The following is a 64,520-nucleotide window of genomic DNA, read 5'->3' as shown; positions in this document are numbered from 1 at the left end:
GTCCTTGGGTCCAGTTTCTTTTCTTGTGATTATAAATTCTTACTTCAGACGGACATCCCCAAACGCGCATATGTCGCAAACTCGATTTCCAACCTTTCCATAATTCAAATGGCGTTTTAGAAACAGCCTTGGTTGGAACTCGATTTAATATATACACTGTCGTCTTAAGTGCTTCAGCCCACAAGGAATTAGAAAGATTAGAGTTGCTTAGCATACTCCGCACCATGTCCAATAATGTTCGGTTTCTTCTTTCTGCTACACCATTCTGATCTGGTGAACCAAGCATGGTGTATTGGGCAACAATCCCATGCTCTTGAAGAAACTTTGCAAATGACCCAGGTGCTTGTCCATTCTCTGTGTATCTACCATAATATTCTCCACCTCTATCTGATCTCACGATCTTAATTTGTTTGCCGCATTGTTTCTCTACTTCAGCCTTAAAGATTTTAAAGGCATCTAATGCTTCGTTCTTGTTATGAAGCATGTAGAGATACATATATCGTGAATAATCATCTATGAAAGAGATGAAGTATTTCTGACCATGTGAATCCATGTCTGGACTACATATATCAGTATGTATGATTTCTAATATGGTCGAACTCCTATTAGCACCTTTCTTTGACTTGTTGGTCTGCTTTCCCTTTATGCAGTTCACACAAGTCTCAAAATCAGTAAAATCTAGAGTACTAAGTACCCCATCATTTACTAATCTTTTAATCCTCTCTATGGAGATATGACCTAATCTCCGGTGCCATAATGTAGAGGAATTCTCATTAATAACACATCTTTTATTACCAGTTTGAACATGCATAGCATTATAAGTGGTATTGTTTTGTAAATTAATGCAGTAAAGACCATCAGACAAAATACCATTCCCAACACAATCAAATTTATAAAATAAATTAAATGATATTTCTGAAAAGTGAAAGGAATATCCAAAAGGTACAAGTCTTGAAATTGAAATCAAGTTTCTAGAAAAACTTGGAACATAAAAAGTCTTTTCTAATTCTAAAACAAAACCACTACTTAAAGTTAAACAGCATGTCCCTACAGCCTCCACATGTGAGCCCATCTTGTTTCCGGATAAGATGCTTTGCTCACTTCCCACTGGCTTCCTTAGGTTTTGTAAACCCTGCAAGGAATTCGAAATGTGGATTGTTGATCCAGAATTAATCCACCATGTGTTAATATTTACATTAACTATATTAGATTCATAACAAACAAATGAGATTGAATTACCTTTATCCTCAAGCCATTTCTTAAATTTGACGCATTCCTTCTTCATGTGTCCCGTCTTTTTACAGAAGAAACACTTGGAATTTTTCTTGATATCAGCTTGGGGAGGTATTTTACCTTTTTCTTTCTGATTAGTCTGAAATTTGCCCTTTCCTCGCGTAGCCAGCATTGCACTCTCACCCAGTTCCATCATTAGCCTTCCTTCCTCTTGAACACACATGGTCATGAGTTCATTAATTGACAATTTGCCTTTATGTGTGTTGTAAGAGATTTTGAAGGGCCCGTATTGATGCGGAAGGGTATTCAAAATGTAGTGCACCAGAAAGGACTTCGACATTTCAACATCGAGATTCTTTAATTGAACCGCAATATCCCTCATATGCATGATGTGCTCACGCACACCTTTGACATTAGTGAGCCTTAGGGATGAGAACTTCATGATTAGGGTACTTGCGAGTGTCTTCTCTGAAGTGACGAATTGATCATCAATGGCTTTCAGCAAGTCCCGGACATTATCATGCTGATCTACAGAACCACGAATACCAGTAGAGATTTTTATTTTAATGAACATTACGCTGAGGCGATTAGATCGCTCCCTTTTTTATAAAGCGTAATGTCCATTGTAGAGCTAGTATCGAAAATTGCAGGTGGTTCGTCTTTCCTAATAGCATAATCAATGTCCATCCGTCCTAAGTGAAGGAGAATTCTCTCTTTCCATACTTTATAGTTATCACCCTTTAATTCGATAATATCACATTGGATATCAGAAAAATTCGCAGTTTGTGAAGCTGCATAAATTAAAAATTACATGTTTATGTTAAAATTAAGACTTAAATAATTTCATGTTTTACCAATGCAAATCATGCTTAAAAATTGAGTCTAATGATTAAAAATTACCTGTGGGCTAAAATTTTAATTCAAAAGATTCAATCATTCTTAATGATAGAATAAATCAAATTATTCATTTAATTCGTAATTATACAAGGTATATAATTTGATATATATTCTATCTTAGATTAAACTTTATGATAAAACTACCAAATTATTAATTCATAATTCCTGTGGGTAAGTTATGAATAATTTGATATTTTATCCTAATTAATTATATAAATATAATAAAATTTCCTGTGGGATAAAATTTATCATATTAAGTATAATTAATTACAATTAATGTCTAAATAAACTTTATGTGATCCTAATTAATTATAGTTTTGTTTAATTAAAGATGTGGCTATTCTCTAATTAACTAAAATTATATGGATCACTTAGACATTATTCATTTATGCTTAAAAATTATTTTGCATAAAAAATTAACTGAAACTAACATGTCATTATTATGCATAATCAATCCTATAATTTTAAGCATAAATTTTCACCCAAAATTTTGCATAATTAATTTAAGCAGAATAATTAATTCATGCAAACACATATAAATCTGAATAAATTGCATACAATTAAACAAACTAAAGATCATATATAAAAATAAATAAAAGATAGGCATATTAATTAATAAATGCCTAAACAATTATAGAAATTATTTTATTTATTTATTTTATTTATAGAAATTTATCTTCTTCAATTTTCAGTCTATCCGAAATCTATCCGATTTGTATCCGATTTAGATCCGATTTCTATCCGATTTCGATCCGATTTCTATCCGATTTGAATCCGATACAATTCATCAGATAAAAACTCCAAAAGATTGTTTTAAAAATTACATAGAAATTAGAAATCTAATTTCTCAACTGATTTCTATCTGATTTGTATCCGATTTTTATCCGATACAACTCAGTAGCCAAAATCGATTTCCAAATCAACATTTTAACACCAAAATATAGTTTAAAAATACAGAAATTTTAAAAATCTATTATCCTTATGATTTCTAACATTAATAAGCATTAAAATAAAATTTTCATCCAAAATTCGAGAATCGCGAATTTCCGAATTCAATAAAATAAAAAATAAATATCAAGGCAGAGATTATGGAGGCTCTGATACCAAAATATAAGATTAAATCTAAATCTTAAATATTGATTCTCAAAATAAATGCGGAAATAAAATCAAGAGAATCAAATCAAAAAAAAAAAAAAACGAATCAAATGTCCAAAATCCATATAAATAAATACCTCCAGCCATTGATTTTTTATCCTCTTACGCTGCAGATCTGTCGATCACGATTTGGTACCTCCAAAACTCTGATTTACTCCTTAGATGGTGTAAAAATGAAGGAGATTGAGAGAGTGAATTGTTTTGGGGACCAAACGGTTCCTTTTATAACCAAACTTGATCGAGGCTTCCATCAAGCACTCGACCACGTTTTGGTTTGTTGCCACAAACCAGATCTGAAGTGGGTCACGTTTCTTAACTATAAGAAACGTGTTGAGACGAAGTGGACCACTATAGGGGATCCGAAAGAAAAGGGTTGTAAATGTGTGCGGAAAAAAAGGGGTAGTAGAGAATCGGGACTAACAGTTAGTCCTTTTGCAAAAATTGTGTTATAAATATGATAGCGTTAGAAATTTCATAATGGGCTATTTTTTGTGAAGATGATCTCTTTGGCGAGGAGATCATCCTCACTAAAAACCAGCCCATTCCAAAACTTCTAACCCATATAGGATAAAAAGCGTGGGTTTTTTTTATGGGCTGAAGATCCTTGCCCTATGTATATGAAAAGTTCTAGCATTATTACATTGGTTGCGAAGAATTTGTTGACGTGGAAAGTTGGAAACTATGCTCATAAGTCATACCCAATAAACATCTGAAGCTCATGTTCTTCTACAGCTCAAATCCTTAATAAACCTAGTTCTGAAAGTACATATATATCCTTTTACAAATGTAAATCGTTCCAACTAAATTGAACCAGTCCAGGCCCAACCATGGTGCAACCAATTTGACGAATTCTTGGTTCAATTGTCAGGTCAGTTTCTAAAACATCTAATATGTTGAAAATTTGGCAGAAATAAGAAATTCATTAACAAGTTAATGCTTTTATATTTTAAAAAAATAAAAAAATTTAATTATTCACTAGTTGATCGTCTACTATATACATATAATTCGTGAGTATGTCAGATCCAAAAATACACAAATTTTATCAAGTAGTATTTAGAAATGTTTTGGTAATTATAATGTGAATTCAAAAAATTACGACTTGCCAACTATGCTCATAAGTCAAAATACTCCATTGATGGTAGATCTCCAAGTCCTTGCATGTTAGTTGCAAATCACATTGCTTTGCCTCTACTCCTACCTATATGTATATATTCCCAAGGTCAACTACTTCTACATCTCAAATCCTTAATAATAAACATATTTACCCTTACATATACCCCCTCCTTTCCTTCCTCAAGTACCTCAATAACACAGGTAAGATGATGGCTCAAACCCAAACTTTTCTTCTACAATTAGTTTTCTTTACATTATCCCTTATTTTACTATGTGTTTCAGCTCAATCATACAATGCCCTGGTTGCACCCATCACCAAAGATACCAAAACCTCCCTCTTCAGTATTACACTAAATTTCGATGAAAAATATGTCATAGATCTTGGAGGGCCTTTCTTTTGGTACCGCTGCCCAAGACGGTACCCTACAGTCCCTTGTCATTCCCCACAATGCTCGGCCGCACAATCTTATCGTTCTCCTCTATGTCCTTCATTCAATGATACTGGTCGAAATCAGTGCACCTGCATCGTCACACCTGTGAACCCAATCACCAAAATGTGCGCCTTAGCGGAGTTTACCTACAAAACTCTCATCATCTCTTGGACTGACGACCGAGTTATGAGCTTTGATCACTTAGACGTGTCTTGTGCTCCTCAGTCCCTTTTGAGATCTCTCCCTAGAGGATCTTTTGGCATGGCTAGTCTTTCTCGATCATCGCTTGCACTTTCGAAACAGTTCACTGATCTTCTTGGTATAAAGAAGCAATTTGCTATTTGCCTGCCTAGTTCTAGTGAAGTCGTGGGTGTGGCTGTTTTTGGAAAAGGGCCATTTTATCTACGAAGTACCCATAAAGAGCTCGACATAATGAGCATTCTCTCTTATACTAGATTAATAAAGCATTCCAAGAGCCCCGAATATTACATTGGTCTCACGGGTATATCTATCAATGGGAAAGCATGTAAGTTCCTTGCACGCATGCTTGAGTTCGACGCTATAGGCCATGGTGGGGTGAAGCTTAGCACATTAGTCCCTTATACCACACTTAGGAGTCACATTTATAGAAACTTTGCCAAGCAATTTGCAAGGGCTGCAAAGGGGATACCTCGAGCGAAGAAGGTGAAGCCATTCAATTTGTGCTTGAACGTTAGCACACTTGGGTGGACTCGGGTAGGGTTGGCGGTCCCTAAGATAGATCTTGAGCTAGCCTATGGGAAGAATTGGACAATATTTGGAGCCAATTCCATGAAGCAAGTTAGTAATGATGTAGCATGCTTGGCATTCGTTGATGGCGGGGAGCGATTTGAACAAGCCATGGTGATTGGATCATACCAGATGGAGAATAACTTTTTGTTGTTTGATCTTGAAGAGTCAAAGCTTGGATTTAGTTCTTCCTTGTTATCTGTTAGGACCACATGTGCAAACTTCAATTTTACATTGGGGGGTTGACTTAATTACTGGTTTCAATATTTCTAATCTCTTTCTCTTGCTTGAAAATACAATAAAATATCTACCTTGGCTTTGGTCTAAAAATAGTGATAATGGAGGACCTATGTGTCATTATTTTCATTGGAACTTTATGCTATACTGAGGGCCGCTGATGGCTTTGATTTGTAGCCTTGTGGACCTTTGAGACGATTAGCTCAAGAAATTGCCCGATAATTGTGTAATTCCTGATCGAACACTTGTTGGCCCACATGGAAAATTGGGTCCCTCAAAGAAAAAGATTTCCATAATTAAAGAAGCACGTCGATTAAACACAATCAATCAAGCTATAAAACTTGCACATGGCACTCATCCTGATCAATGATTTCTAACCATTAGATTCAAGTACTTTCCATCAGGGGAAGAACGAAAAAAAGCTAGGTTCCATGCCCATGATTAACAAACTCGAATCAACGGCTAGAAATCACCATCCAAGATTATTTTTGATGAACCACTGCTTGAATCACCTTGTGCTCCTAATCAAGCCATGCACGCAGTCCAGTGTGAATGTTCTCCAATCCAAACATGCCACGTAGACACCTTTCCTATGTATAGGAAAGGGACACGTATTGGACCTCAACTCGACTTTTGGTACAAAAGGGATAATATGATTGGGTACAAGAAAGAAGAGGTATGTTCCCTTCCAAAATGTAACAAAAGTCCAAATCGTTGGTAGAATGGTTGTGACCCCATAAAATGCACTCTTAACAGGTTATCCTTGGCACAATCCATCTTACTCCACATAAAATTTCAAAGTTTCATTTATATCTATTTGGATTCTCCTAACGTACACGTAAGGGATTGGGCCCTCATTGATCAACTATCAATACTCTTTTCCTTTGGTTTTTAAATTATTAGTTTAAGAGGAAAATAGTATCCATGATGGGTAATGATCAAGTACTACTTGATCACAAGTCACATGTTTCTAGTAAGGCCCATCGTGTTTGATGCCTGATGTCACATGTCGAAACATCCTCCAAATTGGAAAAAAAGAAAAAGAAAAAAAGGAAGAAGATATGTGGTGTTCCTCGCCCGTGGAGCCTGCATAAAAGAAAAGAATAAGAACACTTTACAGGATTTGAAATGATGATTTAATCCTTATCATGGTGTGATCGATAGTCTTATCTAAGAGGAAGATCGATTCATTAATCCGTAAGTGTTTAATCCACCCTTTAAGCATTCAAGTTGAAGATTTTAAAAGAGACAAGAGTACTAAGAAGCACTATGTGAAAATTAGAAAATTCGAAGGGCCAAGGTCAACGAACTTTAGAAATCGAATTTCAACAGTCTAAGGCTGTCAAAATTATTGATGTTCCCCTGCTTCGACTGGCTTAGGACCATCAAATTTCTCTCATCCTCCATAAATTTAATGTTTTCGGCTTGTCAAAAAAAAAAATAATAATTCTACAATTAAAATTTTCACACCATAATCCATCAAATTTTATGAAACTCGAAAGCCTTGAACCGTCAAATACGGCTTTTTTCATGTTGTGAAGATCCAAAAGAGAGTGAGTTTATTTTCAATGTATAACACTGATTGTGGAGTGACATTGGAATTACTATGAGACTCACATTTCTGACATGGGAGGTGCACACATAAATATAGACACTTTTAATCGTATCATGAAGGAACGTCTATGGTTATGTGTGCACCCCATTTCAGAAATGTGACAATCGCAGTAAATCCTAATGTCACCCCAGCACGACTCTTTCGATAAGAGAAGACGTGACTCTAAACAAAGTGGAATGGAAAAATATGACATATTTAACTGATCCCAAATCTTTAAGATAAGACTTTAATAATTATTTTATTATATAGTGTTTGGTCCATATTATCTATTATCCTTGTATCTCTACAAGTGATAAAATAAAGGAAAGTTGATTTTAAGATAAATTCTTAGAAGGAGAGTTTAATGATGATGATGTTTGGAATCCAATGAGAATTTAAAACTGGTCCATAATGAAAATTGGTCACCAATGAAATTGAATTTTAGTGACATCTTGGGCCTTGTGAATTATTCAATGATTAATGACCATTATTGCCTTAATCATAAAGAAAATAAAAATTCCTGGTCAATAAGGCAAGCTCCAAACCGTGGGCCAATTCCATGGGCGTCACTGTCTGGGTCGTGGGTTCCATCCCCACTTCTCCCAGAGCTTATCCTCTGAAAGATTACAAGTCATCTTTTGGTTTATGGTTCTTCTTCTTCTTCCCACTTGAGGATCAAAATAGTCTCCCACTGGACCATCTAGACCCACATCTCATTTTTTAATTTTTGGACTTTTCTAACCTTAAACGTTGAGATAAAAGAAGGAAAAATTTTGTTTTAATTAGGAATCAGTGATAATCTGACTCCCCCACGTGGCATACTCAAAATACTCTCGTGTGTGGCATGTGTTAGAATCGTAGATTTCTTGCCTCGAGATACACATGTCCATAAATATGTGAAATTATGTATCCCGATGCAAAAAAAAAATACCTATGATTCTAGCACATGCCTCATTAGGAGAGTATTTTGAGTATGCCATGCGGGGGAGCCAGAAATCATTACTCTTTAATTAGTTAAATCACATAGGGAGCAACACAGGTCATCACAGGATTAAAGATTTATTTATTTATTAATGCTAGAGTGACCTCGGTGGGGAACACGCAGGGGACATCTTGATGTGGTAGTGCGCATACCTATAAATGCGTTTCTCCGAGATACAAGTAAAATGCATTTACGGATATGCACACGCCACCACATCAAGGTGTTCCCCGATGCTCATGGTTTTGATAGTCACACCTGTGATTTAGAGGAGATCTCTCGCAAAAATATTTAAAGAGGTCACTCTAGCATGACTCTTTATTTTTTCGTGAAAACCCATTGATTCAATTTATTTTATCTGTCATTATTTCAGGGATTTGATAAGATCATTTCCCCTTATAAAATCAAGATCTTAAAATAGGAGACCAATTTTCATCATCCTCATTTCAAAATACAAAGTGAAAGGTTAAATAATAAATTTTTATTTTATTTTTAAATCATCATCTCTTTGAAGGGTTAATTAGTTAAAATAAAAATATTATGGGAAAGCAACACTAAACATTTTTTAAATATAGGAATATATTATATTAATGAGGTGGTAAATATATAAATATCCATTATTCTTTATTATATATGTCATTGTAAATATCACCACCTTTACTATCTTTACAGTTGAAATGTCTTTTTCTAAGTTTATTTGTAATAGAATATATCCTTAAGTGGAATCTTGGATTCTTAATTTGAGAATCTTCCTTTTTCTAATATTTTTCCGATTTATTTATGAGTAGGAATCCACTTGGAAAAAAAATTCAATATTAAATCTTGCTTTTCATATGAATATAATATCGGATAGGCAGCCTGTCCCATCCGACACAAAATATCCGATATTTTTTTATCATTTGTAACACCAAATTTCTGGCTTGAGCTTGAGAGTGTGTTATTCGACTTAGTAGCTCAGTCAAAATGACTAACACTAACACTTACACCGTGTTTGGATGAGGGAAATGAAGAGAAAAGAAGAGAAAAAAAATGAATTTCTATCTATTTCTCTTGTTTGGATTGTTTAGTGGCAGAAAGAAGAGGAGAGAAACCTTTATAAAATATTTTATAATTCCAACTCTATCTCTAAATTTTGTTATGATATTTAAAAATTTTAAGTTGTCCCAAATTCTCTTTTCAATCCAAACATGATGGAGAGAAATTGAGTTTCTCTTCTATTGTTGAAGTTATGATTTTTTATTTATTGTTGAGTTCACAGTTTTTATTATTAAACTCACTACTATTTATTGTCGAGTTCACCACTTTTTATTTATTGTACAACTCGACTCAACAATAAATAAAAAGAGGTAAACTCGACATTGGTAAAATCCACCCATTTTCAATTTTTCGACTAAAATACATGATAAGATCAACTAAAATCTTAAGATAATGACTTGTTTAGATGATTTCAAATCAAATTAAAAGAATCATTCTTGATCGGTTTTCATCCAGAAACTATATATATTTCAAAATGTTTGAAAAAAAAAAAACCCTTGAAAATAATTCTTCTTCCTTCTTAATTTCTTTTCGATGAAGTGGAGTTTCCGAAACTCAATTGAAATGCTAAAAATTCAAAAATAAAAATAAAAAAATTATGAAAATAGTGAGTTCAAACAATTCGAACATTCAATCGTGAAAATATGGCAAATAAGGTCCAAGGACTATTAAGAAAAGAAAATTTTACTAAGGGTATGTTTGATTGCACATGAAAAATAAGGTGGAAAATCAATTTCCATGGAAAATAACATTTTTCAAGTGTTTGATTGTACATGAAAATGGAAATTCATTTTCCACCCCATTCAAAAAGTCCACTAAATCATGGATTTCACTTTCCCACCCATATGGGTGGGAAAATGAAATCCACCCATATTTTACATCCTCAATTCTTCCCTACCATCACCACCACCATTACACTAACCTCGCCGTCGTCGTCATCGCCGTCGTTACCATTGCCATCGCCGTCGACTCCGTCTCCGACCACCTTTTCTCTCTCTCTTCTTCTTTTTCTTCTTCTTCATCTCTCACATTTTCCGCCACCACCACCACCAAGTTCTCCCCCCATCTTCCTCACTTACCTCCGTCGCCACCGCCAGTGTATTCGTCATCGTCGTCGCCACCACAGTCGCCGTCGTCACCACCACCGTTGCCACCTCCGCCACCTTCGTCGCCACCGTCACCATATCCTCCCCCCTCCCTCTTACTCGTCATCTTCTTCTTCCTCTCCCCCTCTTCTCATCTTCTTCCTCCTTCTCCTCTTCTTCTTTTTTCTCATAATTTTTCATGATTTTATCCAAGTGAAATCAAACAATGAAATTTGATTTTTCAACCCTACCTATTTTCCACAACTAATTTTCCATGAATTTTAAATTCCATGGATATTGACTTTCCATGCAATCAAACATACCTTAAATGAACTATTAAGAGACCACCCAAAATTTTAGGACTAGTTCAAAAAAATCCCTCTAGCAAAGTCCTTTAAGCAATTTTCTCTAAAAGAAAGAGTCCTCATAATATGACTTTGAGAATTACGGTTCCCAAACTTGTCACATCATAGAGTTCGATTGAGTATAACACGTGGCGGCTCATACTACCACGACTCTAAAGGAAATGGGCCATATTGTGTTGACTCTTTTGCATGCAAATACCACTGTCGAATGAAGGACAAATCAATGGAATAACTCTCTCCGTTGGACCGTATTACATTGACGACGCCTCCACAGGGTTTTTTTCTCTGTTTATAAATTTCAGTTTTTCATGCATAGAATTCTGCTTGACAAATGGCCTCGATACTCTCGTAAGCCGAGCCAGTGGTGGGCCCATTTCCGCACTATAGACACGAAAATCACCGCCTGCTGGCGGACCCTACGTCACGTGCCTTCAAACTTGGATAAAATATTATTTCATTGAATTCCGATTATGTACTCCCAGTAGTTGTGTAACAAACAACTATAGATCTAATCCCAATGATTTGGTAAGGTGGGGAAACCCCAATTTTGGATTGTATATAGACCTCATTGTGAACATGGTGGAAAAATCATCTGATTTTTTTTTTTTTTAATTTGCAATTAATTCACATTTCTTTCAATCAATAATTTAATCCCAACTTATTCGCAATTAATTTATGTTTCTTTCAATAAATGATTTATTCGCAAAACTCTGGAAAATGCATTTTCTATATTATATTTTAATAAGAAAATTTTTAATTTTTTTTAGTATTGTATTTTTTTTCCCTTGAATTTTGTCGATATATATATATTTTTTTTCAAAATTTTCCCTTGAGGAATTTTTTTGAATCCTGACTTTGTCACTATGATTGTGAATTAGTCATTTTAAATTCAAGCAAACCAATATTTGGGTTAGATAAAACATATATCTGGTAAAACAAAATAGATAAAATAATCATAAATAATTTCACTCAAATTCTTAATCACATAAAATATATGTAGTTGAACTCCAATAAATAGATATCATGTACTCGATATTGGTCTTGGATAAATGAAATATTAGCTTCACGTGGCACGTGGCACGTGGCACTAAGAAAAAAAAAAAAGAACTGGAGTTGGATAGCTACCTAGTTACTGGAGTACATGATTTAAACTTGATTTTATCAAATTAATACAGGACACCTAAAAAAATTCCAATAATGCCGATAATACCCCGACCTTCTCTTCTATAAATTCCATTGCCCATCTTCAATGCCCCTTCCATGTCCGTAGTCTGATCATTTAGAGAGAGAGAGAGAGAGAGAGAGAGAGATTTCTAGAGTGAGATAAAGAAACATGTTGGGTGTGTTCAGCGGTGCTATAGTGACTCCACCAGACGAGCTGGTGGCAGCCGGAATCCGAACACCATCGCCAAAGATAACGTCAACGGCGTTAATAAACCGTTTCCTCCAGAGTAACGCTTCTGCCGTGTCCGTACAGATCGGTAATCATGTTCAATTGGCGTATACTCATCATAACGAGTCGCCGTTACAGCCCAGGTAACGTCGCTATCTCGTGTGTGTCACTTTCCGGCTATATATACTTTCGTGTGTCAGACGAAGTATATAAAACTCTAACATCTATTAATATAAAATTGAATTTTTTTTTTTTTTTTAATAATAATTTGTTAAAAGATGGTCCTCTGGAAGAGTGAAATTTCCTCTAGATCACCACTTGTTCATGAATCTGGAAGATCGAACGGTCTTAACCATCTGTTCAGCCTAAATTTCTTTCTCCCTATATGTTGGTTGTTCTTTGAAGACTACCTGCTGCTGGACGGAAGAGGAACTGTCCTCTTCATACGTGTAGCACGATGAGAGTGTTTGGTTCATCGTAACCGTTGGATTTACATCAAGTAGATGCAACGGTTTCGAAAGATGTGTAGATCCAATGGTTCTGATTGGTGAAACGGACAAATGATAAAGCTTATCAAGTTATGCATGGAGGACACGTGTAACTGATTCTTCTGCAACGATTCCTGAACCCAATACGTTTCACAAAACTTCGGTGATTTGTGCGACGCACACGTGGCATATTTTTGGTTTGTTTACGTTAGAGTCTAACCTACTAGACCTACCAATAACAGGTGTTGGTCATCCTCTTTAGTTGGTCGTCGGTTCAACAATCTTAGTCATCTAAGTTCACTTTTTTTTTTTTTAAATTATTTCCAAGAAAACCTGACGTGTTGTCATGCCACGTGGAAACCATGTTGGACACGTAACTTGAAGAGACCGCACGCCAAAAGTGCTTGATTGGTGATTCTAAGCCGTGCAGTTTGATAATGATTTCATCAAGGGCTTGATCATGGACTCAAATCCAACGGCTTGGAATGACTTATGAAGCTCATTTGGCCCGTAATTCTCGGACCTAAAAGTATTCTTATTCCATACATCTCAAGTGGATGAAATTCCATCCACCTAAGCTTATATACATCACAACCTTGTATCTTTCTCAAATCACCATCTCTTTTTGTATTTGGCTCTCTTGATCTTGACTGTTTACCCACTCCACTTAGATCATGGTTTTTAAATTCGGTATTCTGTCTCGTATCATCTCTCATGAATATCGAGTTGACTCATCCTAGTCATCTCGTCTTGCATGAGATAATTTTTAAATCTATTATAATTACTAATTAATGTATATTTATTATCAAATAATTATAATTTTTATAAAATGAGGTGGATTGAAATACTCAGTCACAAAATCTTATTTACATAGATAATAAAATTTTAAATTATTGAAACATTAGGTATTTTTATAAAATAAAATAATAAAAAAATACAAAAATATAATTGATTCGGTCCAGTTTTATTGACTTGGATGATATTTTAGAACTATTCAATGAGTCATCTAGTTGAAAGTGATCAACTTTTGACGAATTTATGATTCCGGCCCACCATTCATTTTACTTACCAAAACGTGAACGTGTGATCGGAAACGAATTCTGAGGTTTTAAAGTGACTATTTCACGTCACTTTAAAACCTCCGAATTTGTTACCGTTCACGTTTTGGTAGTTAATATGAACAGTGAGCCTATAAATGACTGACCTATTATGTTAATTATTTTGTTCAAAGTTCAAACTACTAGCTCACGATGATCAAACAAGTAATGAAACAATGTGATTTAATGGGTACAGATCATTTGCCGTTAAGGATGAAATATTCTGTTTGTTCGAAGGGATGCTCGATAATTTGGGGAGTCTGAAGCAGCAATACGGTCTTGCTAAGTCTGCTAACGAGGTACTGTTGGTAATTGAAGCTTATAAGGCTCTCCGTGACCGAGCTCCGTACCCTCCAAACCATGTCGTCGGCCACCTTAGTGGGAATTTCGCATTTGTGGTCTTTGATAAGTCGACATCGAACCTATTCGTGGCTTCTGTAAGTGAGACCATCGAACAACTATGTAAAGTTACTACAAATGCATAAATTCAGTTTCTGTTGTTGATTACAAGTTGTCTATTTGGTGTGATAGGATCAATTTGGCAAAGTTCCTCTGTATTGGGGAATCACTGCTGATGGATTCATGGCGTTTGCCGATGACGTGGAATTGCTCAAAGGTGCTTGTGGAAAGTCACTTGCATCTTTTCCTCAAGGTACCCATTGAATCACTCTTGAATTTTATTAGCTAATAATTCATTTTTGGTTCCCCCATCGATGTCGAAAGGTAGGGAGATGTACATTTTTTACCAATCAATAGTGATTAGTGAGGCAATGTGATACCCTTTTCGACTACTTATCTAATCTTCGACAATTTGATGGAGTTGTTATTGGATTGTAGGATGCTTCTTCTCCACTGCAATAGGAGAGCTTAGAAGCTATGAGAATCCTAAGAACAAGATCACTGCCATTCCCTCGGCCGAAGAAGAAATATGGGGTGCAACATTCAAGGTAACAAGAACTAATCAATTAACCCAACATGAACGCTTTGAATTTGCAACTATGATGTTTCGAACAATTTGAGACTAAAATTGGATGCCTAGAACGCTTTTTCTAATTACAAATGGACGCCCAAAACGAGCTAATCCAGGGCCTTTGGCTTAGGATTGGAGGGAACTTCGTTCCCCTCGAGGCCCTGCCGGCCCCCACACCCTCTGCTACAAGATACACCCAAAAAACTCAAGTTAGGCCCATAAACCAACAATTATAACCCTCTAATTAGGTTGAATAAAATTTATCAATAATCATGAATATTAGCTAATGGTCATCAAGCTGTATAGCCCACAATGTGCTTAATGAATAGATTCTCAACTCAACCAACTTGCATAAAGTTGAGTACCACATATGTGAATCTAATTTGAAGATTTTGGGGTCATTTCAGGTTGAAGGGCCAACAGTTCTTGCAGCCAGAGAATAAAAGCTTCAGTTTGTCCAAACAAACCTTATATTATCCATTAGAAGGGTTTCTAAGTGGCTGTGAATGTTGGTCTTGCATGTAGTGCCCTGTAAATATCAAGTAAGACTTGATAGGTTGAGTGCTGATAGAGTGACATGTGGTGAGCTTGTGTGTGACACATGGGAGCAATGTTGTATGAATGGGTCTTCTTCCTTGTGTCTCTTTCACTTGTATTTTCATTTGAGCTCTCTATCTCTAATAAAAGTATTTAGTTGGTCTTAATGGGCCATACCTGAAAAATACACATATTTGAGCAATCCCAATCACCAAATAGTGAAAAAATATACTTATTTGAGCAACCCAATCATCAAATAAAGAAAATTTCAATCTCTGTCTCCCTAGAAGCAATAAATAGTTGAACAACAACAACATCTATTTTCTTTCTCTAATGATCTGATTAATTTTGATTTAGATAAATAAAAAAAAGTCAACATTTGAGCAATGTTGATCGATCAAGACTTAAGAGAGATATATGGGTGGGGTGCCTTCACCCATGACGGCTAAGTTCGTCATTTGCCACCCAAAGAATTCCTTATCTCCATTCTTTTCGGATGACAATTGAAAATAAATTTTCTTTTCGACCGATTTTTGTGATAGTTTGGATGATTTTAACATCTGGGTTTGGACAGAAATAGTGTTTTATGGTAAATCAAGTTAATTTCCTGATTCAATTTGTAGCCCAATCATTCTAAAGTAACGAGGTAGAGAGTACTCTTAGATTGATTTATGCTTCCAAAAGAATGCAATTTTTCTTTTTGAAGTGCAATCATACCAATGGAGTGCATGGGAAGTTTTATAAGTGGAGTACAATCGGAATTAGATGATCTACAACAAGTTCATCTCATATTGAAAACACCTCTAATGAAGCAATCCTCATATTACCAAGGGGGGTCAAATTACTAGAGAATGAGATATTCCCTCTTCTCCATTACAAAAAACAATCCAACACAAACTACATATAAATAACAAATAGAGGGAAGATTATGCAAGGCTTGGTGTTTCATGGGGTTTTCATGCAATCTCTTAACCTTTCTCCATACAGAACCCCTGAACACTTTGGTCACTAGGCTGGCTAAAGAGTTGGTATCCTGCATTGGAAGCCTATACCTTGGGAATTCACTCTTGGGTGAGCTCAACATGCCGTATTTCAAAAACTGATGAAATGTAGCACCCTTAGTAGAAGGTCTTTCGATGGTTCAAATCAGAAGTAAACTGATTGTGCCATGGTGTCACCTCATGTCCCTGCCCTGGCTCGAACACATTTTTCTCCGAAAGGATCTTAGCGTGCACCGTTCCTCCTATCGCCTAGTAATGCCAATCTATAGTAATTTTTCACAACATGGCAGTAGCCTCACCTAATCAAAATTCAAAAACAGAAACAAATTCTTATAAAGGCAATTAATCGAAATGAAGTGGTACGTATTTATTATACCTACAATGAGGCATTCTTTGGTTAGATGATTCAAAACAATTCCTGTAAATCGTAACCCAAAGAATTTGATCAATTGTATCTTGATCAGAAGCTCCCAATAACATTATGATTCGAAAGATAGCAATTCGAGATGGCAAAATCGGTCGATCCTTGAAGAACAGTAACGAATCCAATATGCATCTTTTGATGTTAAATGATCGATCCATACTCGGTGTGACCCATCAAACACGTGGATGGTATCGCTTTCTCCTATTGAAACAACCTCAAAATTATGCAAAATCGCATTCTTTACTCTTGCTAGAACAAGTCCTTTCCTAACAATTGTCACATTTACTCCTCTTCCATCAATTGCTGTATCTGATTTAATCCATAATTTTTGTTTAAGCTTAATGACCATACTCCCCTCAAATTGAATCCAAGTGCCTCCTTTGTTTCTTCCTGCAAACTCCACCGCATAATGGAGACTACCCGGAGTTGAATTTTTTGGATTGTTGTCATCGGAACGAGTGACAACATAGTATGACCCACTGGCACCACCAGTCACTCCTGTGGCAAAACCAACAATTCTCTGATTAGAACATAAATATTTGCCTATTTTAAGTTAGAAGAACCATGAATATTTTAACCCGGAGGGGTTGGCCTAGTGGCAAGCCGAGTCTTGATAAGCTCCTCAGGAAGGGTAGGTCAAGTGTTCGAAACCCCATGAAGTAATGAACTCCTTGGGGCCACCCTCCATGGTCCGATTGACCCCCGAAGGGTGGGGATACCCACGATAAGAAAGAAAATAAATGCATCATTATTTTCAAAATTAGATAAACCCTTTAAAAATATTTGAATAGATTTCAATATAGTGTCTTCATAGTTCATACTACAAATGGTAATAACTAAATTCATAATATCCTTTGTTTTTATAGGCAAGCAGACATGGGTGTTCAACCAATGGTAAGGTATTGCCACACCAACTTTTATAGACAGCACACCACTTCATATGATACCATCAAAGAATTGCCACACATCCTGGGTTGCTTTTAGTAAAAGTTGGTGTGGGAATAGAAGATCTCTAATTCTAATAGGTGAGGGCTTGGATCCCATAGCCCAGTTGGTTGACATATTGCAATGCAACTGCAAGGTTGTGGGTTCAAGTCCTTACCAACCCAAGAGAAAAATCATCAAATCCTCCTTAAAACGCATCTACGCACATGAGTGCACCACCACGTCAAGGTGTCCCCCCGCTGAAGTCATGAGTGCGGATCCTATACCCCAAGAGTTGGACAAAATTATATCCGATTCCGCCATATCTTCTTTTTGCCACGTGGAGTACTATTTTGGACCCACTAACCAACTAATATTTGGTCCTCTAATGTGAGGGTCCACACTCCACAGTCCACACACCAAATTTCATCCTGTTTAATGAATTATAACCATTTTATTCCAACATTCTTCATAATAACCATGGATCCTACTCATGTTCATCAAGCCCATTATTAAAATGCCCAAAACCAAACAATAGATTTAGTAGATTTAGTAGTGTGTACGTGGTTCTACGAGTCCAATAAATGAGAGTGCCACGTGTAAAAATTAGACCATCTACACCTACTTCTGAAGTACAGGATCCGTACCCAAAGACGTAAGGATTTGTCTTACCATTACGTAATCGGATTGGTAATGTGTTTATTAAAGTAATCACAGTGACTTGAAGTGGCCCATTAGCCCGGCCCAATCTGACCGGCAAAATAAGGCTTATGGGCTTCATTTTGAGCCCGCAAAGGTAGGATTTGGGCTTAATAATTTTTTCAGCTGGTCAAATCCAGGTTGGGGACCTAATTATTCCGAACCCAACCTAGCCCGGAGGGTTTAAGTATAGTTCACTTCTTTAGGGTCGGATTAGGGCTCAACCAAGCCTAACCCAAACCCGCCCGTTAAGAGCATCCAATTCATATGTAAATCACCAAAGAATTTGCTCACATCTTGGTGCCCTAATTGTGCTAATAGATTTTATTTTTGGCTTGAAGATGATAATATTTTGTTTCGATCTAACGTCCGTCAATAATTAATCAAAACTGAGACAAAAACTTATACCATTGATAGAGTTTTCTAATTCATACATTTTGAATCCTATTAGGCTAGTATACACACGTAGATTGTGCGTATTATGTGGAATTGAAAAGAGATAGTAGTAATGGTTTTTGAGAAATTATTAATTTGATGTTGATTTTTTCTATGATTCTGATCACGATGTGATTTATTTATATCTACTAGGAGGAATTTGTATTTTATAGTGTGAATCATTGACATAGTATTTCATATTTTCTTATTTTATTTTGAGGCGCGCTATCTGTTCCCACTTTAACGCTATTTTCTAATAAATAACAAAACTACTAGTCACACCCACTTTAAAAAAAAAGTAATTTTTTGTTTAGCAGGAAGATTTTGTTTGAGAGGAAGCTATGGAAAATTTACATTGTGACTCAGTAGGATCCTATCAAATCCACCTGAAAAGAATCGGTAGAAACCTACCAATTGGAATATTGTAGAAACCTACAAAATCCTTTTAGGGTGATTTGATAGGTTCCAATCGAATCTTCGTTAGCGAATTTGGTTTTGACCTACCAAATGAAGCTTTGTTTGAATTTTTTTTTGCTACTGAGATTTTCTAATAACTAGTAGATTACGAGTTGCGGTTTCCACGATCATTGCCAACTTATTTTGCAATCTCTAAGAGTATTGCTTCTTGTACCACAAAATCCTACTTGAAATTTATGTGGGTTCAAAGAAGAACAAGAATGCAAAAGAAGGAAAGATGAATGAGAAAGAGAAGAAGGAGGAGACTAACTCATATTCGATAGGGGATGGTGAGTGAAAGCTGTAAAGTCAATGAGACGAGGAAAGAAGTGGGTGCATATAGCGAGCCCTTTTATTAAAAGATAGGTATTTTTAGACACTAGTGGACGTAAATGGTAATCTTATTCATGCATCAATACATAGACAAATATTTTAATTATTTTTATGAAAGTAAACAAAAATTTATTTACTTCAACTGTCATACCTCAATAATAAGACATGGTTGTGAGAGAAGTAGAAGATGATGGAATTTTGATTAGAAAGCGTTGGGTTGATAATGATGGAGTGAAAATGAGGGTATGTAGGTCATTTCCTTCTATCTATAAGAGAAGACCAAGTCAAGGAGGGCATGTAACCTGTTTGAAAACACAAGGGTGTTTCAAATATTCAAGAAAACATGGAGGTGTTATGAATAAGTTGGTGTGGCAATAGAAGTTCTCAAAACTTAACAAAACATTCTAATTATGGTTCACAATAGCATCCCACGTGTACTCGCTAGTTAGGGTTAAAACTTAGAAGTCCTGTGAGACACAGTGAGAGAGAAATTTTAGTTATCTGGACCAACCAATAACTAGCTTTTTATTTTGATCGCATTCGAAGCTCTTCGATCGGTTTCAGACCCTAAATAAGATCATCCCTCTCCGCTTGTAAGTCCAGTCGATTTCTCCATCTGTTTTTGTTGATTTGTTTTTTTTTTTTTCTCTGTAATTGCAGCTAGTTTGATCAGCAAAAATCGTACCTTTTTAGGGATTTAATCTGTTAGAAGAGTATAAATCAAAGCTAACAGTTTCAAAATCGATTGATATTCGAGTTAAAAGGTGGGATTGATTAATTGTTAAAGCATTTTTGTTTCTTCATAGATCTGCGGCTTTTTGTTCCTTTTAATTTGGTTGGTATGAGTCGGTTTATACACGTTCGTGGAGTGATCACTCCATAAACCCTAGAATTGATCTACTAAAAACAAATTGTCTACTATTTCCTTTAATATGACCTACGTATTATGTTTGATCTTTCGAAAAAAAAAAAAGATAAAAAATTTACCATTGTAAGATTGGATTTATGTAACTCTCGTGGGTTTTTTATTTTTCTTTGATGAATTGTGATCGGAAAGTTTTCTTTTATTTATTTTTTAATCTTTTCAACCATTCATGAAGCTGACTGTGGCAGGCATGGAAAAGAAATTAGTAAGATATTTGAAAATTTTGATTGGTAAGAGTACAATTAGAATTGGTAGAATCGTTGGTGAAAAGTTTGATTTTGAAGTATGTGATCGAAATTAACCTTTCAGAGGAAAGAGGAAAGCTTTTTGTAAGTAAATGCTTCAATAAAATCAATTGTGCTGTGTTTTGGTCTTGGGTTTTGAAGAGAATCTATGGACTGTGAGGTGGGCTCCAGCTTTAGAATTGGAGTATGGAAGGGAATTTGTATCTCATTTGAGAAACTTCGATTCAACATGGGGTTAGGGTGGAATTGGGGGGATCATTGTGAGAGTTGAGACTTGAGAATCCATTTTTGTAGTTCTTTCTCATGACTACAAATTAGCTTTCTAGGAGGAATCTCTTGTGGGCCAATCTTACGTGGACCTTGGGGTACTTAAAAATCAATATTTATTTACTAATTAAGTTGGAAGAAGGTTTCATTGTGATTCATTTGGAGAATTCTCTAATGTGAGATATGGGGAACTAAGTGTATATTATCCGACCGGTTAGGGAGCTATTTTGTCGATTAGAAGTCTATTATGTTCGTATGGGGGAGAAAGGGTAATATTTTTTCTTCGTGGATGGTAACGTCAAATGATTGGAAGTTGAACTCCAGTTGCACCTCTTTGGCACCTAAGAACCTCCAAAGAGCAATCAGGCTTTGTCTTCTTCATAACATCAGTGATGCCTCATTTTAGGTATTCCAAGGGTGTATCCCATCATATGTAGATAGGCCAGGATTGCCTTGTTTGTTGAATATGGCCTTCAACCATAAATTGTTATGTTTTGTACCGATTCTTTATATGATTTGGCTTGAAAGAAAATTCCCTTTGGTTTCAACTGAACCTTATTTCACTGAATTAGGTGTAACTTTAGGCTCTTTTGGCTTTACTTCTTAGTGTGGTTGTATAGAAGATCACAATCAAACAAATATGAAGATATACCATATTGTCTATTAAGGTGTACCATAATAAACACCATTTGCTAATGTTTGAGTCTTTTAGAGTTTGAAACCTACAGTTTTTTTTTCTGGTTCAGTAGGTTTACTTGGTGGTTTTGAAGGCATGAGATGTTTGCCTAGGAAATACCCAGGCATCTTGGCACCTAAGAAAGGCTGAGTAATTCCCTGTCGCCTAGTGCCTTTGACTATGCCGACTTGTAGCAAGGTTTAGATTCAAGCATAAAAAAAGGGTTTAGATTCATGCTATCAATCTATAATATTCTCTAATGAAAGATTATTCCAGGTACTGTTATGTTGAATTTGCGCAAAAAAAAAAAAAAGTTTCTAGAGGTGGATTTTAGATATTGGAGGGGTTATTTTCTGGTTGTTTAAGTTCATTCAATCTCTGTTTGTTTCTCCCAAAATATCACAAAATCTGACGAGAGAAAGGAAGGTGTGGAAGTTAGGGAATTTCTTCTTCTTCCATCATTGGATTTTTTTTTTTTTTCCTTTTTGGTTCAGTCAGTAATAAATGTTTTTCAATCATTGAGCAAATGACAGGGAGTTATGGAAGTAAGAGATTTGAATCTTGATTCTTTGGTTTTAGACGTTAAGTAAAATTTTCCAAAGCACCACGGTCCACGAAAGAAGTCCTAGGAATTGAATGGATATGAATTTGACTTGTGAGTTGTTTTCTTGAATACTCAAATCAGGGATTGAATGGAGGAGCAAGATTCATTCACCTGGCACCAAAACTTTGAGATAGGGTTTTGATGATGACGACGACTTAAATTATGTGATTATGTTTCAAGTTACCATAAGTTTTGCTGCTGAAAAGTCTCTATTAATGTAATTTTTTAAGAATACAACTTCGCATGCTCCTTTTCCACTTAAAATGTTTAATCTTGCTTCTTTTTCCCCCCTATTTTGTTTTCTCTAAAACCAGAAGCATATAATAAGGTTGTCTCTTGAGCCTGCTCTGCCCACATGGATCCGCAAGGTCATGGACAGCCTCCAGTCATGGGGGTAGTTAGCAGTGCAGCTCACATGCCATATGGGGCAAACCCTTATCAGTCAAACCAAATGGTTGGTGCCACTCCTTCTGGACCAGTTGTCACATCCGTTCAGTCTCCTGGTCAGCCAACAGGTTTCTCTGCACACCAACTCGCTTATCAACACATCAACCAACAACAACAACAGCAACTACAACAACAACTTCAGAATTTTTGGTCAAACCAATACCAAGAAATCGAGCAAACAACTGACTTCAAGAACCATAGTCTGCCGTTGGCTAGAATCAAGAAGATCATGAAGGCAGACGAGGATGTGAGGATGATAGCAGCAGAGGCTCCCGTCGTATTTGCTAGGGCTTGTGAGATGTTCATCTTGGAGTTGACACTTCGTTCATGGAACCATACGGAAGAGAACAAACGTAGGACTCTCCAAAAGAATGACATTGCTGCAGCAATCACAAGGACTGATATCTTCGATTTCTTGGTTGACATTGTACCAAGGGAGGATCTGAAAGATGAGGTACTTGGTTCAATCCCGAGAGGAGGGGCCTTGCCTGTTGGAGGTCCAGCTGACTCACTTCCTTACTACTATATGCCCCCTCAACATTCACCACCGATTGGAACTCCTGGGATGATTATGGGAAAACCCATGGTGGATCAAGCTTTATATGCCCAACAACCTCACCCTTACATGGCTCAGCAGATGTGGCCACACCAACAGCAGCATCAACAAGAGACGGATTCTTGAGCAGGGAGGAGAGAAGTGGTGGTTAGACAACTTGGAGAACAATGTGAGTGCACAAGTGATCATTTCAGTAGTAGCCAATATCGTAGGTGAAGGCAGAAATTGATATTGCTTATTTCCTTTGATTCCACTTTATCTACACATATTTGTTTTACAATGATTGCATGAAATTTCTCAATGCCTCATTTTTTTTCTATTTAAAGTAAAACACTTGGTAGTTTCAATAGTTCAAATTGATTCCATTGCCTTTCTTAGGGTATGTTTGGTAACAATTCTGAAGTTTGAAATCTGAAGTCTGTTTTCTGAAATCTGGAATCTGAAATCTGAAATCTTATTCTGGAAAAGTTGTTTGTTTATCATTTTTAAAAGCTTTTGGTTACAAATAGAATTTTAAAACGTAATGACCATTTTGACAATATTACCTTTTTGTAATTCTAATAAATTGTTAACCGAAAAACATAACATGTTATATATAATGAAACCATCCACACATTTAATTTTGATTACTAACAAATCAAACATCCCAAAAGTATTGTTTTCAAATTAAATTCATACTTGAAAAATTATATTCCAACAAGGTAATACTCAAACAATAAATAATCATTCATTTTCTAATTGAAAAATATAGGGTTTTAGGGTTCGTATAAAAATATAGGATTTTCAAACACGAAATAAGAGAAAGGGGAGAGACCTTGATAACACAGTTATAGAGGAAGGAGAGGTAGAAAAGTTAAAAACAAGGGTTTTAAGGTTCGTATAAAGAAAGGATAAGTGATAGAAATCAGAATTTTGATGAGGGTATTTTAGGAATAAAAAAAATCAGATTTCAGAAGTTTCATCCAGCATCCCTCCATAACATGTTCAAAACTTCTGAATTTTGATTCTGAAGTCTAAAATCTGAACCAAAACAAACGGAAATAAAACTTCTAAAGTCTAAATTTTAAAGGTGGACCACCTCCATTCAGACTTCAAAAGTGTTACCAAACACACACTTAATAATTTGTCACTTAGAGGCTTTAGTTTATTTTTCCATAAAATTCGATTCTCTACAAGTATGAAATTGATGCAGGAGTTTTAATGCAATATTACTTCCTTAGATTGTAGGAGGGGTGAGGCATCTAAATTCATTACAAAGATTGAAGTTCCAAGAGTTGCTCCACGTGAGTGTTAAAAAAAAAAAAACAGCAGGAGATTTAAATGTCTCATGGTAGGTGATGCCACAGGTGATAAGTAGGATATGAGGGCTTGAACCCGTAGCTCAGTTGTTTTTATACTTTGCGAAGTAACTTTGACGTCGTGGGTTCAAGTCCAGCTTAGGAGATGAGGTGTGAATTTAGATGAATGAAATTCAACCATTTCGTTTCTTGTAAGATAAAATTTATAAATAAATTACAGCAATACAATGTGACGCATTGTACAAATTTGTTCGACATTGTGTCCTCTATTGTAAGAAATAATGTAAAACTTCATGTTAATCATTCCAAATGAATTTGTGGTGATCAATCAGTCTGGCATGAAAATTTGTATTCTATATATGCAGTTGCCTTAATAGCTGTTTTGACATTCTGTGGAAAAGAACGGAGTATAGATTTGAAATTTTTTGTGTCCTTTTTTAACAACAAATAATGTCTACACTTCCATATTCTGATGTTCAATTTTATTATGTTGCCTTGTTTATATTTATAATTTCAGTTCTTCCAATCTTTGTTCTTGTACTTACTCTAACTTTTTAAATTGGTTTGCAGAATTTTGGGTAATCAAAGCTTCCTGTTAACGCGATGAGATGAAAAGATGTTCAGTGTTAGAATTATGTTAAAATATGTAAGGTGGAGAAAGGTTTAATACCTCTAAATACTCAAGTATAGAGTCGTTTCTCCGTGGAAATGTTGGTGGATTTTTCATGTTTTCTTCTTTTTTCTAATCATCAAAGTCAGTTAATGCAGTATATAACCGAAATCGACTTTAATGCTTAAATCAAATTATTCCTAAATCAAATATGGGAAGTGGTTCCCTATTTTCTTTGGATTCATAGTTCTATTTTTCTTTTTTTGGCCAATTCTTTTTTATATATTTTTTCAGTTGTTAAATAACATAAATAGTTCAAATATGCACAAAATGAGCACAAATAAAGGTAATATTTTATCCAAAGTATGATAAGAATGTACAAAATTAGCTATAATTAGCTTAATCTTATTTCTTTCCCCTAAGCGCTCAAAAGGAATTTATGAACCTAACATCCTAACCTCAACAGAACTCCGCCCATGAGTTCTCTCAATCGTTTTGCGCCTCAGTAACTCTCTAGCCATCTTGACTCCCTTCCATCTTCCTGCCTTGGCATATATATTAGAAAGAAGCACATAAACTCCACCACCTTGAGGTTTCAATTCCATAATATGATTTCCAACTCGGTCTGCTAAATCGAAATCATTGTGGATCTCACAACCATTTAAAAGAGCACACCAGATGATGATATTGGGTTCAATTGGCATAGTCTCCACTAACTGCTCGGCCTCCATTAGGCGACCCGCTCTACTTAAAAGATCGACCATGCAACCATAGTGCTCCACCATAGGCACTAAACCATACACATTTCCCATAGAATCAAAATGCTCGTGCCCTTCATCAATCAAACCTGCATGACTACATGCACATAGAACTCCTATATATGTGATGTGGTCAGGAGTGACTCTGTCGTCCCTTTGCATATCTTTAAAAAGCGAGAGTGCCTCCTTACCGTGTCCGTGCTTAGCCAAACCCATGATCATACTAGTCCATGCCATTACATCTTTCCTATGTAAACCACCAAAGATTCGCATGGCACTCTGTGTGTCTCCTATCTTGGCATACATATCCATGAGAGAAGTTATAATGGCAACGTCCTTGCCAACATTGGTTTTCTCAAAATAAGCATGAAGTCCTTGGCCTAAACCCATGACTCCTAGATGAGCACAGGCACCAAGTAAGCTCAACATTGTCACTTCATCTGGATTAAAACCCGCAATTCGCATACCCACGAAGAGTCTTAGAGCTTCTTTCGCCTGGCCATATTGATTATAACCACCAATCATCGAATTCCAAGCCACCACATTTCTTCGAGGCATCTCATTGAAAAACGCCCTCGCAACCTTCAAGCTACCACATTTCGCATACATATCTAAGATTGTGGTATCTAGAATGACATTTGAACTTGAATTTGATCGGCCCGAGTCCAACCCAATTTGACGAATGCGTTCGTGAACCCATCTTCCTGTTTCTAGGTCCCTCCACTGAGTACAAGCAACTAAAACATTAACCATAGTAATCTCATTAGGCTCGACATTCCGAAACTCCATTTCCTTGAATAACCTTATAGCATCACCGGCTCGATCATTGTTAACATAACCTGCAATCAACGTGGTCCATGCGACTACATTCCACTTGGGAATTTTATCAAACAGTTGTTCACCGGCTTTCAAATCAGCACACAACACATACATGTTGATCAAACTAGTAGAAGCAACAAATCCGACTCGAACCCATCTTTCACGATGCGATTATGAACACATTTTCCATAATAATGATCGACGATCGTCGCACAAGATTTGAGCACAAATGGGAAGGTAAAATGGTCGGGTGAGTAACCCAATTGTTGCATTTCTCTGTACATAAACAATGCCTTCTTTGGGTTGTTAGTGTTAGAGTGTCCTCTGATCATAGAGTTCCAAATGTAGATACTGGGCTTATCGATTCGAATGAAAATCGATTCTGCATAATCGAGATCACATGTTTTTGAGTTTGTGAAGAAATCGACGAGCCTGCTTAAGGGAATTATATCATTGATGAGTGATGTGATGATCATCAACCCATGTAATTGTTTTGATTCTCTAATGGTTCTGCAATTTTCCAGCAAAGAGACAATAATGTGGTAGTAGTGTTTCTTCATGCTCTTCTTTTTGTCCATTTTGATAGGTTCATGATCTTCTTTGTTTGTTAGAAGATTAACGGCTATTTAAGGGTACTTTAGTCATCTTCTACTTAACTGTAAGTTTGACATAACGGCTATTCTTAGGCCTTGAAGGGCCAAAGGCCACATACTCCCCCAATGCTCTCCTGGCGTGGCATGTACTAGTACCACACTCTTGTGTAATCCAAAATTATAATTTTCCTCGAGATACACAACTGTACATTTTTTTATGGGGATGTGAAGTTATGCATCCCGATGAAAAAGATCAATGGTTCCGTGTGCATACCACATCAGCCGAGTATTGACCGAGTAAGACTAGCCTGACTAATATTGTAAGGAAAAAAATCTCGAGGTTTCGTTTTAACGGGAGATAAGTCTTGTTAAGGTTTTTTTTACTAAGTTAATCAGGAAAGTGTTTTTGTAATATTTTTACCTTTTACCCTAAAAAATTTATTTTCTTCACAATTAAATGTTTGGAACAATGCCGAAATTTTAGGTAGGTTGAAGATAATGGGTTTTGATGACTAACCCAACAAACATCATTTTAGGTAGGTTGAAAATAAAAATTATTATTTTAACAAAATTGATTTTTCAAATTAATCGAATGAAGCCCCACTGAATAATTATCAAATCCAAACTTTATTACTAGATAACTGATAATCTTATGCTCTTTTTTCAGACGTTCCTCGACCTGATAGTTATAAAATCATAAATCTTTTTTTTGTGTATCCCGAAGCAAATGATCTACAATTCTATCATAGAAAAAAGAGCATGAGACGTGGATGTGGTATGGACCAAGGTTCAATCAGTCTCTTGGGGCCGAAAGTATAATAGAATTTTCACTTTTTAAAAGTCAATAAACATGAAATCCTTAGAATGTAGCTAATAAATTTTGAAGCCTAATGTGAATGCAATGAATGCATTTCACATACTAACCTCAAGATCAATGTGAACGTATTAAATGCATATCAAAAATAATATAACTTAACATTAAAATTGTAAAACTATGTAAGCAAATAATTGTACTTATAATAATATCGGATTGGTGGTTGTTAGTTCAAATATCATAATAACTTTTGATCATTTTAAAATGCATTGTTATAAAATGACTCACCCCCCGCCCCACGTGGCATACTCAATCGACTTTCCTGACCTGTGACATGTGCTAGAATCTTAGATATGTACTTCTCGGGATACACAATTATTTAAGATGCGAAGTGGTGTATCCCGAGGAATAGAGATCTATGGTTATTGCACATGTCACGTTAGGGGAGTCAATTGAGTATGTCATGTGGGGAAGTCATTTTATCATTATTCTTTTGAAAAGGGTTTTGATAACTCATGGAAAATGACTCGTGGGACAACACATGATGTGCTGTAAATACGAAAGTCAATGATTGGGATTTATGCATAATCTAATTAGAGTCGTGATTTTCTAACTCTCTTGATGTGGTTGTGCATAGAATCATAGATTTTTTTTTCCCCAGGATACACAATTGCACATCTCTATAATTATGCATAGTTGTGTATCTGAGGAAAAATATATGAATCTATGCACAATCACGTCATGAGAGTTTGGGTGGCGATGATTAGAGTCAAGTATTTTCTCATGAGTCATTTCCATGGTCACGGGAACTTGACCTTCTAGAAAATTATGAAATAATGTAAGTAAAACTAGATAACAATTGTTACTTATGATTAGATAGGTTGGAAAATTACATTATGTCGGTCATTTACATTTAGTTTTTATTGATAAATATGTTAGTATTGACATGCAGTAAGTTTATTTTTAATAAGACCAATAACTCGTATGAGAGCAGATTTTGGGCTAGATTAATTGAATCTTGTTCTGTCTGAAGTCAAATCTTCAATTATTGACTGAGTTCATATCTACTTTCAACGTCTCTGTCTAGGTTCTTTTGGGCATCATCTCTTTCTTTTAGGTTGGCCTTTCCTTTTAAATAGAATAATGATTTTTGACGTAGGACCTCATCACAGAACTGTAGATCATTTGCCTTGGGATATGCAGAATCATAAATCTTTTTCTTATGTATCCCGATGCAAATGATCTATGGTTATGTGATAGGCACGTAGATCACAGGAGGGGGGGAGTCAAATTATCACGACTCTGTTGAATATTTCTTCAAACTGTAATTTTAATTGGCAATTTGATTCACGACTAATAAAATTTCATCTCCCTTTATGATATTAAATCCATTAAGATCATCATCATCATGTGATCAAGCTATGTTCTCTTATGCAACTTCTTGAGTAGGTGATCAAACCTCAAACATAATCACTCTAATATATAATTCATTAAATATCCTATTTCAACCACCTTTGGATGAAAGAACACTTTCAAGAGATTAAAATAAAACCCTTCTATTAATGGATGGTTACTAAGTGAATTATTCAACCAACCAAACCTATAAAGCTATAAACTAATGAACACTGTTTCTGTCCTCCTGGCAGACTATAGCTTAGACCATTGGATTATCCTTGAAATTCACGACCTATGAATATCTAAGAATGATCCAATGGTCTGTACTGTGGGATGATGGTCAACCAAGTTGACACTATAATTTTTTTATAATACAACAGTTATAGACTGTGGTCGGTCACCAGCTGTGTTGTGAGGACGACAAAAATATTTGCTTAATGAGATGGTGACAAAGCAAATAATTGCAAAAGATCACTTTCTAAGATCCAAAAGATAGGTCATCCATATCTTAATCACTATTTTTATTCTACATCGTTTGGCCAAATCTCTTACTTAGGAAAGATTTGATCTAATGAGGTCCCGACAATGGCATGTGTTGATGATATTTGGGCCCACTGACCCATAAATTTTTCGACCCACCCCTTAGAGATCCACACCAAACTAGCCTGTCATGTAATAATGACCATTGGATTTGAATATTGGACTTCGAAGTTCATAATTAGATTTTTTTTTTTTTTTGTGGTTGTCACTAAGCCAAAGAAGTAGATTGGAAAATAAATGAGATAGGTACTTATATGGATGATTTTATATCTTGATCTGATCTGACGTTCAGATATATTCGAATGGGTTTTCATTGCGATACGTCATCTCAATGACTCACTCGAAATTCAAATCATTTTAGTTTAGTTTTTAAAAAATTTAATTGTTTTTTGAAAATTTGGTCAAGTGAACTCATATTTATTGTGAGTTGTCCATCTCAATGACTCGTCGAGATCATAATCTTTCTAGTCAAATTTTGACTATTTTGAAAATTTGGATTAGTCCATTGATATATAATTAATGAAGTGTGATTTGTACATTTGTTTTATCAGAATCCATGATTAGATTAGGAATTTTAGTGTATTTATTAATATTCAATGTAACTGGGGAGTATCGAAGTCAAAAGCTTAAAGTCGTAAAAAGTCGAATTTATTGGAGATCAAGCCAATTTAAGATAAGTAGAAAAGAAAATGAGAGAAAAAAAAAAAGGTAAAAGGTGTGTGTGAGTGTCTAAAAGGGTCGAGCGACTGATGTATGTCCGGTGAATCAAACCCAACTTTTTTTGCCCAAGACGAGCATATTTTGCTTCTCTTCATGAGGAGACCAATCGGTCGACCCAACTTTTTTTCTCATTGGGGCAACCTAAGATCACTCGGTCAACCAAACCTAAGAGATGGGTATTATTTTTCTTCTTGGGACGACCAGTTGATTGACCAAATTTGAGAGTTGCATATCTTTTTTATTCTTCATAAGTCGATCATTGGGTCGACTGAGCGATATTCTTTCAACGAACTTTGAAATAATCTCACTACATTTTTAAGTGGAAATTTTGAACGAGTCTTATTACATTTGAACTGATCTTCCAATACGTTTGAATAGGTTCCTATCTAAGTCAATTAGGGTTTCGATAGACCCTTCCTCTATTTAAAGAGGGCTTTCCTCAAACAAACTCACTAATCTACCTCTTCTCTTAAAAATTCTTTGAGATAGGTTACTCATTTTTTCTCTCCTAATTCTTTTCATAGGAAATCATTTTGTGAGTTATCTTCATCTCCTTATCTATTATTTTGAGATTTTGTTCTAAAGAGGAGATTATGAGCAAAATTTTCAGATCTACCTTCTAGAGGTTTATTCTTCAGAATCTACAGTTGCATTCTTGCTTCAAAAAGGATTCATAGAGATTTCTTGTTGTGAGATCTCGAATGACTTGAGTGAAAGTCCCAAGAAAAATGTTGCGACAACATGTTTGCCATTTCATTATAAGCGGTTGTAACTGAAAGTATTGAATAAGATATTAGCTCAAGTTATGAACCTTTCGAGAGTGGAGTAGGGACCAAGGTCACCGAACCATTATAAATCTCTATCTCACTCGATGGTGTGAATATCTCTAAACCCTTTTTTCCAACGTGATTTATTTTATGTGATTGGTTATTATCTATTGTCTTTGTTTTTTTAATTAGAAAAATTAAAAATTGGTAAAAGATTTGTTAAAACCTATTTACCCTCTCTAGGTTTTCATTAGAATAATCTCGTGATTGATCGATTTTAAAATTAAATATCAATTAATCAAAATTTCAATAATAATAAAATTAATACTTATAATACAAGTACCATAGGTTGGCATGGAGCCCCTCATAATCTGAAAATATTATGACAAACCAATTATTACATTGATTTTTATTTGTCCAAATTTTTTGGGCTAAAACTTTCACAATGGTTTATAAATCATAAGCTTGATCCCTGCCAATAACAAATTCAAGTGTTTTTTTTTAATGAATAATGATTTCCTGACACACACCCCCTGACGCGGTATGTAAAAACTATAAAGTTGAAGTTGGAGGAGGAAAGTAATAAAGTGGGGGTCACTATAGTTTAATAGATGTTTATCTCTCACAAGTGGGTCTCATCCTTATGTTTTATTATATAGATATAGATTCTTAGTTTTATCCTTAGACAAAGTTAAGATAGAGCAAGGACCATCGTAACCAGACAAGCACACACATAGCATGCTGGGATAAGCTTTGATTTTGGTCATGCGAAAGAGGACTGTGGGGTTTTGGACTCACATTGCGACACTGTGTTTTGTCTTATATGGGCAAAAATATTTGGAATGGGCTGATTTTTTGTGAGGATGATCTCTATGGTGAGGTGATCATCCTTGCCAAAAATCAGCTCATTATGAAACTTCTAGCCCCATGTTTACAAGTTGAAAAATTTTAGACCGTCCAATTTTTGTAAATCAATTTTGATAGGGTTAGAAGTTTTGGAATGGGACGATTTTTTGTAAGGATGATCCCCTCATCACAGAGATCATCCTCACAAAAAATCAGCCCATTCCAAACCTTTTTGCCCATATAAGACAAAAACGATGTCGCAATGTGAGTCGTAATAAGGGTCGTAGGAACGTCACCCTATATATATATATATCTTATTCTTAATATATATGTTCGATATATTGAACCCTTCAGTCGTAAGTATTGGTTCGAATCTAATTGCTAGAGTCATCTAGATCCGTTCGTTATTAAGTTGATATAAAGATTCTTTTCTCTTGATTATTCTACTTAGAATATTGAACTACTATCTATTCTTCATCTAATTTCTGTGTAATTTGATCACACCTTGGAGTGTTGCCTTCTCGAGATTTTTCTCACTAGAAAATATTGGGAGTGAATGTTTGCAAACCTCACAATAACGCGGGGCACAAGCGTTGAGAAGACAAATCTATTTTAGGACAACACATTCAATGCGTGTCTTGATCTAAGTATTTACTAACCGATAACATATATCATCTTCTTTAGATCGGCTTGTTAGGAAACGTCAAATTTTGTACATAAGTAGGTTACTGTGTAAAGGGATCACTCAAATTTTGTAATAATGCCCATTGTTAAAACTAAGAGACGTGAAATTCTGACTCGAAAATTTTCACTCGATCGATGTGGCAAGTGCACAGAACCGTAGATCTTTTTTCCTTAGACCTTTTTCCTTATGATACACAAGGAAAAAATATCTACAATTCTATGCACTTGCCTTCTAGTTGAAAATTTACAAGTTAAAAATACAGAGTAAAGAAGGTAAGTAATTGGGTCACTATATAATCTCCCTATGTCTTACGACTTAATTAAGCACATCGATGGTCTTCCTGTGGTTTCACCATCACTATTTATCTTATGATTTGGATCGGTCACCATAGGTTGTATCGCCTTTCTATGTGATTCGTTAACACCTATGGACAAGGAAGGAACATGACAACACAAAGCGTATTAATTGATTGCAAACATGGGGTAGATGAACTAACTCCAAATAAGATTGCCCGACTTAATGAGGTAATAGCGAGTGATGTTTCCTGAATAGAAATAATTGTGTTATACACTCCATATAGTCAAGTCGTAGCGTGATAGTAAAATGAGAATTTTCTATTATAGAGGTTGGTATTATAGAAAGCTATAGAAGTTATTATGGTCGGGTGGGGTCTTCTTAAACCTCCAATTAACTTTCGAAAACGAAAATGTATAGAAATTCAAGACTAATATTAATGCGTCGTGATAAAACGACACGCTAAACAGTACGCAGTATGTATGCAGCTGACGTGGAAAGGGCACAAAACCATAGATCTTTTTCTTCGGGATACACCAAGAAAAAGATCAACAGTTCTGTGCCCTTGCCATGTCAGTCATGTACAAACCGCGTATGTTTTAGCACATCACTTTATCATCTGTCAATATTAATTGATTCGTAGGACCTATATTTTTCTGTCACACATATATTTATACCATGGAAAAGTAGTAAAGGGACTTATGTATATTCAATTAGAAATCAATGTCACGACACCTGCCATTCCATCTTCAACTTTAGGTGTGTTTACTCGTATCACAAGGAAGTAGCATCTATGGTAATGTGCACACCTCCACGTCAGAATGTAAAAGTCGTAGTAAATCCAATGTCACCTTAACATGACTCAAATAAAAAACCTAGATTCTAAATTCCTTTTTAATGAAATCAACTAGAATAGAATCTCTTAAAATCAAATTAATTGAGAATCGGAATCAATAAAAATTAAATCGGAGCCAAGAATCAAGACCGTCTTAGAATTTTTATTTTTATTTCATTTCAATTCAATTAATTTGAGAAACAAAATCAAAATCAATAAAAATAAAAAATGATAAAATTTAAAGAATCCAATCCCCAATTCCTTTACGAATCAAACCAGAATCAATCCATTGACACCCCTACTAGTTCAATGAATGTTTGATTTCGACATGCTTTTAAGTCTCGTAAAATCGTTACAATGAAGAGATTTCTAAACGGAGTTTGAAACCAAATGGAGTTTTTCCATGGATCTAGCCGATAGTAAAAATACTAAAATTCTTAATCTAGAAATCACCAATGCCGATTAATTTAATGTAATTGATCCATCAAAAAGTGGGCCAACTAAATTTTAATGCTTTTGTGGGCCATTAAATGTGTGCTTGTTGGCTTCAAATAAGATGAATCACTTACCTAAATTTATAATTATTACAAATATATATTTATTTTTAAATAATTATAATTTATTATTTCAAAAATTATATTTTTATTTAAGATGAATGTTAACGTCAAAGACCTCACGGGAATGTTAACATTATTCAACAATTTTTTTTCAATAATAATCCTCTTCATTTTGTCTTTTAGTGAAAAAAATAAAGGTAAATAAATCTTTTACACAATAAATATATTTATTATATAATTAATAAATATATTAATTATATTGAAATTGATTTTCAAAATATTTAATATAAAATATATATTTAATTTAAAATACTTAAATACTCATAATATTTATTATGTAAACATGTATTTATTGGGTAAAAGACTAATACGCCCTTGTCTTTCGAGGAGGGGTATTATTGGAATAAAAATTGTTAGACTATGCTAAGGCCTGTGAAGTATTGGACTTTTGCATTCCCTTTTATTTAAATAGTAAATATTAATTATTAAAAAATAATCATTTTATCAACAACAAAAATGAATGAAATCAGACGATAATAAAAATTCGGATCTCGGGCGAGTCACTGTACAATGATTCACATCGATGCCGAGATGACTTGGGCGAGTCATCTCGGACGATTTTTCATGTATAAAAATCTGCTACTTTGTGAACGTTTATTATTACAACCTCGCAGAGCCCGTGAGGCCAATTAAATAGAGGAAAGACCACAATTCTGTCCTGTGTATGTGATTTCGATTCATGGGCGGTGGTTGTAGTAAATTCGTTTCGATCATCAAAACCTGATTTTTCGATCTGGGTACTACTAAGATTTTTTATTGTTCATCATTTTGAGCCCCAATTTTCTCAAAATTCTCTTGGTCTGTTCATCCTTGTTTGTTGATTTTGTTCTGCAACTGAGCTTTATTAGGTTCAATACTTGATGGGAGACTGTTGAGGTGAGCTCTTGTGATTATGGGTATCTTTCTTTTTGTTAAAATTCTTGAATTTTACAGTTCAAGTTGATGTAGAAAGTGTGTTAATTTGCTGAAATTTCTTTAATTTTCTCTTCTTGGAGGTGGGATTAGTGGTTTAATTTTCTTTTTTATGTTCTGATTTCTAACTTGTTTTTGAGGATTTCTTGTTTCTGTTAAATGGTTCCTTGTTTTTCTAAATTTTCTTATGGTGGGTTGGTTAGTTTTTTTGCTCTCTGAGTGTGTTTGTGTGTCTAGAATGCACTTTGAAGAGTTAAAAAAAAAAATCTTTTTTCTGGGTTTTTCTAATTCCTTCACTTCTGATTATTTTGCAATATTGGCTCAAGCACTCTAAATTTTGCTTCCTTGTAATGTGGGTTTGCTATTTAGTGCTAGAAAGTTAACACAATTGAGGTTCCAACAAAAATTTACACGAAATGGGTAATTTTCCCTTGTGATTTTAGTGTTGGAAAAAACTTCAAATCCTTGAATTTGGGTTGATTTATATGGAACAAATCTAAGCTTCTAACAGTGTCCTCAGATTCTTCTTCCTGTTGTTGGAAATTAGTGAACTAATACCTAAATAATTATAATATTTTGAAGTTATCCCAACAATTCTATTCAAATTTTAAAAATTAGAGTGTTAAAACTTTCACTAATTGAAGATATGCCAAGTGTTTCTATTCAGCAAGAGATGTGGTTGGTAATCTTTGGGATTCAACTGAACTTGGACTGTATAAAAGTGTCCCTTTGTTCTTGGACTACTTGACAGAGACGAGGTACTTAACCTTCTTTCAGCTTCCAAGAAAATAGAGCTGATTGTAATTCCCAAATTAGACACATAAAACTAGGGATCAGAATTTCTCAATTGTTCACTACCACTCCTAGTTGATGTTAGACTAAACACAGAGAACATTTTCACTTTGAACTAACTTTTGATGACACCAAAGGTTAGAAGGGAAATATTTAAAATGAAATTTCGTTTCAAGGACAAAAATTGAACTGATGAAACCTTTATAAAGCTCATCTGAAAATTAAACACTCCGACACTGGTTTCGATAGATATTTTTCATTACCAATCTTGAAAATCCCACAGTTCTTGTCCTTGAATATTGACACTATATATAAATTTTCAGTCTCTTTTTTCTAGTTAGTAATGTTAATGTTCTCAAGTCTCAACTTTCACTGCTAATATGCATTTGCAACCTTTCTATTTTTTTATTTTTTATTTTGCTGTTTATTGTGTTCTTTTTCTTCTATTTATATGTAATCACTTTATCTATCTTTTTAGCAATTTGTTAGGTGCCTTCTTGAATTTCATAGACATCCAAGAGTCTCATATTCCATGTAACATTTTGCCGACGTCTTTGGACACAGTTCCGTAGTGAAATCTTTGCATAGAACCTCATATCCATGTATAGTTACTACTTGATAACTTCTTCTTTCAAGTTTCCATGAAAAGAGGCAGTTTTATCATCAATTCAGTAAAAAGGTTGTACCAAATCACACAGCTTAAGGTAATCAATGATATGGTATCAGCCATTGTATCTGTAGCCGTAAATTTATCTCCGTAGTCTTGGCCCTTTTCTTTAGTTAAACACCGTGGACACTAATTTGGCTCTATAACAGGCCCAATCATGGTTTTTTTATGCACCAGCCAAATATTTATGTTTTGGTGTTTGTGTTTTTCTTTGTCCATGGCTTTGTCCTGTGAAAATTATTTTCCATATTTCTCTATATTCATTAAACTTCAATCAATTGTGACAAAAACATCTAATTTTCTCTCTTTTGAGAAAATCAATAAAAAAAAGAGCTGAAATTTCAAGGAAGTCCTCATCACTTAAGGAAAAGGAGCACAATTTTTTATAGCAAAAGAATTAAGAACTTTTTAAAAAGTCGTTTTAGAAACTTCTTGACTTTGAAAATCTGTGCTGGATTTACTTAATTTCATTCTTTGTATTCTATTATTTTCACTCTCCAGAGGACCAGGAATCAATGGAAATGTCAGTTGCACAAGTAGAAAGTATGGCATCGCTATGCAGTGACCTTTTCTATGACATTTTGAGGCGTCTCGACGGTGCAACTTTGGCTAGTGCAGCATGTGTTTGCGCGGCTTTCTGTTCGATCTCAAAAGAAGAGAAAATATGGGAAAATGTATGTTGTTCTTTATGGCCTTCAACAAACAGGGAAGATGTTAGGAATTTGATTTCATCCATCGGTGGGTTCAGAAAGTTCTATGCCGACTGTTTCCCACTTATTGTGAACAAAGAAGTTCCTCTTGCTATGTGGGATTCCCATCTTGAATACCCCGAAGAATGGGCTGGGGATGATTACTATGATGAGATAGACGAGTTTGAAACTATTTCACCTTCGGATTTCGTCTCTATTGTCGATATAAGATATAAAGACAAAGCAATCTATTCAAAAGTCCTTTGGGGTATTCCTGATTCTGATGGTTTTAATGGTTGGTTTTACAATTGCCCATTTCGAATTGATCTGCTTAGCTATTCGGACAGAGATGATGACCACGATAACGAAGTTACCCTCTCAGTCGCTGATGGTCTGCCTCCGATTATCTCAATTGAGAGGGAAAGAAAAGATGGGAAGCTATGGAGGGAGCTTCGTGATGGGATCCGACTTAGTTGGATCATTGTGAACAAAAAGGTGAAACAATCGGCTAATGTTGCTAGTTGGGGTCCTCTTGGGGGGCAAAGACATTGGCCGACAGACAAAGATTTCTTGATACGGTTTGGATCCATTCTTCCTGCCAAAGACATACTTCCATGCAAAGTAGTGGAATGCATCCTTGTTACGAAGTTCAGAGTGATTCAAACAGAGGAAGGAGGGCTTTGTCAGACAACTCTCAAGTTAACAGAGTTAAGTATGCAGTTGGAAGACATGAGCGGTGCTTATGTTAATGGAAGAAACAGTTTACTTGTACTTAAAGAAGCACTGAGTTGCGGTCGGAGCAAAAATTATAGCGAAGTTCTCGAGTCTTGTCATCTGTACTCAAAGGTTCAGAATGAGTTGAAGGAGGAGAAAATGAGAAACGAAAGCCGCTTAGATAGATTATGTATCTTGAGCGGCATTGCTGCATTTTTCACCTTCTGGTACTACATTTTATGAAATGGGGTGGCCTCAGCTTTACTAACACGTGTTCTTGGGTTAGTAGATTTCTCGAGTTTAGATTGATCCAGTACCTTGTGATATAGATAATTGACCTTAAGGAATGACTTCCACTGTTTGTACTTCCACAGCAAACTTTTTTTTTTTTTTTCCTATTAAGCAACTTAAATCACCAACCACTGTACCTATTTTGTAACTCTCTATGTTATAGCACTTCAGCTTTCACTTATAAGATGTATGGAACTAACCCTCCAAGTGAAAATTTTCTTGCAAAAACTTCTTTATGGAAAGAGTTAGATTCGGGTTTTTTTCACTCGGTCTGTACTCGGCTGATGTGGTAAGGGCATAGAATTATAGATCGTTTTCTCCGGGATACACAAGGAAAATGATTTATGATTCTGTGCCCTTGCCACATCAGCCAAGTACAAACCGAGTGAAAAAAAAAAAAAAAGAGTCTGAAAATAATTAGCTTTATAAAAATTTAGGAAATGCTAACATCCAAGATCTTATAGGGACGTTAGCATTTTTCATCACATTCACTTTCCAATAATATCTTTATCCATTTTGTCTTTTAATGAAAAAGACAAATATATATTGGTCTTTTGCATAATAAATGTTTGTTTACATATTAAATTCTAAGAATATTTTACCTTTTAGATTTAAATGTTTTATTTACAGTAAATGCTTCTACCTTCAATGTCAACAAACGCTTATTATATAAAAGACCAACATACCCTTGTTTTTTCAGTAAAAACATAATGGGCAAGGGTATTATTAAAAAGTGAATGTAACGAAAATTCTAATATTCCCATGAGAATTCTATGTGTTGCATTTGTTCATTCTTCACTTCTTAAGTTTTTTCTTAATTTATCTATTGAGGTATGATTACAAGTACTGCTTCTTTGTTTATGAAAGTTTGGATTTTCTTTAGCAGCTTATAGTTCTTTACATCTGACAATTTGTAGTGGTAGTAGCCAGCACATTTGGATATATAAGCTTGATTGCAGTCCTTATTGTTGATAGCTATTGTTTTATAGATTTATGGGTTTTACAGAAATCTTCCATGAATTTTCTTGCTGAAAGATTATTACAGAATTATCGTTATTCATTTGTTCTTATAAGATCGGTCTAGATCATGGTTTTCTCGTTTCTTATGTTATCGTAACTTTTGTAATTGTTGATAACTACATGAGTACTAGTAGAATGAATGTTTAAGTTGTATGGTATTCGTGTTTATCCAGTGATGCAGAATCCTTTCTTCGACATTTGTTCTTAAAGGACTCTCAAATAATTATAATTGGTCGAAACAAGTTGAACAGTTGAATGACATTTGCATCATCTGTGGTCTGTATTTACTTATTTAAAGACCCAGAACATTGGATTTTAAAGGAATTTAGTTTGAACTTTCAATATGTGGAGCAAATCTTAAATGAAATTCAAATTTGGTAACCTTTTTATTTCTTAATGGTCCCTCATTGTTGGCAAACTCACCACTTATTTATTTACTGTCAAGTTCACCACTTTTTTTTTTGTTATTATTATTGTTAAACTAGAAGTTTTCTTTTATTTAGTATCAAGTTCTCAATTTTTAAAACCAACTCATTTTCAATTTTTGAGTTTTTTCAACTAAAGTACATGGAAAGATTGACAACAACTTGAAATAACGACTTGTTTAGATGATTTCAACCCCAAAAGAATAGTTCTTGATCGATTTTCATCCAACAGTTAAGAAAAAATATGAAAAAAATCTTAATTTTTTACATACTTCTTCAAAATATTTAAAAAAACTTTTGAAAATAACTTCTCCTTCCTTCTTAAATCCTTTCTCATGGAATGGATTCTTCGAAATTTAATTGAGATGTCAAAAATTCATTTTTTTTAATATGAAAACAATGAGTTCGAATAGTTAGGACATTCAATAATGAGAAATGTGAGAGATGAGGTTCAAGGACTCTTAAGAAAAGAAAAATTTACTAAATGGACTATTAAGAGATCGTCCAAAAATTAAGGATTATTTAGAAAAAAAAATCTCTCTATCAGGGTCTTTTAAGTAATTTTTTCTCAAATTTATCCTTACATAGAGGAGATAAGGAACAACCTTACTCTAATAAATTTAGAACTAGTTTGTAGGGCATCTATCTCATTTTGTTGTCTTATCAACATGGATGAGGATAAGAGCTCATTCATTCATTTGAACCACTATATCCATAGCAGGTGCAATATTTTATTTATTTTTTATTTTGTATGAATTGAGTCAACTTTAAATTTTGTAGATGGATCCCTGTAGGGACAAAAATCTTTGATTTTTTGAAAAATTCGCAATTAAATCACAATTTTAATAGTTGTAGATTAAATCACGAATTTTTTTTTCAAAAAGTCATGAAGTTTTTGAAAAAAATATTTGATTTTTCAAAAAATCATGATTAATCATTATTTAATCCTGATTTTTTTTTTAAATCATGGATTATTTTATATTTTAGTATTTTTTAAGTATTATTTTTTTCATTTAATATATAAAAATATATATTTTTTACTTAAAACAATTATTTTTTATTTTATCCAATGTTTTTCTTTCTCTTACCAAACCCCGACTTTGTCATATTGTGATCACTGATTGTTTCTTTTGGGTGGGCCCACACATCATGTTCAATCAGCCTCCATTATCAATATGAAATCCTTGCTGGATATGTTGTTGTGCTTAGGCTGTTAATGGGCCTTGGCAGTTTTACTGAAGACAACTGCTATTGGCACCCAAACTTTTACTTATTACACCTCGAACTGTTAAATTATTTATCACACCCTAATTACATATTAAAACACACTATTCAAACATTACACACTTATTCAAACAATTTCATTACTTGTTTACACTTATGATTAGGCTCATTTAAAAGTCTAAACCCAAAAAATAAAAATCTAGGAATAACAAAAATTCACAGGTTCTACTGGTACGCCAACTTTTACTTATTATCAACCATTCATTTATTTTCTTTATTTATAATTAGGGTGTATTGAGTAAAAGTTGGAGTGCCAAAAAATAAACTACCCCTTAACCAGATCCCAGATCCTGCTATTGGCGTATTTGGGTTGAGCTGTCTTTTCAAAATAGAGCTGCTATTAACACACCAACTATTACTTATATTACAATAATCCATATGACATCAAGGGGGTATTTGTTTACCGCTGATTTCAGCACTTAATGCTGAATGTAATTCAGCTTCAGCAATCAGCACGTTTGTTTACTCCACATTTTCAGCACTTATTACTGAAAGATAAGTGAAAAGCATTAAGTGAAGTTGGATCACTTAATTTTTTTGCTGAAGCGATAAGCACCGGTCTTTTTCAACACGGACAAGTATACCCTTATACTTGAAATGATATTACCTCTTATGTCCTATGGATAATGCTATAAGCACCCCACAAATTAATAAGGCAACCTACACCAATATTATCTCTCTTATTTTCTCTCTCATCTACGTATTTAAATAATATTAATTCAAATAAAAAAAATAATATTAATTCAAATTAAATAATAATATTAATTCAAATAAAAAAATAATATTAATTCAAATTAAAGAGAGAAAATTTTGACCCTTAAAGGGCCGAAATTTTCTCTCTCCTCCACACATTTAAATAATATTAAATATTAAATATTAAATATTTTGAAAAAAATAAAAGAGGAGAGAGAAATTTCCTCTTTCCTTTTTATTTTTTGGAATATTTAATATTTAAGGAAATATTTATATTTAATATTCTCTCTCTTTAATTTGAATTAATATTATTTTTTAATTTGAATTAAAAAATTTTAAAATTTACTTTTTAAATGATGTGGAGGAGAGAGAATTTGTTCGGCTAGATTCCCAAAATGAATTTTATTAAATTTAGTATTTTTTTAATAAATAAATTTTATTTTTGAATTTTATTAATAATTTCTCCTTAAACATACAATTGTTGAAAGGGTAATATAGTCAATTTACTAGTTTTCAGCATTAAGTAACAAACAAATTTATGTGATTACAGCGCTTAATTTAAATCAGTTCAGCACAATTCAGATCGGTAAACAAAAACAATTTCAGCACTTAAATTTAGCGCTTATACAGTTTCAGCAATTATAAGCATTCAGCACTTATTTGTTCAATTTAACAAACAACACCCAAGTTTAAAACGGCTGCTTAATTTCAAAAGTATTGATGTGTTGCAAGGAAAAGTTGGTGTGGCAATATAATTTCTCGTTTTAAAAAGTAAATGCCACGTGGCATAGACGACATGGCAAACCTTGGCACTTAGGCAGGTTGTTGGATGAAATCTCTCTTAGTGGAATCGTGCAACTTGATATGGACCACCAAATGTCTTGTTAATCATGAGTTTCGGCTTGAGTCTAGTGTTTCTAACAATAATTGGCCAAGATCAAAAACCTAACAATGGGCCCCTCAACCCAATAAATTATTTATCTTTTCTAACTTATATAAAATAAAAAATTTATATCTTAATTTCTAAATTAAAAATCATATTATATAGAATAATGATTTTACGAAGTCTCTTTTGATGTATTCCCCTATCACAGAACCGTAGATCATTTGCCTCAAGATACGTAGAATCATAAGATCTTTTTATTATGTATCTCGAGAAAATTGATCTATGGTTCTGTGATGGGGGTGTAGGAGGCGTATGTCAGAGAAGGGTGAGGAGATCATCCTCACCAAAAATCAGCCCATTCCAAAACTTCTAACCCCAGTTTACAAGTTGAAAAATCGTGGACTGTCCAGTTTTTGTAAACCATTTTTGATAGGGTTAGAAGTTTTAGAATAGGCTGATTTTTGGTGATGATGATCTCCTCACCATAGAGATCATCCTCAACAAAAATCAGCCCATTCCAAAATCTCTAACCCATGTTTTGCCAAAATGTTTGTTGCTGAACATTTCCCTATATATATATATATATAGGGAAATGTTCAGCAACAAACATTTTGGCAAAACATGGGTTAGAGATTTTGGAATGGGCTGATTTTTGGTGAGGATGATCTCTACGGTGAGGAGATCATCCTCACCAAAAATCAGCCCATTCCAAAACTTCTAGCCCCAGTTTACAAGTTGAAAAATCGTGAACTGCCATTTTTTTGTAAACCATTTTTGATGGGGTTAGAAGTTTTGGAATGGGCTGATTTTTGGTGATGATGATCTCCTCACCGTAGAGATCATCCTCACCAAAAATCAGCCCATTCCAAAACCTCTAACCTATGTTTTGAAAAATGTTTTGCCAAAATGTTTGTTGCTGAACATTTCCTATATATATATATATATATATATATATATATATATATATATATATATATATATATATATATATATATATATATGTGTGTGTGTGTGTGTGTGTGTGTGTGTGAAATGCCAAATAGACTCCAACAAGTTACAATACTCATCCGTGAGTTGGTGGGCCAACATTTTTAGTTGGAAATGAATTGGCCCATGGACCTTTTATGTTGACGGGCCCACCATCATTTATTTTCTGATCTTGGAAGGGATGTTTTACTGGCAATCTGACACTCCCCAAGTGATTCAAATAGAGAACAAGAAGAGACTGAAAGTTACAAACATTTCAGTTATGTGGGGGCCCATAAACCCATGTACAAAAACAATTAAGATGAGAGTGATGGAGTAGAGTGGAGTGCAACTAAAGGTGGATTGGTAGCATAAAAGCTATGAAATGTGATCCAAGGAAAATTCTCTAATGTTATTTAGATACATAAGAAGAGGGATAGATATAAATCCAAATCAAATTCGAGTATTATTAGAAATCTTTCTACATTTTTATTATAGCACACTACACAAAACTCGCCTTCCCTCCCTCTCATGGTTATAGGGGCCATGGCAATGATGGCTATTGGCCAGTGATAATGGCCTTGCCAGTTGATTGCATTTGACTGCAAGCTATTGCATTTTTTCTCCCTCTTTCTTTCGTACTTAGGTTTTTTTTAGTGTAATTTACTAAAATGTCCAAAAACAATTTTTTTACGGATAATCGTTAAACACTCATCAAATGGCAAAGTAGTTGGAGCAGAAACATTTTCACAAGGCAATTAGACTAAATTGAGAGATTTTTTGCTCACAGAAATGACAATTCATGATTTCCAAAAATCCTAGATGACCAATCACACGAACCTTGAACAAGGGTAGTTTTGTACTTTGGGGATGCTTTCAATGGACGAAGGTTCTTGTGATCGGTCGATCCAAGAATCTGTGAAATCCTAAATTGACTTTTTTGGGAACAAAAATATTTTTGACCAAATTGGTTCACATGACCCAACCTACAAACAATGGTAGTTACCATGGTATTTCGTCTATTGAATTTGTTCACGAATTACTTTTTAAGAATGGCATCTAGGCCTCTTAGAGCACCTAATTAATCTTCAGGGTACGTGCAATCCCCTCCCACCACGTGCACAAGGTAATTTCTGGGATAAATCCCCAAAAGGTGGCCCCTAAGGAGGGATTCGAACTCAAGACCTCCGCTTATGAGATGTGGACTTGGCCATCTCACCAACCCTCAGGTAGTACGAATACTTCAACTATACACAGTTTCATCTCCTCTACGGTTTACCACACAAAACTCGAAGTTGAAACACATTATGTAGTTCTTTAAATGGGATGTATGAACCCAATCGACCCAATTAGCTCATTTAGTCAAAGCTTGAGCAGTCAATACTCATACTATTTAATAGAGTGTTGTGCCTTGAGTTTGAGAGAGAGGAGTCTTGCTATTTATAAAATTGGCTCATTGATACAGAGCATGTAACCACTTCACATATTGTCTAATATTAATGACCCATGATGTCCTAATGGTCTTAAAGCTCCATTTATCATGGCATTCATAACTAACATGAGGAGTGGCATTCATTTTGTAATTGTTTCAACTCAGAGGTTACTCGATGCTTCGAATTGACTCAATTGTGTTATGTACCTGAGATTTATTCTATCAACATTATGTTTGTATGTTTTTCTATGATAATTCCTTCCCTTGACACTACTTAGATAATTTTAAGGGTGAAATTTATAAGTCAGAGCTACTATAAAATAATATTTGACGGTAAGGAACCTTAAGAGGAATTGGTTCCTTGAGGAAATCGAATTTCCTTTGGATGTTATATTGAGAGGTAGGTTCCCTAATGCGCTTGAACTTTATTTGGACAATCTATAAAAGAGTTGGCTCCTTTGAATAAAATACCCTTATGTGATTTTACCAAGAGATTGGCTCTTTTAAGGGGTCGGATCTCCTTCAAACAAAACTATTAAGGGGTTGGCTTCCAAGAGGGGCCAAACCACCTTGTGTGAAATTGTTGAAGGGTCGACTCCCAAGAGAGTCAAACCACCTTTAGAAGAGATTAATGAGGGGTTGGCTCCTGTAGAAGTCAAACCACCTTGGGTGCACATCGATGAATGATTGGCTCCTATGGAGGCCTAACCACTTTAGGTGTGAATGGATGGGGAGTTGGCTTCTATTGGGGTCAAACCACCTTGGGATTAAATTAATGAAGGGTCAGATCCCTTAGGAGCCCAACCACCTGGAGTGTGGATCAATGATGTGTTGGATCTCTTGGATGGTTCGAACCCATTTAATATTTGGATTTTGATCGAGTCAATTAATTTACTTTTCCAATCCCTAAAATCAAATATTTTTTATTCTTACAATACTCTTATTTTTTTACTAAAAGATAAAATAAATAAATGAGATTGTAATTGAAAAAAAAATGTATTGGAAAATACTAACGTTCCCATGAGATCTTGGATGTTGGCATTCCCATATTTATAGATCCCTATTCAACATACAACATTAGGAAGACGAAATTTGTCCTATATGACTTAAATTTTTTAGATTAGGTTAATTTTTATGAGAATGATTTCTATGATGAGAAGTTCATCCTCACAAAAAATAACCCAATAAAAAACTTCTAACCCCATCAAAAGTGATTTAGAATTATGGATCTTCAACGTTTACCGTTGATTTGTAAATTACTTTCGTGAGGATATCATCCTTATAAAAAATCAACCAAATCCAAAACTTTTAAGTCATATAAGACAAATTTGACTCCCCAAATTGGCAAATGCCCATATTTCATCATTTAAAAAATAATGACATATTCCTCTATATTTATGTAAGATATCACCTTAATATTTTAAAATTAACGATTTGTCTCTTGATTTTGATCATTAAAAAAAATAATAATAATAATAAAACAATGACCCCAATACCCTCATTATCACCACCATCACTATCATATTACCTAATTTTTAGCTTTCCATTTTTTTAAATGAGATAAATAATATACTAATAAAGTATACACCACATATTTTTCATTTATCAAATTTTTGTTCGGATTTTTGTCACCCAAAATCAAATAGAAGTCAAATTTTCCACGTATCAAATTTGGGCTGTATTCGAATCGCTAACAAGGAGTGGGACCTATAAAGTCGGGATTTGTTTATAAACAACGAATTTTGCCACGTGTTAGTCTCTCCGTGTGCATCGTATACCATTTTGTTACGACAGATCACATGAAACTCGTTTTCGTAACCTTTTGTTGCCGTTGCTTTTGTCGGCATTATATACTTGATTACTTCCGCCACTTTCTTTCCCCACTCCAGCCACAAATTCCACTACTTTCAGAGTTGAGTTATATGCCGACGTCTTTATCAAATTACAAAATTTGGACCAACCCCACCACGTTTCGGTTGGGTTATATGCCAACGTCTCTATCTACCTTTTGTTGAATATTTGTGAAAAAGATCATGCTGACCACGACTTTGGTGAAAATCCAATCATGAATTTCCCCTAAAATATTATTGATCTCTCCCCCAACCCGGAAAAAAAAATTCATCTAAATTTCAAAAGTGTCATTAGTTTTTTCTTCTTTTCTCCCTAAATTATATCATTTGTAAGGGTGCAACTAGGAACAATTCAAACGAAGAATTAAACCAAACCAATAACTTTGGAGTGATTTGATTTGATTTGATTTAGAATGAGTTGTGATTTGGTTGAATTAAGAAAATGAAGAACCGATTAATTTGATATGATATATATATATGGGTCATGTTCAGCAACAAATATTTTGGCAAAACATTTTTCAAAACATGGGTTAGAGGTTTTGGAATGGGCTGATTTTTGGTGAGGATGATCTCTACGGAATGGGCTGATTTTTGGTGATGATGATCTCCTCACCGTAGAGATCATCCTCACCAAAAATCAGCCCATTCCAAAACCTCTAACCCATATTTTGAAAAATGTTTTGCCAAAATGTTTGTCAAAATGTTTGTTGCTGAACATTTCCCTATATATATATATATATATGGGAAATGTTCAACACCCTAAGCTTTACCCTACACTTTAACAAATGTGTGTTTGTCCTACATGGGTTAAAAGTTTTGGAATGAGCTGATTTTTGGTGAGGATGATCTCTATGATTAGAAGATCATCCTCACCAAAAATCAACCCATTCCGAAATTTTTAACCCCATGTTTACAAGTTGAAAGATTGTGGACCGTCCATTTTTTGTAAACCATTTTTGATGGGGTTAGAAGTTTTGGAATGAGTTGATTTTTGGTGAGGATGATCGAAAAAATCAGCTCATTCCAAAACTTCTAACCCATGTAGTACAAAACATGTTTGTTAAAGTGTAGGGTAAAACTTAGGGTGGGGAACGGGACCCTATATATATATATATATATATATGAGTGGCGTTCGAAGGCCTTAAAGAGAGCCAAACATTTTTTCAATATATAGGTTAGAAGTTTGAGAACAAACTGATTTTTTGTGAGGATGATCTCTATGACGAGGAGAACATCATCACCAAAAATCAGCTCATTCTGGAACTTCTAATCCCACCAAAAGTGGTTTACAAAAAATGGACAGTCCACGATTCTTTAACTTGTAAATTAGGGTTAGAAGTTTCGGAATGAGCTGATTTTTGGTGAGGATGATCTCTTCACCATAAAGATAATTTTCACAAAAAATTAGTCCATTCCGAAACTTATAACCTATATATTTGAAAAGTGTTTGACACAATGTTTGACTCTCTTTAGGGCCTTCAAACGCTTCCCTATGGGAGTGTTTGACAGACAATCTTAAGGGGATAATGTAGAAAGAAAAAAATTTATCCTATATGATTGAAATTTTTTAGATTAGACTAATTTTTTGTAAAGATGATATCTATGGCAAGGAGATCATCCTCACAAAAAATTAGCCTAATCTGAAACTTCTAACCCCATCAAAAGTGATTTATAAAGTTGAAGAATTGTGTATCGTCAATTTGTAAATTACTTTTGATAAGGTTAGAAGTTTTAGATTGAGATGATTTTGTCTGAGATCTCCTCACCATAAAGATCATTCTCACAAGAAATCAACCCAATCTGAAACTTATAAGCCATATAAAATTAAAAAAACTTATATCCTCAATTTTCTTTTTGATATGTTGATTTCTTGGTCGAAATGTCAAGAGATTAGTTCCTTAGGTATTTAGAATTGGAATCAAGATATATTTTATTTTTTCATTTTTTATTTTGATTCATACCAGTTTTAATTCCAATTTTAGAATAAGTAAAATCAAAATTTAAAATACTGAGAATCATGAGTACCCATCAGTTCTGGATCTCAAGAACCAAAAATTATATCAAGTAATTGTAGAATTTCATATTTTTGCATTTAAGTCTTCCTATCACAAAATAAAAAAATACTTTTATAAATCATTGCCATTTAAAAACAAAACCCACCACACCACACCATTTGTGAGTCTAATCATAATTGTAAATTACTACTAAAATTATTTGAACAAGTATTATAATGTTTCGTAATATTGAGATTATAATATAAATCAAATCTTATAATATTTGAAGAGTGTGTTTTAATCTTTAATTAAGGTGCTATGAATTATTTAAAAATTTAGAATGTAATAAATAAAAGTTGAGGTGCCAATTACAAATCTCTTTACAAAAACATCAACAACATAATTATTTAGCATCATTCACCAAAAAGACATATTTAGACCACAATCTTTGTTTGAATTGAGATTGACTGTTAATGAAAAATGTACGAATCTGATAAACCAATGGCATGCTGCCATGTGTATTAAATAACATCACCTAATTTATTAATTGGAGAGAAAAATGTGGGAGAAGATAGTTATGTGATTTGAGTCACAATCCTGAATGGTGTCACGATCATATAACAACGTTTGGTGTCCATGTGACACATTTTATTAAAATTCAAGCCATGGTTGTCAAACTTTGTTTCGCGTCTCGTCTCGTTCAAGCCTGATACTGAATCGTCTCGGGCGAATTTTCTGATATAATTGAAATGCCTTGTTCAAAAAATAAAAAAATTGAATATGCGATATTCAATCTCTATTAAAAAAGTGACTTGTGAGTTGGTCTTGTGCAATTTCATTACTAAGTTAACTCGGGCAATACGTCTCGATCTTGAACCATGATTCAAACACATCGGACTGCATGCACAACTGGGTTAAGAGCCCTAAGTGTTTTTAAACTTCAACAAAAATGTGACATGTAGACACCTTACCTTCATTATAAGAAGAGGATCCTAACTCATGCAATTTATGGGTTTTGGTAAGGTGTCCCCTAAAGACAAACGTTTAGGTACATTAAATACACCTTGAAAATTGAATTTTTTACCAAAACTGCCCTCATAATATTTTTTTTACCGGAAATACCCTCCAATACTTATTTTCAAGTTGAGTGGAAGAGTGCCAAACCGCAACGCCCTGTTTTTCAATCAAACCGAGTAAAAAAGTTCATTTCGATAAGGATGTCTTTATCAAACTATTTTTCAAATGTCTCCACTCTCTCTGTTAAATCACAGTTACTGTTTGAAGCAATTTTGAATTTTTGATTCGAGAAATTGGCATTAATCTCTCTTTCCTCCCCCACCCCATTATAGTCAGACATAATTATTTTATTCACCCCCATCTCTCACTAAGAGCACCCCCAATAAAGAGTAAAGAACTTCATTCCGCCATGAATGTTCTTTCTATCTTTCTTCCTTGATACCCATCTATATCTGTCGAAAAAAAGAAACCCCAGAAAGAAAAGTTGAAAAAAAGAAAAAAAGAAAAAAAGAAAAAAAATACTAAATTATAGAAAGAGATTCGCCATGAATGCTCTCTTGCTTGTAGACCACCTCTCCTCATTTATGTCTTCCCTATCTTTCTCCACTGAATCAACATTTCTTGTTTCCACAAATACCCATTAATCTTTCTCTAAATGACTAAAACCCCATCTCCTCAACACCCAGAAATCAGAATGCCTTACTTGGAGGTTCTTCAGAAGCTCAAACGTCTCAAACCCATCGAACCCTCTTTTGGGATTCTGGGGTTTTTCATTGTTACAGTATTTTGCTTTATTTGTTGCTTCTTTATATTGGATTACAAAGTTGTTAGATATCATGGGCAGACACAGAGGTTTCTCTGGTTGGGATTTGATGGAGATGGAGGAGATGGACGGGTAGGATTTCTTGAAGAGAGGGGCAATGAGTGTAATTTGTTTAGAGGCAAATGGGTTTGGGATGAAAAGTATCCGTTGTATCAGTCGAGAGATTGCAGTTTTTTGGACGAAGGGTTTCGGTGTTCTGAGAATGGAAGACCTGATAATTTCTACACTAAGTGGAGATGGCAACCCAAAGATTGCAACTTGCCCAGGTTTTATTCCTTTTTTAGATTATTTTTCTTGATTTTAGTATGTTCTGCTTTTGAATTGTAATGTGTTTTATAGATTTTTGATTGAATGTTAGATTTTTTTTTTTTTGTTTCTGTTTTTAATGGGTTTTAGTTTCTTCTGTGACATATGAATTGGGTCTCCATCATTGTTTTTTTCTTCCTTAAAAAATTGTCGATTTTTCTAATTCTGATAATTTTTTGGATTTCTTATGCTTGTGATTTCTTTTTGTTGGGAATTGGTGAGTTAAATAGTCTAATTTTTAAATCCGTGTTTCTTCAATCCTTTTCAATTGTATATTTCTGGGTCCCTATCCAGGTTTTGAATGCTTGCTTGTACTCACCCCATGAACTTTTTAATTTATCAGAAAGCTTTTCAGCAATGGAAGCAATTTTCTTTTTCTATCACAAAATTGGAAATGTTCTTCTTCTTCATATTATTATTATTTTTTAATTTTTAGAAATATATCCTTAGAACTAGTCTTATTTGCACTATATTGTTCTGTAAATTGACTTAAAATTTTCCATTTTTATCCGCACTTGACATCTTCATTCCTAGATTTTAGTGTTATCTTGGAATAGTTTATTTGTCTACATGAGCTTTTGAATTAGCCTGAGAGTTTGTCCCTGAAAGTTTGTCTCATGAGGTGGCCGTAAGTATTCATTCCCACTTTTCATGTCGAATTTGAGATATACATTGTGACTGATTTGTTTTCCTCTCATTGATGTCAAATATATAATTTGTTTTAATTCAATTTCATTTTTGCGAAAAAGTAAGACCAACTAAAATTGGGTTTCATTCTTCTAATCATGTAAAAGATTCGAGGCAAAGACAATGTTGGAGAAGCTACGAAACCGGCGGCTAGTATTCGTTGGTGATTCAATTGGGAGAAACCAATGGGAATCCCTCCTTTGCATGCTTGCATCAGCAATCTCTGACAAGGATTCGATTTACGAAGTGAACGGAAGCCCAATCACAAAGCACAGAGGATTCTTAGTTTTCAAGTTTAAGGACTTCAATTGCACTATAGAATACTACAGAGCTCCATTTCTAGTGCTTCAGAGCCGGGCACCAGTCAATGCCCCAGAGAATGCAACAATGACACTGAAATTGGATCAAATGGATTGGACATCTGTGCAGTGGAGGGATGCAGACGTGCTGGTTTTCAATACTGGGCATTGGTGGAACTATGAGAAGACCATAAGAGGGTAATTTAGTTTGGAATCTCTCTATCTTTACTGTTTATTTTTGTTTGTTTTCAACATAACCTGCTTGGCATTCTACAAATCATTGTAAACTTGTAAAAGGTCCTGTTGTAAAGCCCATGGTCATTTTTGGTATAAAAATTCCATGCCAATGTTTGTGCCAGTCTTTTAGGGGTTTCATGAAGACGAGCAATCTTTTGAGGGTGATGGAACGTCTGCAAAAGTATATGGTCGTTTACGGAGCAGTTTTTTGGACAAAAAGGATATGTTCAGAATTCTTAAAAGTCCCAAGGTCATTTTGATCATTGAAATTAATCAAAATGAGGTTTAGGGTAAATGTAATGGTCTAACTTTTGGGGTAAAAAACACTTTTTATTGGTCATTCTGTCATTTTCTTGCTTTTCCTCAAAAAATTCAGTTGGGATTTAAATTTGTCTCTCCCTTTGAAATTTAAACTGTCTGGTCATTATGTTTTCATAAGCTAGAGTGTAGATAAAAGAACTAAAATGCCCATGTGTAAATAAGACGAGAGCTTCTATTGCCACACCACCTTTTACTAACAGCACCCCAAGATGTATGTCAATTCTTTGGTGATTTACATGTGAATTGGGGTGCTGTTTGCAAAAGTTGGTGTGGCAATGAAATCTTTCAAATAAGAATTTGCCCGCTGGAAATTTTTTTAAGTAACCAGTTTCTGACTAGGCGGCGAGTTGAGATCCATGGATCTGATTTTTGTTCTTATTATTGTTTCACATATGAGCTATCATAGTGCTGATATTCTATTCTTCAAGTTATTAAGGCCCAAATTTTTTTAATTTAAAACAAGTTTCTAAATTTTTAAATTTTCCGAAGAAGTATCAAAATATTAAAATGGAGGAAATTATATGGATATTGGATGCCTACCAGAACTTAAAAAATCTCAAATGTTTTGTATGAAATGCAAATGAAACTAACCATTGGATTTGAATTTATTGGTCAGGGGCTGTTATTTCCAAGAAGGAGATGAAGTGAAGATAGGGATGAGTGTGGAAAGAGCGTATCGAAAATCAATTAAGACCTTGATCGACTGGATAGGTAGAGAAGTAAATACGAGCAAAACCCAGGTCTTCTTTCGCACCTATGCCCCTGTCCATTTCAGGTTTGTTTCGTTACTTAATTTGAGTAATTCATATCTTTTATATTATTATTATTATTAAATTTCCTGTTCTATCTGCTCAATTTGTTCTTTGTTTATGTTGGCTAATTATGTACGATTTCATAATTATCCAGTGACTGAGATTGTTGGATAGTTATGGGTGATTGCAGCAGACCTGAGAGGGGTCTGATTTAATCTCTATAACTACTACTCACCCCTGATTGAAAATAAATGAAGCTAATTAGCCATTTTTCTTAAAAACCTGTAAGTTAGCTGATCTTTTGAAGCTATGAGTTGAATTTGGTGGCACCAATTAAGTCATATGGTTAATTCATCTTAATACTTGTTTTTGTTTCAATTTTTTTCCCAAAACCATCTTAACAATCTTGATGACTCCTAATTCTGGTTTCTGTAAGTAAAATTTCCAACGTATATATATATGGGTCCCGTTCGCCACCCTTAGTTTTACCACACACTTTAACAAACGCGTTTTGTCTTACATGGGTTAGAAGTTTCGGAATGAGCTGATTTTTGGTGAGGATGATCTCTATGGTGAGGAGATCATCCTCACCAAAAATCAGCTCATTCCAAAACTTCTAACCCCATCAAAATTGATTTACAAAAAATGGACGGTCCACGATTTTTCAACGTGTAAACATGGGGCTAAACATTTCGGAATGGGCTGATTTTTGGGGAGGATGATCTTCTAATCATAGAGATCATCCTCACCAAAAATCAGCTCATTCCAAAACTTCTAACCCATGTAGGACAAAAAACGTTTGTTAAAGTGTGTGGTAAAACTTAGGGTGCTGAACATTTCCCTATATATATATATATATAGAGATATGGATGGCATTCAAAGGCCCTAAAGAGAGCCAAACATTTTTTCAATCTATGGGTTAGAAGTTTTGGAATGGGCTGATTTTTTGTGAGAGAGATCTCTATGATGAGAAGATCATCCTCACAAAAAAATCAGCCCATTCTGAAACTTCTAACCCCATCAAAAGTGGTTTACAAAAATTGGATGGTCCACGATTCTTCTACTTGTAAACTAGGGTTAGAAGTTTTGGAATGAGCTGATTTTTGGTGAGGATGATCTCTAAAATCAGTTCATTCCGAAACTTCTAACCCCCATTTTGAAAAATGTTTGGTTCCCTTTAGGGCCTCCGAACACTTCCCTATATATATATATATATAATATGTAGTTCCATTTGCTGATAAAATCTCATTTACTTCTAATCTTGTTAAGGTTCATTAATGAAATAAAGAGTTCTTTCATGATCAATTCTTGTACAATAATCACGTGGATTCTCCTCTAGCTGGTCTAAATCAACTAAGTTATATTTACCAACACATAAGAAAATTAAATTTTTTTCCCTCTAAAGCATCAGTCTTGTAATTATATATTTTGGAAAGATTTGATAACCTCATTGAGCTGTTTGATACGAACTTTATAGGCTGAATTTTACAGAGGCGGGGATTGGAACACTGGGGGTAGTTGCCACTTGGAGAAATTGCCAGAGCTGGTCTCATCCTTGGTGCCATCACGAACATGGGCCCAATTCAACGTCGTCAGTGATGTACTGTCAGATCACTCAAACAAGTCTCAGATTAATGTATTGGATGTGTTGAATGTGACCCATTTGACATCGTTGAGGAAAGATGGGCATTCGTCCTTGTACTATTTGGGGCCTAAAACTGGCCCGGCTCCTCTTCACAGACAGGACTGCAGCCATTGGTGCCTTCCTGGGGTCCCTGATGCATGGAACGAGCTCCTTTATGCGCTCTTCCTTAAACGGGAGGCAACTCGTACTCAAAATTCAACTACACTTTCAAATGCACAGGCGTGATTAGTGAAGAAAGTTAATTGATTTACACAATGTTTGTCAGTTTTAATGGACATTTTTGCAATTGTTGGATGAAGTGTTAGACAAGGGTCCTGAAGCCTGGTTTCTCAAATTCATGAGAGTATTGTTGTATTGGGGGAAAAGCTGAGGATTTCAGCATAGTTGGTGGAGCTTATTGTCTGGGTTTTCGTCACTGGATTTTAATTAGACAAGGCCTTTAAGAGCTTAAGGGGAGCTGCTGATGGAGAACAATAGATACATATAAGCGATTCTGATTGTGTCAAAACGTATACACCACAATAGAAAATAATGTAAGTAGCATACCTCCCATTGTTGTAATTTGTATAGAGATGCCATTATCAATTTTTCTCATCATAATTTCGATGAGGATGTTGAGACTTTCGGGATTATTATTAGTTTTTTGGGTAATGGTTGGAGGTGAATTGAGAATTAAGATTTTGGGTGGTAAGTTATATTCATTCTAGGATCATTGGCACAAATGTTCATTTTCCATCTATTGAGTTTCGACCAGAAATCTGGTTCTTCAGGTATTTGTTGGCTACTCAAATGAAAATGTAACGAAGATAGACTCTGGTATTGAGCTATTTCTTGTGATGTTGCAATGGAGATTCAGTCATTTTTGAGCAAATCAAAGAAAACCCACTGCATAGAGAACATCAGGATTCAAAAAAGAAGGATATCAAAGTGAAAGAGGACCTTGAAGTGGTGTGATGACCTGTTAAGGGACCCAAAAAGAAGGGTATTCTAGTGAAAGCTACAAGCCACCACAATGTGAAGCATCGTGGATATTGATCATGGAATATGGTGGTATGCTATCACCCCTAGTAGATATGGACTTAACTTTTCGCACCATTAACACCTAATTATTTTGAATAATGCTGAAGTGACCTCAAGATTGTACCTCACATCGCACATCATGATGTGAAAGTGTATTGGAACCATACATTCTTTTCATCAAGATACAAGTGAAAAAGCAGCTATGATTCTTATACACTTTCAAGTCAAGATGTGTGATATGAGGTACAAGCTTGAGGTCACTCCAGCACGACTCAGTTATTTTTGGTGTATTGGTTGTGTATCTACTTATCAAAGCAGCCGAAGAAGAACCTATAAGCCTTGAACTAACTAGGTGGCGGATCATCTTACCTCTTCTATTAGTATTGTGAGTTGTTTAGAAATTGATTGTGGGACTATTTCTAGCTCTCTAACTTCTCTTGTTTCTCAGGATCAAAGAGGTTTCCTCTTCCTTAGGTTGTAGTTGGTCTGGGTTTATCTTAATCCTGTTGATCTTTTCAAAAAAAAAAAAAAAACAGCCGAAGAAGAACGTACCCTATAAACCTTGAATTAAATTCTGCTCTAATCCAAAAAAGGCATCAAGTCAAAGCACGAGACCAAAATCCACAAATCCAATCTTTGATCATTTTCTTCCAACATAATTTTTACCTATAAAAAATTCACAACAAAAACAAACCCAAAACTCCCCAACCTAAGTCTCTTACACCCTCAAGTTCTTTCCCTAAAATAAGACATGGTTTTAAATCTCATCCGAGACTCAGACGGCTCGTCTGAGTTGTCTCAGTATCATTCACTAACAAGATGAGTTGACAATTCCTCTCAAAGACATGGTTTATTCTATGTCCAAGGCATTTTTTTAAATCTTGTCCAAAACGACTCAAATAAATCAGATATCTCGTCCTAGACTACAGGTCTCGTTGAGATGTCAAAATGAGTTTTAAAACCATGCAATAAGAACGAAGTACAAACCACCAATCCCACAAAAAGATCCAACTTCCGCTCCTCTGCTGCTACATCTCCACAGCCAATCATAAATAATCAAATCTTCTAAGGAGACTGAGGTTTGATCTTCCATTGAAGTGTGCTTTTGTAGTATGTAGAGAGAGGGGGGAGCTCTGAAAAAAAAAAGTGTTGTTTGTTTGGCCTATGCAGGTCTCGAACCTGCGACCTTCGCGTTATTAGCACGACGCTCTAACCAACTGAGCTAATAGGCCGCTTTGAAATATTATCTAACAAAATCTTAATAAAGTTAATAGATGTATTTATGGTCTGAAAGTTCACTTTTGATTTTTTCCTTGGGTCTTAGGTGTAAATATAACGTTAGATTAGTGATCTCATAGTAACATAGGTTTTTAACTTTTTATTTATTTATTATCAACAAGACTGTTTTTAAGTTTAAAAAAATATATATTTAAAGTTAGGACTAAAGCTTGGACTTGCATGTTACACATACATATATACATAACGATTACCATCAAATTCTCCCCCATCTATCATTTTCAACCTCCAACATTCTTAGTGTGACATATAAATAGAACAATGGCCTTCTTACACTTGTATGAACTTCTTTCACTTATAGTTTATGCAATTAATAGGTTGGTCCCCTTTGTTTCCTATTATTATTGAAATATAGGCGTGGCCAATTTCCTTCCATCACCTTAAGACTAGTCTTCTTCTTCAATCTCATCAACTTTGGTGCATGATATAACATCAGCATTCAATGTGACCTGATCATATTAACTGTAAATGTCATGTCTTCCATCTAATGCATCAGACCCCACAGTTTGCTCGGTGGGTTCATCGATGATTTTAACCAATTAATATATTCCAAATCATATGAACCGTGAGAAGAGGTCTAGACTTGTCTGAGATGTTGATGTTGGCTACAATTTAGTTGCCAAATTGAACTAAAGTGTCATCCTTTTCGGGCTAAAATTTATATACTCGGTGAAGCTCGATAGAGAAAACAAGGAGCACTAGGTATGTCGTTACCGCCTGGGAGGAGACTACTCACGACAAGATCAAACCTTGAACAAGAAAGTCGAAGATGTTCGCCTTCATCTGTTGGGAAGCGTAATCGGTGTGTCATTTTTCCGGGCAATGTGGGTATGACAGTAGAAGCTCTTGAAAGAAGAAAACAAAGCTGGTAAGCTCTCTTTTATGAATACCTGCATATGTTTGTATGTATGTATGTATGTATTGAACATGTGGTTGATGCTTTGGAGATTGCCATGGATACTATATTATGTAGGTTCGTCCGGACAAATGTTGAAAGTGATCTGACTGTACAAGTGGGAGAGAACCACTTTCATTTGCACAAGGTACATTGCGATATCTCTGTCTTTGACGATAAATAATGTTGATGATATGGAATGAAAAATAGTATAAGAAATTTCTACGAGGCACATAGATCCTAAACTGTTTTATAGGCAACAGACCCTCACTCCACTTGAAAGTATGATTGCATTTCTAACGAATCTGCCTTCAGGATATAAGAAAACCCAATTTTGCCAAAATTATTTGTTATCTCAATGTTTGTACTAAGTTTTGAAGAAAACCTACACAAGTTCCTCTGATACACAATAAGTCTTTTAATTCAATAAGAAAATAAACACAATAATCAAGACATATTTACATATTTTTTTCATTGGGATTGGAATCTGTAGACTTACGAAAATGAACTCATACATTCACACACAATTCCAACCATGTAAATGTTAAATCCAACGGCTGGGATTTATCTTAGAGATCCGTGATGTATTCTAGGGATACTTCTTTTTATCTAATCTGTTAACTTTACATTTACATAATCATCATTGTGAGTCAGTTCATATGAGTTACTTTTCCATGAGTCTAAGGACCCTACCCTTTCCATTACATATATATTTGAATCAACATTAATTATGTATTTGACATGTAAATAACATAAGGTTTTGTGTTGGAGAAAATAGTCTTGAAAGGAAAAAAAAATGAGAAAATTACCAAGCAATGTTCTATTTGAAATTTAAAACTCTTAGAAGTTTATTGTTGTGGAAAATGGGTAACCCACAAATGTCTCCATAATTTTAAACGTCATTTGTGCTTCTTTTGTTCAGCTCCCTATGGTCTCAAGAAGTGAATATTTTAATAGATTAGTGTTCCAAAGAAGAAAGAATGGAGACACATACTCTTCCCTCAAAATTCAAATAGACAACATTCCCGGTGGTGCACAAATCATGGAATTAGTAGTAAAATTCTGTTATGGACTAGTGGTCAATCTGACATCAACCAACATTGTGCCATTGTACTGTGCCGCACATTTTCTAGAAATGAGCGAGGATCTTGAGCAAGGAAATCTTATTTCCATGACAGAAGCTTTCCTAAGCTTTGTCATATTTTCGTCGTGGAAAGAAACAATTCAGATTCTGAAGAGTTGTGAGGCTGTCTCTTCATGGGCAGAAGAGTTACAAGTTGTTAAACGATGTTCTGAATCAATCGCTTGGAAGGCTTGTACAGAGGCCCGAGCAATCAGTAGTGGTGATGGTCACGTAGTCGAAGAAAATTGGTGGTTTGAAGATGTATCGTTCCTTAAAATGAAATACTTCGTCGAGGTGATTAATGCAATTAAGAAAAAGGGAATGAAATCGGGGTTAGTTGGAGCTTGCATTGTATATTGGGCCTCAAGGTGGAGTTCCACATTCAAAATCATTACCCATTGTGATCACAATGAGGTAGGAAGAGTTACTATTGAAAGCTTGATTAGGGTTCTCCCTACCGAGAATTGTTCTGTTTCGTGCAATTTCCTATTACACCTTCTCAAGTTGGGGTTGATGATGAAGATGGATCAAGAATTAACGATTGAGTTAGAAAGAAGAGTGGCTATGATGTTGGAGAGTTGTTATGCAGAAGACCTTGTCGTGAAGAATTATGGAGATAATGATACCGTTTACGATGTGAGCTTAATCATTAGGGTGGTCGAAGCTTATGTTGCATATCTATCAGGTACTCCAATGTTGCAAGGAATTGTTTCAGTGGCTAAGGTGGTTGATGAATATCTCACACTAGTCGCCCGGGACAAGAATCTCTCGGTGAAAAGTTTCAAATTACTTGCCGAAGCATTGCCAGAAAAGGCCCGATATTGTGACGACATACTCTATAGAGCCATAGACATGTACCTCAAGGTATGCTTTTAATTCGTGTTAGATTTAAAACAAAGGGTATGTGAAAAATGTAAAAAGATATTAAGAACATTGACACATATCAAGGGAGTTAATTAGGCCTAGATATTTGATCTTTAAGGGGTGTGTTTGGTAACGAATTTTATGTTGCCCGACAAAATTTTAACCTGCCCATGTTGCAAAATAGTCTTCTCCCACGAAGCGCTGGATTGTAATTAAAGGCATTAAAAACTTCTCTTCATGTAACTGAAGCTAACTTGAAATGTGCAGGCACACCCTACACTGACAGAAGAGGAAAGAAGAAGTATATGTGGAACCATGGAATATAATAAGCTCTCACTAGAAGCACACAACCATGTGATGAAGAACGATCGGTTGCCCTTGAATGTTAGAGTTCGGTTTATCCTTATGGAACAGATAAATATGATGCATTCGATAGTAGCCGATGGATCAAATTATCGAAGAGCAAAGTCTCAAGAAATTGTTAGAGTAAGAAGAGGAGTGGGTAAGAGATGTGTCAAACCCCAAAAGGAGTTAGAGATATTGAAGGAAGAGGTTGAGAAGATGAAGGTGAAAGTCACTGACTTGCAAGTTTGTGGATCAGAGCTTCAAAGGCTTGTGAAGAAGTGAGTCAAAAGAGTAAACTTAGGTAAGAAAATTTGCTTATAATGTATTAAGTCCAATATTATTGCACTTAATACAATGGTCATATAATGTATTGGATCCAGTCCGTAGGATCAATGGGCCCGCTTAAAAGATTCATCAAAACAGTTGGATTATTTTGATGATCTGATGAAATTTAAACTATACTGTTTGATTGATTTGCTATTTTTTCACACCAAAATAAAGAAGGGAAAAGTTTTGGATGGTTATCTATCTCTCTCCCTTCACACTGTCACCTAGTATTTCCACAGTACTAGGTGTGTAAAAGGGTATTTGGACAAAAGGTCAAATGTGAGGGTATTCTTGTAACTTTGGTGTATCTCTGAGGCAAGACAGCAGTCAAAGGGTATTGCAAATATATACCAAAATCCAAGTGGAGGGGGGGATGTCAAAAGATTAATGCTGGAGTAGTGACCTCAGTGGGAGACACCTTGACGTGGTGGCGTGCACATATCTCGGAATAAAACACATCTACAGACATGTGCGCGCCACCACGTCAAAGTGTCTCCCACTGAGGTCACTCCAGCACGACTCATGTCAAAATTAGAGAGAAATATCAGTAGCGTTCACAAATCACAACCATGTGAATAAGGGATATATATTGGATTAAACTAGGAGATATTTACGAAAAAGTGATGACAATTTCGCTTGGAATCATATATTCGTCAAATGTTGGTCACGTAATGGTAATTTACCCCTAAATATGTTGCAGTGGGTTCTTGCCAACAAGAATATATCATCACATACTTCATGACTTCTGTGGATTGGAACTTATTCTGGCTAAGTGCCACTATGAGTACCCACCAACCCACAAACTCCCAACTTACACCAATTCATTCATCCCTTGGTTTCTCCTATTAATATAATACCCATTGTTATCCTTCAGCCAAAGATAATTATAAATATAAAAAAAAGTTTCGAGAGTGAGAACTCAAGTTTCATTCGCTTTGGTTTGTGTGAGTCTTGTTAACTAGCTCTTCAAGCTGTGAAGCTAAGTTGTCGATATGGAAGTAGAGGATGATGCGTTCTTTGCTGATTTAATTAAGGAGATCACACTTCTAATCATGGATGATGAAGAGGATCCTGTTAAACCTTCTCCCTCTTTTTCTCTCCAGGTTTGCATTCATACCCATGATTACTCTACATTTAGGGGGAAAAATATATAAAAATGAATCCTGATCAAACATTTTATTCCGAGAATACTTAATTTTGGATAGTGTAGAATGGAGGAGCCATATTCATTTAGCCGACCTCAAATCTTTGTGATAAGGCCTTATTATCTTATTGGGGAAAAAATTGTATTTTGTGCATAGATATTACTTTCAAATTGTATAACACGACAAGTTCATTTGACATACTGAGTGGGATTTGAAACCCAAATCATTTTAGGGATATGTGTTTTATCCCGACTGTTGGATGTTGTGTTTTAATGGTTGAAATTTTATGCTTCTTCACGAGTCACCGAAGAATATTTGAATCAACATAGAATGTGACTGTAGACAAAATTGAATTGATGAACAAAATTTTGTGCAACTTATGTCCCAAAAATATGAAATAACATTAAGGATGACTAACTATGTTCAAGTATCACCCAGGCTTTTACTCAAGCGTGCCATCCTAGTGTACCGCCTCCATTACTCTACAAGCAAACTTGGAAAAGAGAAAGCAATGGAACCGGAGTTTTCATTCCACGATCATCTTTGCCCGGAAGGAAAAACAGGCAAGGAAAATCTACTTCTTTCAACACCAAATCTAACAGCCAAGCCGATAACTCGAGAGGTGTTTCTAAGGTGGTCTACACTAAAAACACATCTTGTAACTGTTAAGTAGATATGTTATAGAGGTGTGTAATGCAATAATATTCCCTATTGTCCTCTTATGATAAGATGTTTTTTATTTTTATTTTTATGGTGATTATGAAATATTATTCACTCTATTAATTTGTTATGGGACATTGATGAAGGATTTGGTTGTGTGATGCTAATGTTCTAATATGGTGATCCCAAGAAAGTTCTTGAGAAATTGTTTGACGACATTTGATTTTATAGAAAAAGTCAAATTTTGACAAAAAATTGAGCGGAATCTTGCACCAGTCTACATGAAAGGGTTAACATCAAATTTTCTTTCCCTGCAATAAAATCATTTTAAAGAGATAAGAAGATTTTCCTTTGATCAAAAGCAAATCGTATTTTTCCAAGAAATCGATTTTCCTATCAGTCAAACAAGTCCTTATTTATTTTCGAAAAGGGAGGAGTTGTGCCTCTGGAAAGTTGCAAGCATGCCTAAAAAGGAGCTAAGATTTGGAAGAATTCCCATAATCATTATGGGTTTTTTCAGAGGGCCATGGACCAAGAAGTCTCATTAATTTGCTTCTTTCAAATTTCTCTTTTGACTCATTAAAGTATTCAACTTGCATCATTAAGGTCATTTTTCTCTTCAATCATTAGTCCATTTAAATTACCAAATAAAGCATATTTGATGGCAATTACAAAGCAAGTGTCTTGATCAAGAGTTCAAGAAAAAGATAACATGCTTTTTTATTTATTTATTTCATGGATCGAGCATTCGATAGCATTTGATCACATAAATTTAAAAACGTAATCATTATCATCATCACTATTATCATCCAAACTTTATACAAAATATTAATCATATTTTACAATGCAGGTGTCAACCTGGGATGATATCAGTCTTAAATCTGAGCTTGGGACTGATTAAATACAAGCCTAGTTCTCACCAAGCTGCAATACTGCCATCAATTAATGTTTTCGAAGGGTTTCGACAACTCGCCTCATGGTAAGGCTCTCAATCAAAATTTTAGGGCTCTAAGAAAATTATGTCATTAATTTCCATCTAATTTCAATAAAAACTAGATTTGAAAGTTAGTATGTGTTTGGTAACTCTTCTGAAGTTTGAATGGAGGTGGTCCATCTTTAAAATTTAGATTTCAAAAGCTTTATGTCCGTTTGTTTCATTTTAGATTTTAGACTTCAGAACCAA

The 64,520-nt window shown here is 34.8% G+C and overlaps 7 protein-coding genes, 1 non-coding gene and 1 pseudogene across 12 annotated transcripts; 6 read left to right on the top strand and 3 right to left on the bottom strand.

Annotated features, from left to right (window-relative positions):
• The first annotated feature begins 4,607 nt into the window (after positions 1 to 4,607).
• LOC147383243 (Eukaryotic aspartyl protease family protein) lies at positions 4,608 to 5,843 on the top strand. The gene has a single exon (XM_086427286.1). The coding sequence runs from the start codon at positions 4,608 to 4,610 to the stop codon at positions 5,841 to 5,843; it is 1,236 nt and encodes a 411-aa protein (XP_086283412.1).
• Positions 5,844 to 12,149: 6,306 nt separating this feature from the next.
• On the top strand, positions 12,150 to 15,544 carry LOC147383242 (stem-specific protein TSJT1-like). The gene is made up of 5 exons (XM_086427071.1): positions 12,150 to 12,428; positions 14,067 to 14,307; positions 14,402 to 14,522; positions 14,708 to 14,817; positions 15,248 to 15,544. Exons 1-5 carry the CDS (start codon positions 12,226 to 12,228, stop codon positions 15,281 to 15,283), a joined length of 711 nt encoding a protein of 236 aa, XP_086283197.1. The 5' UTR covers positions 12,150 to 12,225; the 3' UTR covers positions 15,284 to 15,544.
• Positions 15,545 to 16,322: 778 nt separating this feature from the next.
• Positions 16,323 to 17,490, bottom strand: LOC147383241 (putative pectate lyase 21; annotated as a pseudogene).
• A 2,590-nt stretch (positions 17,491 to 20,080) lies between these two features.
• LOC147383240 (nuclear transcription factor Y subunit C-3-like) lies at positions 20,081 to 25,523 on the top strand. Of its 3 annotated transcripts, XM_086427068.1 has the most exons (4): positions 20,123 to 20,242; positions 22,448 to 22,501; positions 22,681 to 23,538; positions 25,238 to 25,523. In XM_086427068.1, the coding sequence occupies exon 3, from the start codon at positions 22,722 to 22,724 to the stop codon at positions 23,493 to 23,495; it is 774 nt and encodes a 257-aa protein (XP_086283194.1). In that variant the 5' UTR covers positions 20,123 to 20,242; positions 22,448 to 22,501; positions 22,681 to 22,721; the 3' UTR covers positions 23,496 to 23,538; positions 25,238 to 25,523. The 3 variants fall into 3 exon arrangements, with proteins under 3 accessions (XP_086283193.1, XP_086283194.1, XP_086283195.1); XM_086427067.1 differs by lacking the exon at positions 22,448 to 22,501 and having other exon boundaries at positions 20,081 to 20,242; XM_086427069.1 differs by lacking the exons at positions 20,123 to 20,242; positions 22,448 to 22,501 and adding an exon at positions 20,292 to 20,413.
• Positions 25,524 to 25,539: 16 nt separating this feature from the next.
• Positions 25,540 to 27,491, bottom strand: LOC147383239 (putative pentatricopeptide repeat-containing protein At3g05240). Its single transcript, XM_086427066.1, is given in 2 exon segments — positions 25,540 to 26,994; positions 26,997 to 27,491. Coding segments are annotated over 2 exon segments (1,716 nt in total). The 5' UTR covers positions 27,433 to 27,491; the 3' UTR covers positions 25,540 to 25,714.
• Positions 27,492 to 35,554: 8,063 nt separating this feature from the next.
• LOC147383238 (F-box protein At2g27310-like) lies at positions 35,555 to 39,209 on the top strand. The gene is made up of 2 exons (XM_086428657.1): positions 35,555 to 35,836; positions 37,833 to 39,209. The coding sequence occupies exon 2, from the start codon at positions 37,847 to 37,849 to the stop codon at positions 38,975 to 38,977; it is 1,131 nt and encodes a 376-aa protein (XP_086284783.1). The 5' UTR covers positions 35,555 to 35,836; positions 37,833 to 37,846; the 3' UTR covers positions 38,978 to 39,209.
• Positions 39,210 to 50,884: 11,675 nt separating this feature from the next.
• LOC147383237 (protein trichome birefringence-like 11) lies at positions 50,885 to 56,363 on the top strand. Of its 2 annotated transcripts, none has more exons than XM_086428277.1 (4): positions 50,885 to 51,681; positions 52,516 to 52,905; positions 53,882 to 54,040; positions 55,495 to 55,812. In XM_086428277.1, exons 1-4 carry the CDS (start codon positions 51,248 to 51,250, stop codon positions 55,667 to 55,669), a joined length of 1,158 nt encoding a protein of 385 aa, XP_086284403.1. In that variant the 5' UTR covers positions 50,885 to 51,247; the 3' UTR covers positions 55,670 to 55,812. The 2 variants fall into 2 exon arrangements, with proteins under 2 accessions (XP_086284403.1, XP_086284402.1); XM_086428276.1 differs by having other exon boundaries at positions 50,896 to 51,681; positions 55,509 to 56,363.
• Positions 56,364 to 57,840: 1,477 nt separating this feature from the next.
• Positions 57,841 to 57,914, bottom strand: TRNAI-AAU (transfer RNA isoleucine (anticodon AAU)). Its single transcript has one exon. It is a non-coding gene; the product is annotated as a tRNA-Ile (tRNA).
• Positions 57,915 to 58,559: 645 nt separating this feature from the next.
• LOC147383235 (root phototropism protein 3-like) lies at positions 58,560 to 63,450 on the top strand. Of its 2 annotated transcripts, XM_086429546.1 has the most exons (5): positions 58,560 to 58,846; positions 58,952 to 59,021; positions 59,796 to 60,860; positions 61,128 to 61,506; positions 63,116 to 63,450. In XM_086429546.1, the coding sequence occupies exons 1-4, from the start codon at positions 58,683 to 58,685 to the stop codon at positions 61,485 to 61,487; spliced, it is 1,659 nt and encodes a 552-aa protein (XP_086285672.1). In that variant the 5' UTR covers positions 58,560 to 58,682; the 3' UTR covers positions 61,488 to 61,506; positions 63,116 to 63,450. The 2 variants fall into 2 exon arrangements, with proteins under 2 accessions (XP_086285672.1, XP_086285671.1); XM_086429545.1 differs by lacking the exon at positions 63,116 to 63,450 and having other exon boundaries at positions 61,128 to 61,727.
• The last annotated feature ends 1,070 nt before the right edge of the window (positions 63,451 to 64,520 follow it).

Source organism: Akebia trifoliata, chromosome 16 (assembly GCF_017979445.1).
Source record: "Akebia trifoliata isolate Shusen 1 chromosome 16, ASM1797944v1, whole genome shotgun sequence".
NCBI lineage: Eukaryota > Viridiplantae > Streptophyta > Magnoliopsida > Ranunculales > Lardizabalaceae > Akebia > Akebia trifoliata.
This window is presented reverse-complemented; position numbering and strand designations above follow the sequence as displayed.

Bases quoted from the DNA above. Each gene is read 5' to 3' on its own strand.
- LOC147383242 (XM_086427071.1), top strand. From the start codon at position 12,226: ATGTTGGGTGTGTTCAGCGGTGCTATAGTGACTCCACCAGACGAGCTG. The intron at 12,429-14,066 runs GTAACGTCGCTA...TAATGGGTACAG, and splicing joins GAGTCGCCGTTACAGCCCAG to ATCATTTGCCGTTAAGGATG. The intron at 14,818-15,247 runs GTAACAAGAACT...GGGTCATTTCAG, and splicing joins TATGGGGTGCAACATTCAAG to GTTGAAGGGCCAACAGTTCT.
- LOC147383235 (XM_086429546.1), top strand. From the start codon at position 58,683: ATGTCGTTACCGCCTGGGAGGAGACTACTCACGACAAGATCAAACCTT. The intron at 58,847-58,951 runs GTAAGCTCTCTT...TATATTATGTAG, and splicing joins GAAAGAAGAAAACAAAGCTG to GTTCGTCCGGACAAATGTTG. The intron at 59,022-59,795 runs GTACATTGCGAT...TCTTTTGTTCAG, and splicing joins ACCACTTTCATTTGCACAAG to CTCCCTATGGTCTCAAGAAG.
- LOC147383243 (XM_086427286.1), top strand. From the start codon at position 4,608: ATGGCTCAAACCCAAACTTTTCTTCTACAATTAGTTTTCTTTACATTA.
- LOC147383240 (XM_086427067.1), top strand. From the start codon at position 22,722: ATGGATCCGCAAGGTCATGGACAGCCTCCAGTCATGGGGGTAGTTAGC.
- LOC147383237 (XM_086428276.1), top strand. From the start codon at position 51,248: ATGACTAAAACCCCATCTCCTCAACACCCAGAAATCAGAATGCCTTAC. The intron at 52,906-53,881 runs GTAATTTAGTTT...TTTATTGGTCAG, and splicing joins TATGAGAAGACCATAAGAGG to GGGCTGTTATTTCCAAGAAG. The intron at 54,041-55,508 runs GTTTGTTTCGTT...TGAATTTTACAG, and splicing joins TATGCCCCTGTCCATTTCAG to AGGCGGGGATTGGAACACTG.
- LOC147383238 (XM_086428657.1), top strand. From the start codon at position 37,847: ATGGAAATGTCAGTTGCACAAGTAGAAAGTATGGCATCGCTATGCAGT.